The sequence below is a fragment of the Sorex araneus genome, chromosome 4 (genome assembly GCF_027595985.1).
Source record: "Sorex araneus isolate mSorAra2 chromosome 4, mSorAra2.pri, whole genome shotgun sequence".
Lineage (NCBI taxonomy): Eukaryota > Metazoa > Chordata > Mammalia > Eulipotyphla > Soricidae > Sorex > Sorex araneus.
This window is the reverse complement of record NC_073305.1, coordinates 17,840,065-17,912,153: the sequence shown is the minus strand read 5'-3', so window position 1 is coordinate 17,912,153 and position 72,089 is coordinate 17,840,065.

Below are 72,089 nucleotides of genomic sequence, written 5' to 3'. Positions count from 1 at the left end.
GTATTTCATTTTGGAGGCATTTAAGCCGAATATAAGAGAATGCAAGCAAGTACGTTAAAACCAAACAAATGTGTACTACTTTTGAAGAGTAAGTGAGATCGAGTGTAAGAAGTCCAGTGGCCTTCTCGACCGTGTGCTGTGAGGCACTCTCTTCTGGGAGCTTTACTTTATAATCTCTGGGTCTTTACTGTTAATGAGATTTATTAGGGCTCTGGGGGCAGTTTATGCCAAGCTACTGGAAAACTGGGGAGCTGGGAGGAGGAGACCCAGTACGGATTCAAGTGGGCTTGGAAATCTCAGTCACGGGTTCCCGCATACCTGGGTTTTTCTGCCAGTCCCCTCTTGAGTGAGGCTCATCCCCTCTTGAGTAAGGCTCGTCCCCTCCTGGATGAGGTTCATCTGAGCATGTGGAGAGTGGCCTTGAGCATAGGGGCGGTTGGGTTCTGGAGGTTTTACAGCTGTCGGAGTTCTGCTTGGGGCGGGAAGGGAGACTCAACCCGTCCCCCTCTGAGGTGTCCCGGTGAAGACTGGCGCGGCATATACCTATATTTCTTTCATAAAGATGTAGTTTTTGGAGTGCCAATGTTATTTACTATGATAATCTCTAATTGTCAGACTCTGGTTTTCAAGAATCTTGACCAGAATGAATAGTCTTCAAATGGAAAGTTCAATGAAAGAAAGTTTAACCTGTATAACTTGGCTTTGCTCATTTATTCTTCTTTTAGCCCTCCACTGATCAGTTCTTCCCTGAGTTCTCAAAGAAACTCTTTAGACTCATAAAGATGCCCTTATTCTGACTTTTTTATTTCTCTCATAGCAGTTATTATAATTTTAAAAGTCTTGAATAAAAAGGTCCAGTCGCAATCATGTCCTGTTAACATGCTTGTTAACAAATCAAAACTTAATATATAGTGGAAGGGTAGATGGAGGAGGACAGTTAAAGATATGAAGTATGACCGCTCCTGCCACCCCACACGTTCAAATTTCAAAGTTAGCTCCAAAACTCTTTGGGTGGCTTGGAGAATTACTTAATCTCCTTGTCCTCCTATTTTATTTCATGATTAAGGATATTATTACTGCTACATTGTTCAGATTTCTTATATACAAATAATAGAATTTATTTGGGATGGTTTAAAATGAAATTAAACTTTTAAGGGAAATTAGGAAGCTCATGGGATCAACATGAGCAATGACATAACAGGCTCAGTTCTAAAGTTTCAGAAACAATGAACCATGTTGTTGACCTTGAGAAAGAATAGAACCGATGAAGAAGATTCCACTTTAATTGCCTTCTAGTCAAAAGGGATAGGAGCTCTTCTGAATTCTCCACTTCCACCCATTTCTGCTTAATTCATGCCAGGAAAATGTATACCACCCCCCTACCCTCCGAAATGAAGATTCTTTTTATCTCAGATCTGAATAAAGTCTTACAAGGGTGAATCTGGACTTTGTGCCAATTCTTTGGTTTTCTTCTCAAATATACAGAGATGAGAGCAATCTTGTGATGGATCAGTTAGGTTGAATTTATGACACATTATCACCCCTAGCAGCAAAGGAGCCTAGAGGAAGCAAGTGTTTGTATACATTTTAGGATATGGAACTAATCGGAAAACACCAAAACAACAGATGTCCACTGCCTGTACTACCAGATATACTTAGAGTAAAGGAACACTTGGGGGTGATAAACATAAAATGTTTCGAAGGTGTTTAGTTCATAAAACACTCAAATAAATAAAAAGTCTTATCCTTAGTTATGTGGTAATAATTGTTTTCCAAAGTGGGAGATCCTGACCTCTGGAGGATATTGTGGAATGGCCCATGAAGGGCAAAATCCACTTCAACTGTAGCTGTGAAGGCCACTTTTTCATTCACTGAAGAAGACAAATTTCTCGGAGGTGGCGTGGGGTGGGGTGGAGGAATGGAACTGGGCACTGTGTGCTTCCCCCCACTCCTTTCTGAAAAGGGGGTTGTGGGCCAAATAAGTTTGGGAAACTCTGACATAGTCAAACTGTGCACCAACTGATGGGTTGTTGTGGAAAATCACCTCTACTGTTCAGAATTCTTATATGACTAAGCCAAGGGAAACCGGATATTGGTGGTGGGAAATGTATACTGGTGAAGGGATGGGTGTTGGAACATTATGTGACTGAAAGTCAATCATGAACAACTTTGTAACTGTATATCTCATGTGATTAAGACAAAAATCAAATCAAGAACAAGACCTTAACCAGTGTATGTGGAGCAGACAAATGTACGTATGGGGTTAGGGACTTGGAGAGCAAGGGCAAGGATTTCTACCGATTCATGAGAATAGACATGAGGGGACTCTGAGAGAGGGGAAATTTGATTGAACACACATGAGAAAATCATAAGAGGTTTCATTGTAAAGAAATTTCTGCTTATCAAAGAACTTCTGGCCTTGTCATTTTTTGTCTGCTTATTTTTCCATGAAAGATATTTATAATTGTTTATACTTTGGTTGAATAGTACTTATGGAAACAGAATATTGTTTTTTAATGGTATTTGTTGAAATAGAAAGCATAGCCTATGTAACTAAAAATGAGGCATATTTTCTTGCCTAAACTATTTAGAATTAGATCCCATTGTATAAGACAGAAAGCACATTTCCCTGCCATTAAAGAAGACAAGTGATGGTTTGCAGGAAAGCTTAGATATTGCACAACCATTTTCTTGGCTGGCTCCTGGAAGGTGTGCTTATATCCTGCTTCCCTTTAGCATCGGAGGCACCCTCGGTTTAAAATGCAGATGTTCTTGGTTACAGTTGCTAGGTGAAGTGTTATGAGATAGAAATTACTGTCATAATTAATAATAGGTGAAGGTTTTACCCCTGATGTGCTGCATTCTACATTTGATTGAGTCTTTTTGATTGTATTTATTGTACATCTCTATCATCCCATTGGTGTTCTGCCTGTTTGTCTGCTTAGCTCAGTGTCTGTTTCTCTTTAGTCAAGGCTATTCATGCCTTTCAGACCTATTTCCAGCTGCTCTGTAAATTCATATGGTTTAAGTTTAAAGGGAGATTTACACTCTTACACTCACAACCCACTTATGTCCTTCTTCATTTCGCTGTCCCTGAAAAGATGTGATTTATTAAGAAGGTACATATTATTTTGAGCTCACAGTAGTCAAAATAAGAGCAAAAATAACCCAGAAGCTAGGCTCCCCCAAAACTCAAGGTTTTAGCGAAATAAAGAAGCCTCATGTGAAGTTCTTGCAACTTACAAAATCTAATGGGGAGTTGTTTTATGTATTTAGTGATCAGGATGGATATTGCATGCTTTGGTTTGCTCAACATCTTTCCTCTTTTTTTATATGTAGAGCCTTTCCACTTCACATTGAGAAATATCTCCTCCTTTACTAAATACAACATTAGTGAGAGTTTAATGAAAGTGACATAATGTCCTGTGTCAAAGAAATGGGCACACGATTAAGGAGGTATTTCACTCAATCCCCCTAGATTGTGAATATTGAGAAAAATTCCTCAGACACCCAAAATGGTTTTAACTTCTGACCATGTGCCTCTACGAAGATTGCCTGTTCATTCCTGCTACTTAGAATCGATCTATTTCTAGTAGTTTCTGAGTCTGAGTTTGAGCTTTTCCTTACTCTATTATGCTCTCTGTGATGCCTTTAGTAAAGTCATGTGTCTTTTTGTTTTTTGCAACCAAAGATGCCATTCAAAAAGTGGAATGTGGAATAGGAGATAGCTAATTTAATCAGAAAAATATTTGGAATTAGTATTTAGGCAAGACACTGAGTCGTTGAAATAACTAAACTATTGCCACTGAATATAGGACAACATATATGCACTGGAGAAAAACCCGTAGGGTATATCTTTTCTTTCTGTAGAACAATCTCAAAGGCATGAGGAATTGATTCTGGTATTAGCATGAAGTTGGCCTGAGCGGTCTCAAAGGTGAGAGGATTGCACATTGAAATATAAATTCTGGCCTCATGGCACCAAATGAAATTATGTCTGTCCTGACCGTGTTGAAGCTCTTGCCTCCTTTAGATAAGTGCCAAGATCACTACAAAACAGTTCAGAGTGAGAGTCACAAAGTTGCTGAATGATTATGACAGTTGAATTCATAGTCTCATAAAGACTTTGATGTCAAGGTTAGATTGTGGTCTCACTTTTGACAATAGACACGGTAATCTCTGGAGAGAATTCAAAGCTTTCAATACCTCAAACACACCAATACCTTCTGAGAAACTCCCATACAACATTCCTTACTTCCTCCATTGTCCAAGGAAGCAGAGTTCCTTGTTGGAGGAAACGGGTAACAGTTATTTCCTTTCTACCCCCATTCCACATTGCAGTTGTTACCCACCAGTGTCCCAGCCTAGAAGGAGATCAGAAATAGAGTCAATCAGAACAAAGAAAGGAATTGTACTGGATGGCTAACATATATCATAAAAAATTGTGATTTATTTATTTGGATAGAATTTGAAGATTTTTGACCAGAAAAACATAGGTTCATTGCCGAGAATATGCCTTTGGAATGCTTATCCTCAATTTATGAGCTCAATTAGCTGACAGTGGTTCTGGTTACATTCTTGCTTAGTTAATACGGATACTGAATGCTTTCTTCAGTCAATTATAGTGAAAAGGCAGAACTGCTATGGTGGAATGTTCTCAATGCAGGGATCCCAGACCAGCCACATCAGCATCGCTTGGAAACCTTTTAGAAATGCAGACGCTGAGGTTCTGCCCCAACCCCTGACTGCAGAATCAGAAACCCAGGTGTGGGTATAACAAAGAGTGTTTTTACCAGCTATCCAGGAGATGCTGATGCATGTTCAAGTTAAAAAACTGCAAATGGAAAGAACGAATTTAAAAATCAAAAAGACATGCTGGTGTTTTGATGAGGAACTCTGTCTGCTTACTCTTACTACGGCCATTTTTGAGAGCCCAGGAGATTCTTTCCTCCATGAAGACTTTAAGAAGAGAAGTATAGAAAGAACTCTCTTGGCTCTTCTCTCAAGGATGGCATCATGTATGAAAAGGACTACCATAGAAACTTCCTCTGACCTTAGGCATGATCTCATAGTGGCCAAGACCAGATGCCAAGTAGTTATAAGGCAACTATTAAGACATTGAGCTGGTGAGTGATCAAAAGTTTTGAGGCTATACTGACCTACAGATATTTCTGGATGTGTTTTATTAAACATGAGCTTGCAAGGATTAAAGTTAATAGGTAATAACCTTAAAGTTTCTCTTGATTTGATAAATAAGTTTCTCTTATTTGATAAATCATCAAAATATGCCTGAATAACTGTTAGAGTTTCACTTACAGGTGGTATATCGTATAATAATAAGGTAAAATTTGGTGTACATAGTGAAAGAAAACAAATAAAAAATAAACTTTTATATTATAAGGCCAATTAGTGATTATCAGAAGGAAAATGGATAGAACAATGGATATGTCAGGTCAAATGTATGGTGGGAGTTAGAAATGGATCTTATTAAACTTAAAGTAGTAAAGACACATGCTAATTGTCAAAGATGCACACCTGAAACTTTATAACAATGTTCAAAGCAATGTTACTTCCTTAAAATAGAAAGCCACTTGTTTTTCAAATTTTTGGAATCACTTATTCATGCTGAAGCTTCACTCTAGAGATTCACAGTTTAAAAGAAAAAATTTAAGGAATATTAACTCAATTCTACCTCATGATAGTTCTGATAAACTATTGAATATACCCAAAAGTTTGTGACCAAAGTTTTAATATGAATTTGTAACTGATATTGCTAGAAATCACCAAAATTCCTTCTGTAAATTTTTGAGTATGTTAGGACTATTACAAAAGGGATTAGTTGAAAATGTGCTTTTTCTTCTTTAAAACAATGAAGAAAATGAACAAGTGAATATCAACTGACATTTGGGTGAGGAAAGGAGAAATAAATTCACAAAAGAGTGACAAAAACTAGAGCATATTCTGAACAAGTAGAAGCTCCCATATATCTATATTTGAATATCATTAAAGAATGCTATATTCGCATATTTCTTTCTTTTAAGAACTAAATCTTTGGAGTCATATTTATTTGTTGGGGCCAGACCAGTTTCACCATTCACAAACTATTATGAACCTAAATCAAATTTGTTTCATCACCTATAAAATGAAAAACTTAGCATTAGTCAGATAGAATTGATCTGATGATTAAATAGAATAGAGCCACATAAATTGAGTATTTAGTAGAGGTCCTGCCACATAGTAGGTTCTCCCAAAACAGCAACATTGAAATTAAAAATAATATCAATAGTAGTAGTTCTTTTGCATGAATATCAAAATGGGCAAGACTGTCCTTTATCTATATATTATGGATTGTAATTATTTTTGTCTCTCTATTCTTATTTGTCTTTTTGCAGATTTTATGTTTAATTTAGCATCTTTGTCCAAGAAAGCAAGGTCTTCATACTTAGCTGTCCTTGAACTACAGAGTCTTGCCTGCTCTTAACACAGGTTGACCCTGTCTGTGCCCAATGACAGAATACACTGCTTGAAAATTAATTCCATTTATTTTTTATATTCAGCTACATCTCCTGCATGCTTTTAGCATTCAGACCTCATGTATCCTTGGGACTATGTTTGTATTATTTGCTCACCCCTAGAGAAGAAAGCCAAAGAAAGATTAATTCATAAAAAATGAATGGTTGTTGAAACTCTTCAAAGCCTTGATTTACTGCATAATTAGTAGACAACACTCAAAAACAGAATATCTTTCTCCCCGTGAATTAAGTAAATTGATTAATTCATTAATTACGTATGATAACTCCACGGATAGCATAATTGTATTGCTGGTTAACAAAACATAGCAAAAGAATCAAGCATGCTTTCAACATGGTCAAAAATTTAATATACAATATTGGGTTCCTCTCTTAGAATCCTAATTAAAAATATCAGGAAAGCCATCTATCCAAACACATGTTGGGAAGAATAGTATTTTTACTTGCAAAACATGCCACAATTAGGAGTAATGCTTTTTTTTTTCTTCCAGAAACTTATCCTAACAAGAGTCACTCATTCATTTATTTCTTACTTAATATTACTGAGAATCATCAATGCTTCAGACACTTTTGTAATCACAGGGAGATATAGCATTGAAAAATTAGATAAAGATCCCTGACTACGTGGAGCATGTGTTTGAAAGATGTTCTGTTCGTTACGATAGCATCTAGCCAAACACCGCAATTCACAGTCAAATTTAAATCAAGCTGTAAAATGTGGTTTCAGGGCTGAGAGATAGTACAGAGGGTAAGGCACTTGCCTTCCTTGTCGCTGACTCGGGTTTGACCTACAGCTCCCCATTACAGTCCCAGAGAACCGCCAGAACAGATCCCTGAAGGCAGAGCCAGGAGTAGACCTTGAGCATCACAAGGTGTGGTCCCAAACAAACAAAAACTGTAGTTCCTCAGACTCCAACTGCCTTATATTTTTTTTAAATTTAAGGGGGTGTCGGCACACTCAGCAATGCTCAGTGGTTACTCTTGGCTCTGCATTCAAGAATGATTCTTGGCAGTGCTTGGGGAGCCCTATGGGATGTCAGGAATGGAACTCCTCTGGGTCTCATGCAAGGCAAGGGCCTGACTTGCTGCATTCTTTCTGGCCCCCAACTCATCAGACTTTAAGTGACCAACAGGCACTGGTGGCTAATGGTTATCAAATTGTATAACACAGAAGGAATTTTTTAGCACAGGAAGAAAAAAGATTTCAGATAGTGTTACTCTAGAGGGTAGAGACAGACAATAATAAATAAATAAGCCATTTTAAGACCGAGATTAAAATGCTGAAGGAAATAAATGGGGTCGTGTCATAGTGACTCATTATAGACTGCAAGAGGGAATTTTAAGTGAAAGGTAAAGAAAGACTTTAACTCTGAAAACTATCAAAGCAGAGGCATGTTCGTATTCAAAGACCCTGCGGTGAGAAATAACTAGATGGGCATGAGGAGAAGGGGGCTCAAGGTACTTTGATAGCGAGAGGCAATAAATATGATGAATAAGATCAAGAAGTGTAGGAAGCTATGGCAAAGAGGAGAATCTTATGCCAAATTCCATGAGAAATCACTAAAAGGATTTAAAGAAAATTTTATGTTTGACTGACATTTAACAATTAATTTTCTTTATGAAAAACTAGCCAAATGGGACAAGGATGGTAACTGAGATGCCTTTTCAAAGGTAAGTGAGTAAGGTAAATAAATGGGTGTAATTGTGGGAATGCACTCGGAAATCAGGATTGAATTGAAAGATAATTTAAGGAAGAATGCATTGGACATGCCATTTGGATTAGATGGGAGTAACAAAATCGAAAGCATCAAGGCTGATTGCTGAATTTCTAATTGAGCAGATAATGAGTAGATAGTAGTTTCTTGTACCTGATCTGGGAAGATTACTAAAGGGAAAGGCTAACATGAATTAATAGTTTCTTATTTGACTATGTGGCACATATATATATATATATATATATATACATTTGTACATATATATTGCTTATATTGTTTGGGGTGTCACACTTGGCTGTGCTCAGGAGTTATTCTTATCTCTGTGCTCAAAGATAACTCCTAGAGGGCTTAAAGGATCATCTGCAGTGCTGAGGATCAAACCAGGGTCAACCATGTACAAGGCAAGAATATTAACTTTGGGTTATCTCTCTGGCCTTGACTGTGTGACATTTAGAATACCACTTAACATCTGAATCAGGATGTTAAGCAAAAGATATCTTGGTAGAACAATGTGCAGCTTGTGAAAAAACATAGGTCAAATATATTAACTTGAAAAGACTACCAGGTAAATGGTATTTAAATCCGTAAAACTGGAAGAAGTTATCGATGATGAAAAGAGGTAGAAAGGAAATAAAAGAGAACTAAAGGTCAGGTCTTGGGATACCAACAATTTATAGTGGGAGAGAGGGGGAGAAAAAACAGAAGTGGCTAAGGAACAGGTAGGAAGTTAGGAAGAGGAATAGGAGAGTGTAGTGGCATGGAAGCATATATAGAAAAAGAACTGAGCAGGAAAGACATTTTACTAAGCTATTTACAAGAAAACTTACAAGAATTCTTGTCAAGAATAGTGAAGACATATCAGAGCAGAATAGGTTGAAACATAAAGGTGCAGAAATACAGACAATTAAAGTTCAGTAAAAGGCAGAATCTATAATGGCATGTGGTAATTAGAGGAACTTTTTTTGAATGGGAAAGAGTGATAGTGAAGGCTTATAAAAAAAGATGCAATAGCAAGGTAAGAAATTATGGAACAAGAAAAAAGAGAAGACCTTATGAAAGCAACATAAAGTACTGGTCAGATAGCTCAAAGAGACTGGAACATAGACCTGGCATACACCAGAGTCCTTGATTTGATCCCTTGTACTATTTCACCTCCCGAGCACTACCAGGAAAAGCCTTGGCAGCCCCTAATACTTCTTGGGAGATCTCTCCCCATAAAAAAGAAAGAAACATATGAATCAGATGAGACTCAATGGTAGTGTACTTGCTTTACGTATGTGAAATCCTGGGTTCAATGTCTGGTACCACCAGAGAAATAAGGGAAGAAAGAGGGACATAGAACATGCATGCAAAATATTGCACTTCTCTTGCACTAGGTAAAGAAGAAAACATCCAAATAGACTTATAGATTAAGTATGTTTATAGATTAAGGTTTCTAATAACAATGTTTGTTTCTTGACAACTTTGCAAATTTTTTAAAAAATGAAGCCACACATATAAGATATACAAGACAAAATAGAGTAGAAGAGTGGTTTTCTTTTTTACTCACCATGGGTTCTGTGAAGGAACAATTTTAGAGTGCTCTGAGATTATAAGACAAAAACCTTATCAGACATACATAGCTTGAAATATGAACCTCAAGGTCAAATTCTGACTTTATTTGTTATATGACTTTGAGCAAGTTACTTAAATTCTCAGCCTCTGCCTCCTCATCTGTAAGATGGCAGTTGCCACCTTCTTAGCCCATTAAGGCCCTGGATAATATATACAAAGCGTATGTACATATGAAGTAATTATGAAAAACAAGCAAAGTAAACATAAAAGCAGCAATCAGAGATTGCAATCAGAGACTGAAGAATAAGAGGGGCACGATATCATGAATGTCAAGGAATTAGAAGTTTCAAGATTGGGAAGAGTGACACAGATTTACATTGTGGAGGAAAATGAAGGGGAAGCCACTCGAAGAGAAGGCTCTGGGTTTGATCATGAAAATATAACTGGTGACCTTCAACACTGTGGTAACAGAGTAGGTCCCAGAATTCGAGTGTGTAGGAGTTTGACTACAAAGTGAGGCATCCATAGCAGATGCTGTGAAGCACTTGTTCAATAGTGTTAGCAGTGATGAAAGGACAAGTAGAGGATGATAGAAGATCAAAATTGAGCCATATGAAGACCCTCTATTAGTATGAAGGAAATAAGCTATACTGTATGCAATTGGGAATGAATTAAACAACGGAGTAAAAGATTCAGCATAGGATCCTTACAGACAGGATTAAAGTTAGGACATTGGAAAAGCAGATACATCTCAGTCCTTAGAGACAAAAGAAGAAGGAGTGAGAGCTTAAGGATGTTGTGTAGTAGAACCTTTAAGTAAAAGCAAATAAGTAAATGACAATGGCAGATCTGAGGAAATCAATACATGGAATGTGTTTATTTAATATTATTATATTCTAGTAGATTAAGAAGTTTTCAAAATTATAATTTACATGTTTGGAAGATGAATTTTTTTAAGAGTCTAATGGGAGTCTTCTTGACTTCTAAGAAACAGAATTAACAAATTATTTCCTTTAGCTATTCTTTGTGATATAGTCTTGGTTGTGGTTTCCTCCCCAGCCCCCAGCAGAGCCTCGACAGTTGAGGACCTCTGGAACCCATCCAAAGCCAGGCTGAGGGCCACTCCCCACACATTTGGATGAGCCTCACTCATGGGGGAGCCAGTGGAAGAATCCAGGTGTGCGGAACCCGGGGCCAAGATCTCCAAGACTGCTCAGATCGGGACTGGGCCTTTTCCACCCCAGATCCCCATTTTCCAGTAACTAGGCAGTCACACCCAGAGACTGCCCCTAGCGCTGTGTAATCCCATCAATGGCCAACATCCAGAGACTATAAAACCAAGATCCTGGAAGCACACAGCCGCAATGCGCCGCACGACATCTAATAGCCTAGTTCTCTTTCTTGGATAACCTGACAAGCTACTGAGAGTCTATTGCCCACGTGGGAGACTGTAAAGCTCCCCTTGGTGTATTCACATCCCAAATACATTTACAGTTATATACATCCCTCTTGGAGAGCCCGACAAGCTACCAAGTGTATCCTGCCCGCATGGCAGAACCTGGCAAGCTACTGGTGGCGTATTCAATATGCCAAAAACAGTAACGATAGGTCTCATTCCCCTGACCCTGAAAGAGCCTCCAATCATTGGGAAAGATGAGTAAGGAGAGGCTGCTAAAATCTCAGGGCTGAGTGTAATAGAGACGTTACTGGTGCCCACTCAAGTAAATCGATGAACAACAGCATGACAATTACACAGTGATATAGTCTTGGCCAGATATAGTACATTTGCAAGTGAAAGGTAAAGATCAATTAGATCTCTCTTTCCTAGATTATAATTTAGATTTTGATGCATCATTCTCAAATGTATCCCAGGCCATTCTGTCACTATAATCAAGATTTCTGAAGGTATTTCTAAACTCTTTTATCTTAAACTTATACCTATTAAAATCATTGAATGTGGGTGGAATGTATTTAATTTGTAGAAAACCTTAGGCTTTTGCTTCCATAAAGCTCACTAAGAGAATGGAGCTAAACAGCAGCTAATTCACAGATTGAAACAAGTGCTCCTATTAAAATAAGCAGTTCATCTGATTCCTCTTATCGGTCTCTCTCATTTTTTTTTTTTACTCTTTTGGGTTATACTTGGAAGTGCACAAGGCTTACTTCTGGCTTTGCACTGAGGAATTACTTTTGGTGGTGCTCAGGGAACCATAGGGGATTCTGGGAATAGAACCCGGGTCAGCCGTGTATAAGGCAAACATCCTATCTGCTGTACTATCACTCCAGCCCCTCTTGCTCATCTTTTAACTCTCTCCATTGTCTGAAACTCACAAAGACCTGACCTAAACAAAGGAAATAATAATAAAATAAGTTGTCTCCATCACTCTCCCCCACCCTCAATTTCATATATCAGTTTATTATTTATCTGGCCTTTTCCAAAACTCCAGGTTGTAAAAAGGAGACTATTTATGAAATATCTGGCTATAGTGTAAACAATGCCAGAGTGAACTAAAAACAGACTAATTTAATAAGCAATCCTTTCCCTACACTGTTTAAATTTACATAATCAACTGGATATAATATTTAGCATACTTTTAATGTTTCTCATTTGTTTACACTACAATTCTATGCTTAAGACTTTTCCATTCACCAAAATATTGGTTGTCCTACAAAAGCTACAAAACAGCAAATATTCTACTGGTGATCATGTTATGAATGCAAAGAAAAGTTGAGCTACTGTATATTTCTTGTTAATTACAAACTTATTGGACTGGAGCGATAGCACATCGGGTAGGGTATTTGCCTTGCATGCGGCCGACCAGGGTTCCATTCCTCCATTCATCTCGGAGAGCCCGGCAAGCTACTGAGAATATCCCATCTGCACGGCAGAACCTGGCAAGCTACCTGTGTCATATTCGATATGCCAAAAACAGTAGCCTCAAAATGGAGACGTTATTGGTGCCCGCTTGAACAAATCGATAAACAATGGGATGACAGTGCTACAGTGCACTGCTACAAACTTATTATTCTATTAAGACGGTATGATGTGGCAAAAAATATCAAAAAACTCTCTAAAGTTATTACTTGCAGATAAAGTAGTCTACCAAGGTATTAATATTAGTGTCATTAAAATCGTTTGAACTCTGACCTCTGTCTAATGCCAGGCACAAAAGTCAGATCAAGTGAATTAAAGACCTCAATATAAGACATGAATCTATAAGGTTCACAGAAGAAAATGTAGACAGAACTCTCCATGACATTGATGCTAAAAGCATCTTTAAGGATGAAACAGCACTGACCATTCAATGGGAAGCAAACATAGACAAATGGGACTACATCAAACTAAGAAGCTTCTGCACTTCAAAAGAAACAGTGACCAAAATACAGAAAGAACCCACAGAATGGGAAAGAATAGTTACCCAATATCCATCTGATAAGGGATTAATATCCAGGATACACAAGACACTAGTAGAATTGTATGAGAAAAAAACCTCCAACCCCATCGAAAAATGGGGAGAAGAAATAAACAGAAATTTCCTCAAAAAAGAAATACAGATGGCCAAAAGGCACATGAAAAAATGCTCCACATTGCTAGTCATCAGGGAGATGCAAATCAAAACAATGAGATATCATCTCACACCACAGAGACTGGCACACATTCAAAAGAACAAAAGCAACCAGTGCTGGTGTGGATGTGGGGAAAAGGGGACAGTCTTTCACTGTTGGTGGGAATGTCGACTGGTTCAGCCTTTCTGGAAAACAATATGGACAGTACTCCAAAAACCAGAAATTGAGCTTCCATATGACCCTGCAATACCACTTCTGGAATATAACCCGAGGATGCATAAAAGCACATTAGAAATGACATGTGTACCTATATATTCATTGCAGTATTGTTCACAATAGCCAAAATCTGGAAACAACCCAAGTGCCCTAAAACAGATGACTGGTTAAAGATACTTTGGTACATCTACACAATGGAATACTATGCAGCTGTTAGGAGAGACGAAGTCATAAAATTTGCTTATAAATGGATAGACATGGGGAGTATCATGCTAAGTGAAATGAGTCAGAAAGAGAGGGACAGACATAGAAGTACTGCACTCATTTGTGGCATATAGAATAACATCACATGAGGCTGACATCCTAGGGCAGTAGATACAAGGGCCAGGAGGATTGCCCCATAGCTGGAAGACTGCTTCATGAGCAGAGGGGAGAAGGCAGATGGAATAGAGAAGGGATCACTAAGAAAATGATGGCTGGAGGAACCAGTTGGGATGGGCAATGCATGCCGAAAGTAGACAATGGAACAAATATGATGACCTCTCAGTGTCTGTGTTGCAAGCCATAATGCCCAAAAGTAGAGAGAGATTATGGGGAATATTATCTGCCATGGAGGCAGGGGGAGGGTGGAAAGGGGGGGTATACCCAGGATATCGGTAGTGGGGAATGTGCACTGGTGGAGGAAGGGGTGTTTGATCATTGTGAGATTGTAACCCAAACATGAAAACTTGTAACTATCTCACGGTGATTCAATAAAATAAAATAAAATAAAATAAAATCGTTTTATCAAGTACATATTTTTCTCTAGAGTGGAAGGCAAGAAATACCCTTCAATCTTATGGCATGAAAACCTGACAACTATTTTAGAGTCTCATAAAGTCTTCTTGTGGTTTCCCAATTAAAACAAGCAAACAAAAATTCTTGAAGCCACAACTGGAAGATGGAAGAGAGTGAATGGGTCTATTTCTCAGCACCTTGAGCTCTGAGAAGAAAAGATGACAGCGTTATCTCAATAAGGAAAGGATCCAGGTATTCAAATAATTAAATTTAATTGAATTAAACAGGTCCAGGACTTTCAAAATGCATATGGTATTACTTCTGCATTTGTGGACAAAGTAGATCTATTTTCAGATCATAAACTTCCAACTCTGAATCTCTTGTCTGCTTGAGAGAGGGGCGGGGGTGGGAAACCTCACCATTTCTGGGTGTTCTAAAGAGCCAGAACAGCCCAGAAAACCATATGCATGAATTTTCTCTTGCTAAATTATTTCTTACTTTATATTCCCCAAAATGTCTTTTGTTTCCCTATAGCTCAGAATGCTAGAATCACACATTAATTGCACACACTAATTGTCGCAGCAATATGCTGCATCCATGTGCCACTGAATCTTCTAATAACTCTTTGAGTTGAAACTCAGTTACCTTCTCCATTTCCACAGATGAAGAAACAGCAGAGAGCTTGAAGAACTCACCCAGACAGTGAGCAGGTAAGGGGGAAGAGGGTTCCTGAAACATCAGGAGGCCCTGGAGCTCATCCTCTACTAAAACATTGTGTTGTGGTTTCTCACGGGGAGGGAAATTTAAATCACAGGCATAGTTTCCGATGTACACTGTAAAATAAAGCATTCACATGGGTTTTAGTCCCATTTCTCCCAGTGTCCACTTCAGCTTCTTTCTTCAGTTTCTTCCTCTCTGTCTTTCTTTTCTTCAGTGTGATTTTGAAGAATCAGAAATGAATCATTGAAGGGTAGAACTAATGCAAAAGGCCCATGAGACTCACAATTCATCTTCCCCTTCACAGATGCGAAGCCAACGCTCAATAAGGTGAAGGGGGCAGTCAGTTATCACACAACTTTCTGAGGTCAGAATTTACTTTGGACTCTAGGTCTTCATGTTATTTTTAAAAAATTCATATGCATCTAAAAGAGAGACCAAGGAGAAGTACAACTACAGGCTTCCATTTCAATGTACTTCTTTAAACCTAGAATATTTAATTTATGGGGCAAAAACAATCTTGCAACAATCCTGTGGTTTTGATGTATGAAAAGAACAGTGTGGGGGAATTTTATTAATTAATTTTGGTTTGGGGGCACCAGCAGCAGTGCTCTGGGACTAGACCCGACTCTGTTCTCAGGGGGAACATGTGATGTGAGATAGAACCTGAGTTTTCTGCATGAAAGGAAAATGCTTTAATCCCGCTCTTATTTCTCTGCTGACAGCCCACCCTGTGCCCACACTATGGGGCAATTGTATAGCTGTGGCTTCTTCTACTGGTACAATTCCATGATGATGCCTTCTCTTTGTCTCTTAGTTCACATAGAATACTATCTTCCAGAATTCCTGCAGATTGGAGTCCTACTTTTAATCCCAGGTTCACTGAACCTCAGTCTGGGTCACAAAAAGAATGTTAAAGACGTGCGGATTTTCAGGAAGGTTATAGCCCAGATGACAAAAAAATATATTACCACCACCTCACTTTCAATTCCTCAGGCAACCATCTACAAAGGAAAGAATCTGTGTTCACACATGGTTTGAAAGCCAAAACTCTGCCTGTCTTTAATAATCCTAAAACAAATGCTATTGAATGGCCTGCTTTAAGTGCTTTGTTTATTTTAGGGAAATATTTCCAAAGGAAGCCTTCCTATGTAGGGCGATGAAAAGCCTTTTATAAAAGAATATTAATTATATACTAAAAGTTAAAAGTATCATTGAGCAAAGATTACTGCTGGATGAAATACCAATATACCATCTCAGAAATCTACTAATTTAGGCTAGTCCTGATCCTAGATTTCCAGCTGAGAACTGGAATTATTTAGCAATTATTTAGCTGAGCATAAATATTTAGAGACAGTTTTTGCTAACAAATCTTGCCTCTAGGAGCCAGGCCCATAACAATATTCTTGGCGCTAGTTTTCTACACATAAATCAAGTATCTAACTTCACACCTTCTCTGTTTCATTTTTACTATTGTGTATGGTACCATTGCTCTTCTTTTATTCCTGGCCTCTTTTTGCCCTGTCCTGGACAATGAAAATGTAGTTCTCCCCCTTGATACCATTTCATAATATGAAGAATTGCTTAAGAAATGGGATGGTGGGGCTGGAGCGATAGCACAGTGGGTAAGGCATTTGCCTTGCACGTGGCCGACCCGGGTTCGATTCCCAGCATCCCATATGGTCCCCTGAGCACCGCCAGGAGTAATTCCTGAGTGCAGAGCCAGGAGTAACCCCTGTGCATTGCATTGCCGGGTGTGACCCAAAAAAAGAAAAAAAAAGGAAATGGGATGGTTTCTTTGTGACTATTCTATTTTGTATTTGTAACATTGATAAGGCTTTCAAGGATTTGGAATCTTGTTTCCTGGCTGGGGGCATTAGGTTTTGGGTCATGTTCAGGACTTACTCCTGGTTTTGTGCTCAGAAATCATTGCTTATGGTGTTCGGGGGACCTTGTGCCTTGCAAGGTATAGAACGGGGTCAGCAGCATGCAAGGCAAGTGCCTTCATGTCTTCCCTATCTCTCTGGCCCTAGAGTCTAAATTTTTTTTAAAGCATTTGCTGTCAAAAACATTCTTTCTGTCTTTTGTTCATGCACACACATGCACAGTCTAGGCCCCTCGTCTATGACATAAATAGCTCTGAAAAACACTGGAGCATTTCATTTCTCAACCTGAGAGAAATGTCCTTATTTTATTTTATTCTTTTTTTTTTGCTTTTGGAGTCACACCCAGCAATGTTCAGGGGTTACTCCTGGCTCTGCACTCAGAAATTACTCCTGACAGTGCTTGGGGGACCATATGGGATGCCAGGAATTGAACCTGGGTTGGCCGTGTGCAAGGCAAACGCCCTACCCGCTGTGCTATCACTCGGGCCCCAAGAAATGTCCTTATTTTTTTTGAAATGTCATTATTTTAATACTTGACCAGTTGTAGGGACTGGAGAAGTGTAGAGCAAGTAGGACACTTGCACACAGCTGAACCCAGGTTCTATCCTCAGCCCCCAAGTACTATCCCCCGAGCCCAGTCAAAAGTGATTCCTGAGTGCAGAGGCCCAAGGACTAACTGGTGTGGCCAAAAACCCACTACCAAAAAATACTTGACCATTTGTGACTCTAAAAGCAATATTACCCTTTGCTGGGCTGAAGTAGACTTTCTTGCACCTGGTGGTTTTTAAACCTTATGATTCCCTATCACTTTTATCCTCTGCAAACATATTGCCTCGCAGGAGGGTACACCAATTTTCCAACTCTTCCCTAAAGTTTCACTGGGAGCATCATTGAGAGCAGCGCTCCAGCTGAGTTCTCTATATATGGTAAATAAATCATGTGAACAACAGTCCCCAATTTCACATTAATTGTTTGGAAATCTCCACAACATCAAACATTTTGTTAAAAGTCTAGAAAAAAATAAGTGTAGCTCTTTTGTTGTCGTCCTTGTTGTTTTGCTTCAGAGTGATTTGTTCTAAATACAGCTTAACAGGCAGATGACTGGTTTGTGACTAGAGTATCTTTTCTGAGATGAAAAAGCAATACAAATGCTCCCCAAAAGGATGCCAACCAGGCACAGAGCAACATAGGGACCATGGAATGGGTGCACCTGGGGAAATCCTTATCACAAATTGGATTGACAGGGAGGGCTCGTTCCTTCCCCAGCACACGTGCCTCTGAAAAGCTGAAAGGGAATCACAATGCTTTAGGAGAGAGAGCTGGGAATTGCCTATATACGCGAGTTTCAAATTGCTCAGGCATTAAGAGAATAAGAACATGAAATGCAAATATTGCAGGAATAATGGGGGAGAAGATATGACACAAAACTCATAATCGCTGAGAAATGGAAGCAGAGTATGGAGACATACATTGCGAAGGATTTCAGGACATGGCTTGTTTCTCCTGAAGGGCAAATTACACTCAGCCCTCCTGTTCACAGCAGAGGTCTGTGAGGCACCCCTAAATAGGAAGGGGTTGCCCTCAGAATTTTGTGTAGCATGGAAGTGAAAAATCTATTAAGACCATTGTTGGTCAAGATCTTTCTAAGATGTGAAAAAAAAAATTGGCAGACCAAAAAGAGAAGTAAAATACTAACTCTCTGTAAGAGTCACCGTAAGGGTTAGAGATGAAAGGGTGTTACTTTGTTGTCCTAGAAATTTAATATTCCAAATGCCTCTATTATCTCAAAGGCTTAAATGACATAGAGATAAACCAGTGAGCTTTATTTATTCCATTAAGCTCACCCAGAAATATGCTTAGATTTGTTTAGAGTTCTTAGGTGTCAACTTTCCATGTCAGAGATTGCCTTGCAGGAAAGATCTTGTAGTATTATGTGTATGTTTGTCATTTTTATAAGATAGATCCTAGAATTCCACTTTATTATTTTTTTTTTTTTTTATTAATAGTTTATTTTTAATTAGTGAGTCAACGTGAGGGTACAGTTACAGATTTATACATTTTTGTGCTCATGTTTCTCCCTTACAAAGTTTGATAACCCATCCCTTCACCAGTGCCCATTCTCCACCACCAGTAAACCCAACATCCCACCCCCCCTTCCCAGTCCCGTCTCCCCCCACCCCACCCTGCCACTGTGGCAGGGAATTCCCTTTTGTTCTCTCTCTCTGGTTAGGTGTTGTGGTTTGCAATAAAGGTGTTGAGTGGCCATTGCGTTCAGTCTCTAGTCTATATTTGGCCCGCATCATCTTTCCCCCACATGACCAACAACCACATTTTACTTGCTGTTCCCTTCTCTGAGTTGCCCAGAATGAGAGAACAGCCTCCAAGCCATGGTGACAACCTCCTGGTACTTATTTCTACTATTCTTGGGTGTTCGTCTTATAGTCTATTATTCTATATTCCACAGATGAGTGCAATCTTTCTATGTCTGTCTCTCTCTTTCTGACTCATTTCACTTAGCATGATACTTTCCATGTAGATCCACTTATATGCAAACGTCATGACCTCATTTTTTCTGACAGCTGCATAGTATTCCATTGTATATATGTACCAGAGTTTCTTCAACCAGTCATCTGTTCTAGGGCACTCGGGTTTTTTCCAGATTCTGCCTATTGTAAACAGTGCTGCGGTGAACATATAAGTGCAGATGTCACTTCGACTATACTTTTTGGCTTTTCTGGGATATATTCCCAGCAGTGGTATTGCTGGGTCAAATGGGAGCTCAACCTCAAGTTTTTTGAGAGTCGTCCATACTGTTTTCCAAAAGGGCTGAACTAGCCGGCATTCCCACCAGCAGTGTAGAAGGGTCCCTTTCTCCCCACATCCTCTCCAACAGCGGTTGCTTTTGTTCTTTTGGATGTGTGCTAGCCTCTGTGGTGTGAGGTGGTATCTCATGGTTGTTTTGATCTGCATCTCTCTGACGATTAGTGATGTAGAGCACTTTTTCATGTGTCTTTTGGCCATTCGTATCTCTTCCTTGGTAAAGTTTCTGTTCATTTCTTCGCCCCATTTTTTGATGGGGTTGGATGTTTTCTTCTTGTAGAGTTCAACCAGTGCTTTATATACCCTTGATATCAACCCCTTATCTGATGGGTATTGTGTAAATATCCTTTCCCATTCTGTGGATAGTCTTTGTATAGAATTCCACTTTAAAAGTGTTTCTATGTAACCAAATATGCCTTCTCAATAACTATCTCATTATTATTTGGGTAACTCTATTATTCTAAGCCAGGAACACGCATATTTAAATTATTGATTTCCTAGATTATGTGAATCTTTAGACATACTTCAAACACAGACCTCTATAACTGAGAACACTGTCTCACAGAAGTGGAGAAACTGATGGGGGAAAAAACCTACCAAAGTTATTTTATAATCAGTGGAGGGGTAGAATCAGCAGCCTGGGTTCTTTCTACTTAAGCCTCTCTCTACATTCTCATGGATGGAACCTATATGGCACATTTGCATGAACTGGTGTCAAAATACTTAAACTTCAGGGTATTAAGATAGAAGAAATATCAGTCCTACTGACTTTTTTCATGGGCTGGAACGATAGGACAGCAGTAGGGCGTTTGCCTTGCACACAGCGGACTCGTGTTCGACTCCTCCATCCCTCTCAGTAGAGCCCGGGAAGCTACCGAGAGTATCTCGCCCGCACAGCAGAGCCTGGCAAGCTCCTTGTGGCGCATTCAATATGCCAAAAACAGTAACAACATGTCTCACAATGGAGATGTTACTGGTACCCGCTCGAACAAATCGATGAGCAACAGGATGACAGTGACTGTGACTGACTTTTCTCAACAGAAAGCAAGTGCTCGCTCATGAAATAAAAACGGTGAGACCCTAGGCTCTCTCCCTGAGCTATTTGAGTCATGTTTTATTTACAGAGCCCCCTTCTCTGTAAGGCTTATTAAATATTTAGTGGGACTGGAGAGCCATACTCAACAGTTCTCAGGACTTAATCCTGGCTCTGTGCTCAGAGATAATACCCGGAGGGGACTGGGGACCATATGTGATGCGGGGATTGAAGCAGGTAGGCTGTGTGCAAGGCAAGTTACCTCACCTGTTCTACTATCTCTTGGCCCCAGCACCCTTATTATTTTTAAGAAGAAACAAAGTGTTCCTTTCACAGAGTTCTGACCTACTCAGATACAATTTAGCTTATCAGAATGAAGCATGAAACCAGAAAAGTAGGTTACTGCTAACCCTGGCTCTTAGGAGCCATGAACTACCTGTCCCACCCATAGAGAACCAGCCCAATGCCTTCGAAAATGAAAACAACCCAATGCACAAGTTTGCTGACGTCACTTCCTGTCTTCAGAATGGTGTTCCCCACAAATGCCACAGAAATCCTCTGCTCTTACCAAGGGGTTCCTCGTGAACAACACACACTACCATGCTCTCTAGAAGAACAGAAACTTGCTATTCTTATTTAGAGCAAAGGTTTTTGCTCCTAGTGAGACTGGATGATTCCTCAAGCTGTCTCCTGTATAACAATGCAGCATCTTCTACTATCTTCAAGGAAAAATGGGAATATTCAACAGAATGTTTGAAACATAATTTTTTTAAAAGCCTGACTTATAATCACTTTGTGATGAATGTTGCTCTTTGTTCATTATTAATAGAATAAGTTCAACCATTTTTCTGAAACCGCTACATGACCAAGGAGTGAACAATAAGGCAAATGACTCTGCCTTCAAAGTTGAAGTGCTTTTTCTTGAAAGGTTGACCCATGTTTCCCCCTTGTGATACCGTGATCATTGGTGTATCCCCTGAGGTTCTAATGTTCTACATGCAGGTAGCCCTGAAGAGACATGGTCCCACACCCTGGAATCCTTTGTCTTTTTACCGGAAGCTAAAAATGAAAGGCTCAGCTATGCTAGTGATCCCTGGAAGAGCAAAGCAAAAACAGTAATACTAATTAGTAGCTACCAGAGCTGTTCAGCATGGCAATAAGCTGTAAATTTATGGTTTTGTTAAGAGTCAGGATACATTTGAAATCTTTTATATAATATTAGATATGAAAATACACACCATCTGGACCTCTTGCTGGTAGCCTTGAAATGTCTACATCTCACAGGAATCAAACCCATTTTACCTGCTAGGGAATAAAACACCTGTTTCACATATTACTTCACACTGGGTGATGAACATTTCTACCATCTCCAGCCAGAAAGAAAAAAAACAAAACTGTGGCTTCACATTGTTTAGTAGATTTTAAAAAGCTAGCAGGGTAGAAACTGTTGTACTAGCTGCTAGGAAGAAGGTTCTGCAAATTGCCTCTGTATTTGTAGTAGCTCCCTAATAATTTGGGGGAGTTCTCTGAAGCCTTGCTTTGTATGGATAAAGATGCATTTCCTTCTCATTATAAATCTGTTTATGAAAACACTTAGTGAAATGAGCCAACTGCATCTTGGCTGCTCGTTGAATCTTGTAATGGATGGTCCCAGAGTGGATAGGAGGCTGTAATTCACTGGAGAGATTCTGCTGATGACATAAAATAGTTGAACAGTTTATGAATAGCCCTAGAATCTTGAGAGAAGGCGGCTTTGCGATCTTTCCTAGGACATCTGTTGTTATTCTATAGATATCTTTCTGCAAACTTGGAGGGGAAAAAAAGCTTTAGTAGATCTTCCTTTTGCACTTTCCATCCATCTTTTTTGTTTTTCAGCTCAAATGCAACTTCCTGCTCTGGAATTAGGTTGCATTTTAAGAATATATGGACTCATAATCTACAATTACTTCAAAACACCACATTAATTCCTTGGTATCTTCAAATGTTTAGTGTTTGTGTTTCTAATTATCTCTTGATTTTGAAAGCAGATTTATTTATTCCAATATAAACTACATATATTTTTATTTTCTTCTCTTTTATTGTTTACACAAATGGTTGTCACATAGAAGTCCCCAAAGCCTGGATCTTCCTGATAGCGTCCTGATAGCAACATGCTATCAGGTATCCCGTAACATGTTCTTATGTCCTCTGTATCACTGTCATCCTGTTTTTCGTCGATTTACTGGAGCAGGCACCAGTAATATCTCTATTACACTCAGCCCTGAGATTATAGCAGCTTCTCTCCTCTGTATTTTTTTTTCTATTTTGGTGAAGACTATATAGAACATTTTGTTCATCTGTGTATTCAGGGCTTAATCCAATTTGGGTTTGACTTGTCTGTTGAGAAAATTTTATGTGTTATTTCTCATTCGATATGCCAAAAACAGTGACAAGTCTCACAATAGAGACATTACTGGTGCCCGCTTGAGCAAATTGATGAACAATGGAATGACAGTGTTGCCATGTTATTTCTTCTTCTTAGGAGGCATATATTGTGTTGGCTGCCAGTAATGATTAGTGTAAAGGTTTATTAGTTTATTTCTGGAAATATTCTGCTATTCTAACTGTTTACACCTTTTCTCCTCTGTGAGCTACAATAATTCTACAGAGACATTTCACTCTGCCCCACTTGTGGTTACCCCCTGTCCTGATTCTTAAAGGGTAGTCAAAGACACTTGATTTCTCTTCACTATATATCACTGTTCAAAATGAGACAGTATTCTTCTCTGTATCGTTCCAATTTTAGTATATGTGCTGCCAAAACGAGAACGAGACCGTTTTCTAACATAATCAATAAACATCAAATTTTTAAGTATCAGTATAAAAAATTGATTTCAACATATTTGAAAAAACTTAACACAGATGTCTTTAAATTTCCTTCTAGGAGTCTTTCATAGGTTCTTGGCTATAAGATGTCCCTGGCTTGGGCCTGAGCTATATGCTACAGAAGGTAGGGAGCTTGTTTTGCACACAGTCGACCTGAGGGTTGAATCCCCTGCACTTCTTATGGTCTTCAGAACCCATCAGGGGTGAGTACAGAGCCAGGAGTAAACCCTGAACACTGCTGGGTGTGGTCCAAACACTACCTTCCTCTAAAAGATTTGGTCTCCCCTGCATTCTATCAGTCACTAATATGAATTACTATTTCTTCTCATTTACCCATTTCAAAACATTCTGCACTGACAATGGTCACACACTTTGATTATGTGCCACTTACTGTCTTCTGTGATGGTGTCACTAAAAGCGTGTTTCATGGGCAATGCCAACCCACTCTGTGCGCCTCACCTGGAGATTTACACACTGATTAGAATGGACCAAACTCTTACATGGTGACACCAAGAATGTGATCTGTGGACTTCTTTCAAGATCTCAATACATTGTGAATTAGAGTGTTTAAAATTGGTCTTTTGCCACAGTTTAAGACTCATTTCTACTTCTCTGTTTTGCCCTTAACAGCTTCTATTTTTGTAATCTCTGTTCAGCTGATTTATTCCTTTGATCATATTCTTCTGATGGGTTTAGTTCAGTTCTCCTCAAGGTGGGCTGTGGTGTAGAGCTACACAAGTTTATTGTTGTTATTTTCACTGCAGACCTCTTCAGGGCTTTTGACTGCTAATATGCATTTCCGGCATCTCAAAGATAGCAGCCAAAGGTGGTTGTCCATTAAAGTCTTTTATTTATTTTTTTTATTATTTATTTTTTGCTTTTTGGGTCACACCCGGCGATGCACAGGGGTTACTCCTGGATCTGCACTCAGGAATTACCCCGGCCATGCTCAGGGGACCATATGGGATGCTGGGATTCGAACCCGGGTTGGCCAGGTGCAAGGCAAATGCCCTACCCACTGTGCTATTGCTCCAGCCCCCCTTTTTATTTTTTAAGTGAAGTGATATAAGACTAGGTTTGTAGAGGAGAAATGTGCATGCTTATAGAAGCCATAATGTTCTTTTAATACAAATGGTAAGCAAGTGTAAAAATTTGATGTTTCTATCAAACAAGTCATCAAGGTAGTAAATAAAGATAGCAAAAAAAGACAAGAAAAAACTGGTTCAAGATGTTCGGTCACCAGATATGTTTTATCCTCTAAACTCATCTTCCATTCCAAGCCTTCAAGGTATATGGTAACTTACTAGATGCTTAATGATTACTTAGAAATGATATTCCACAAAATCTTTAATGTGTATTCCTTTCATTTTCTTTTGCACCAAATAGAAATAAACGAGTTCTAATGCTTAACAATTTTAATTTTCTAGACATTCTCCTCATGTAATTGTTTTCAAACCTGTTGACTGCAATCAGAATAATCTGTTTCTGAACGTCCCCCAAATCTACTTTTCACACTTAAAATTCCTTACAATTCTTGTAATTTTGCACTTAATAATTTTAACGCTAGAACTCTATACATTCTATTGACAATATTTCCATGGGAATTTTAATGTCCATGGGACAGGTAGAGTCTAGGATTTGGAAGCACTGTCACACCTAGGCTCAGAAATAGTGAGAGTGAAATGTCTGAGGAGACACTAATTTGTCATTAAATTTTTTCTTATCATGTTGAACTATATATGATCTTCTCTGGTCCCATCCCCAACTCTCTTTAACTCTATTTCAAATTATGTCCATTCTCAAAAGAAATTCTGGAGATCAGTTTATTTTATTTTTTTATTGAATTACCATGTTGAAAGTTACAAAGCTTTAAGGCTTAAGTCTCAGTTGCATAATGCTCGAACACCAATCCCTCCACCAGTGCATGTGTTTCTGGAGATCAGTTTAACACTGCTCTCTGATAAACTACTGAATGTTTTCAATGAGTACCTCTATAACTTCTTCATCACCACCAAACAAATACTCAGTAGATAAACTTTAAAAAAACGGGAGAGTAAATTTTATAAATACCAATATCATGGGCTGGTAGCACAGTGGATAGAGCATTTACCTTGCACGTGGCCGACCCAGATTCTTCCACTCCTCTCGGAGAGCCTGGCAAGCTACTGAGAGTATCTTGCCCGAACGACAGAGCCTGGCAAGCAACCTGTGGTATATTTGATATGCCCAAAACAGTAACAACAAATCTCACAATGAAGACATTACTGGTGCCCACTCAAGCAAATTGATGAGCAATGGGATGACAGTGACAGTGACCAATATCATCTGACATAAAAATAATAATATTCTGATATTTTTTCTTTTTCATATTTTATTTTTATAAAGTTGTACATGATGATTTATTACATTCAATATTCCAACACCAATCCCTTCACCATTACACCTTTCTACCACCATTATTTCCAATTTTCTCAACCATCACCCAAGCCTGCCCCAATAGCAGATCCTAAATAATTTATTTTGTATTGCTTGTTATGAATATTCACTAAAAATTATCATAAAAAGGTTTCCTTAGAAGAAAGTGTGTGAAGATTATTGTTCTCTGGAGCAATTGAACCCTTCTACAAGAGATTACTAACACGTTGCTATAGTTTGAGCCTTGTATGTTAATACTTTCTTAATTGAGAATGTTTTCCTTCGACTTTACATCACATCCATTGTGGAATGCTTACTTCTGGTACATCAGTGGTGTAGAGTATGAGATGTCACAGCCACACTCCAGGAATACTAAAAGTTTGAATTGGGTGATGTACCTGGAGTTAAACTTTTAACTGTATGGTGACTTTGAGGTCCTGTTTCCAGGGCTCTGTTTGGGCATGTGGTGGACTCACCTCCCTCCCTCCAAGGTGCTCCAGATGAGACTCAGCCTGGTTGGGTGTCTGGACACATCTTTGCAGCTTGTTGATCTCCTTTGAGATTTATTCATGAGTCTCAGGTTAATGAGCTTCTATGGCTTCAGAGGCAGTTCATGGGTGTGACTGCCAAGCTCCTGGAAGAATAGGGGGTTTGGGGGGAGGTCACCCATCCCTGACTTCATGAAAGCCTGTCTGATATTCTTTCTTCTAGTACTTTCTCTAAGAATATCATAGCTATGCAATATAAGTATTACATGATACATAAATATATGACATGTATAATACATCACACATAAAATACAGGTTTATATCTTACAAATAACTATCCTCCTATAATTAATTGTTGGAGAGTATTTCTCATTAATTCTCCTGTATATTAATCTCATATCCAGAATCTGATTTTTGAGGTACTTGACCAAAGATACCATATTTTAACAATCTACATGTTATTTCATTTCCTTTTATGAGTTATTTTGCATGAAATATCTAAATGATATTTAGATTATATCATTCATCCGTTTTTACTGTTAGTATTTTAATTTTTGATTTCTGAATGCAATTTATATATTTTGAAATGAATTATTTGTAAAATTTATTTTATTTTGTGGTTTGTGTTTTCAAGATATCTGTGGCTCTTCTTTACCAAGGAAGAAATACGAATGGCCAAAAGGCACATGAAAAAGTGCTCTACGTCACTAATAATCAGAGAGATGCAGATCAAAACAACCACGAGATACCACCTCACACCACAGAGACTAGCACACATCCAAAAGAACAAAAGCAACCGCTGTTGGAGAGAATGTGGGGAGAAAGGGACCCTTCTACACTGCTGGTGGGAATGCCGACTGGTTCAGCCCTTCTGGAAAACAATATGGACGATTCTCAAAAAATTAGATATTGAGCTCCCATTTGACCCAGCAATACCACTGCTGGGAATATATCCCAGAGAGGCAAAAAAGTATAATCGAAATGACATTTGCACATGTATGTTCATCACAGCACTGTTTACAATAGCCAGAATCTGGAAAAAACCCAAATGCCCTAGAACGGATGACTGGTTGAGGAAACTTTGGTACATCTATACAATGGAATACTATGCAGCTGTTAGAAAAAAGGAGGTCATGAATTTTGTACTTAAGTGGATCGGCATGAAAAGTTTCATGCTAAATGAAATGAGTCAGAAAGAGAGAGACAGACATAGAAAGATTGCACTCATCTATGGCATATAGAATAACAGAGTGGGAGACTAACACCCAAGAATTGTAGAAATAAGTACCAGGAGGTTGACTCCATGGCTTGGAGGCTGACCTCACATTCTGGGGAAAGGGCAACTCAGAGAAGGGATCACCAACTATAATGTAGTCGAAGGCCATGTGGGGGAAGGGAGTTGTGGGCTGAATGAGGGCTGGAGACTGAGCACAGTGGCCACTCAACACCTTTATTGCAAACCTCAACAGCTAATTAGAGAGAGAGAACAGAAGGGAATGCCCTGCCACAGTGGCAGGGTGGGGTGGGGGGAGATGGGATTGGGGAGGGTGGGAAGGATGCTGAGTTTACTGGTGGTGGAGAATGGGCACTGGTGAAGGGATGGGTTCCCCAACTTTGTATGAGGGAAGCATAAGCACAAAAGTGTATAAATATGAACTGTACCCTCACGGTGGTTCACTAATTAAAAATAAATAAATTTTTTTACAAAAAGAATAAAAAAAAAAGTTGAGCTGCTCCGCGGCCCTGAGCACCGGCGCTTCCCTCCCCTGCAGACTGCCGGCCAAGTGGCCGGCACGCCAACCCCAGCCCGTTGACCGCTGCCGGGTTGTGGGAAAGGGGCGTGGCCTAATCGTCAGGGGCGTGGCCTAAGAAAAGTGGGGCGTGGCCTCATTACCCGCAGCGGCAGATAGTTTCCTCAACATCCTATCCAAGACTAACATCCTAGCTATTTGCAAGCAGTAGGACAATAAAACACAAGACTTCACATAAGAACTGAAGGAAACATCTCAGTAGGAGACCAGGTTCTACAAACGGCAAGTAAAAAGGCAACCGCTATTAACTGAGCCTATCCACAATCTTTTTTCGCAACAAAAGGAAACAGGGATTCTCATCTCCAAGGGCCCTCTTTCATACCACAACAACAACATGAAGAAACAGCGAAAATCCCCAGTGCAAGCAGAGGACGATCCAAGGAGTCCGGAAACCTCAAGGGGCGTTTCCTACAAACTTGACCTTACTGAGAAAGAATTCAGAGTTGAAATCCTCAACATGTTCAATGAGCTCAATGCAAAGATAGACAACTTCAAGGAAGACCTGGCAGAAACAATACAACAGACAGCCGACAAAATACAGGAAGAAATGAGAGCAGAAATAAAAAGCCTTCAAAAAGAAATGAAGGATTCGGTACATGAAATAAAAAACTCTCTAGCTGCCCTCAACAATAGGATGACTGCAGCCAAAGACAGAAGCAGTATGCTTGAAGATGAGCTGCAAGAGGCCTACAGGCAACAACAAACCATGGCAAGAGACCTCAAAATAGCCCTAGCCAGAATCAGGGTCCTAGGGGATGATTTCAAGAGGAACAACATTAGAATCATTGGACTACCAGAACCACAGGGAACCAACCCCAGCGAAAAAGACACAGTCAAACAAATCATTGTGGAAAACTTCCCACAGCTGGACAATGCGGGCATCCAGATTCAAGGCAACCGAAGAGTGCCAGCTAAGACATATCATAGTTACAATGATGGACATTGTTCAGAGAGACACTATACTGCAAGCAGCAAGGTCCAAGAAGGAAATTGCATACAAAGGAGCTCCCCTTAGACTCACAGCAGATCTATCAGAGGAAACCCTCCAAGCTCGAAGGCAATGGTGGGATATAGTGAAAAAACTCAATGAAATCAACGCTTCACCAAGAATACTTTATCCGGCTAAACTCTCATTCAATCTAGAAGGAATAATATACTACTTTGAGGATAAACAACAGCTCAGGAACTTCATAGACTCAAAACCAAACCTAAAAGAAGCACTAAAGGGGCTATTGTAAGACAAGAACAACCCCTACAAGCACAACAAACCCTTGAACAAAGATGGCACAAAATCCCATAACAATAATCTCCCTTAACATCAATGGTCTGAATTCACCAATTAAGAGACACAGACTGGCAAAATGGATTCAAAGACTCAACCCAACATTCTGCTGCCTGCAAGAAACACATCTGAATAGCCAGAACAAACACAGACTCAAAGTCAAAGGATGGAAAACAATCCTGCAAGCAAACAACTCCCTCAAGAAAGCTGGGGTGGCGTTACTAGTATCGGACAACATAGACTTCAGGTTGAAAAATATTAGAAGGGATAGTGAAGGCCACTTTTTATTAATCACCGGATGTGTACATCAGGAAGAAATCACACTCCTAAATGTCTACGCACCCAATGAGGGACCAGCTAAATATGTACAACAGCTGCTAAGAGACCTTAAGAAGGACATCTCGAGCAACACAATAGTAGTTGGAGACTTCAACACCGCACTGTCTCCTCTGGACAGATCAAGAAGATTAAAACTCACCAAGGAAATACTGGCTTTGAAGGAAGAAATAGAAGAGAGAGGGCTAATAGATCTATACAGGGCTTTATATCCCCCCAAAAAAGGAATACACATTCTTTTCCAATGCACATGGAACATTTTCCAGAATAGACCATGCACTAGGCCACAGAGCATACCTCAACAGAATCAAAAAGATAGACATTGTACCAGCTATCTTTTCAGACCATGATACACTGAAGATAAAACTTAATCGTGGACAGATGCAGAAAACCAAATCAAATACCTGGAAATTAAATAGCTCGATATTGAACAATGAGTGGGTCAGGAAGGAAATCAAGGAAGAAATCAAAAGGTACCTAGAAACAAATGAGAATGAAGACACGAGCTACCAGAATCTGTGGGACGCAGCTAAAGCCGTTTTAAGGGGAAAATTTATAGCTCTGCAAGCATATCTCAGGAAGGAAGAAAGGGCCCACATAAATAACTTGACTTCACAGCTCAAGACGTTAGAAAAGGACCAACAAAAGGAGCCCAGACCAGGCAGAAGGAAAGAGATAATAAAACTGAGAGCAGAAATTAACGACATGGAAACCCAAAAGACAATCCGAAAGATCAATGAAACCAAGAGCTGGTTCTTCGAGAAAATAAACAAGATTAATAAACCACTAGCAAGACTCACAAAGAAAGAGAGAGAGAGAACCCTTACAAGCCGAATCAGAAATGAAAAGGGGGACATCACAACAGAAACCAATGAAATTCAAAAGATCATCAGAGACTACTTTGAAAATCTCTATGCCACGAAACAAGAGAACCTAGAAGAAATGGATAAATTCCTCGACTCCTATAATCTCCCAAGGCTGAACCAAGAAGACCTGGAGTACCTGAATAGTCCAATTAACACCAAGGAAATTGAAATGGTAATCAAAAGTCTTCCCAAAAACAAAAGCCCTGGTCCAGATGGATTCACTAGCGAGTTCTTCCAAACATTTAAAGAGGACCTTTTGCCAGTCCTTCTCAAGCTTTTCCAGGAAATTGAAGAAACAGAAACCCTCCCAAACAGTTTCTATGAGGCTCATATCTCCCTAATACCAAAAGCAAAAAAAGACACCACAAAAAAAGAAAACTACAGGCCAATATCCCTGATGAACACAGATGCGAAGATCCTCAACAAAATATTAGCAAATAGAATTCAACAACTCATCAAAAAGATCATACACCACGACCAAGTGGGATTCATCCCGGGGATGCAAGGATGGTTTAACATCTGGAAATCAATCAACATAATCCATCATATCAACAAAAGAAAAGATAAAAATCATATAATCATAACAATAGATGCAGAGAAAGCATTTGACAAGATCCAGCATCCGTTTATGATGAAAACACTCGCCAAAATGGGTATAGAAGGGACCTTCCTCAATATAGTCAAAGCCATTTATCACAAGCCTATGGCAAGCATTGTCCTCAATGGGGAAAAACTAAGAGCCTTCCCTCTGAGAACAGGGACGAGACAAGGATGCCCACTCTCTCCACTTCTGTTCAATATAGTACTGGAAGTACTTGCAATAGCGATTAGGCAAGAAAAAGATATTAAGGGCATTCAGGTAGGAAAGGAAGAAATCAAGCTCTCACTATTCGCAGATGATATGATACTATACCTAGAGAACCCTAAAACCTCTACCAAGAAACTCCTAGAAACAATAGAGTCGTATAGTAAAGTTGCAGGCTATAGAATCAATACCCAAAAGTCCATGGCTTTCCTATATGCAAATAATGAGAGAGAAGAAAGTGACCTGAGAAAAGCAATCCCATTCACAATTGCGCCTCAAAAAATCAAGTACCTCGGAATCAGCTTAACAAAGGAGGTAAAGGACTTGTATAATGAAAACTATAAAACACTACTTCAGGAAATAAAAGAGGACACAAGGAAATGGAAAGACATCCCCTGCTCATGGATTGGAAGAATTAATATTGTCAAAATGGCAATTCTCCCCAAAGCATTGTACAAATTCAATGCGATCCCTATAGGGATACCCTTGACATTCTTCAAAGAAATGGAGCAAGCACTCCTGAAATTCATATGGAACAATAAGCCCCCACGAATAGCTAAAGCAATCCTTGGGAAAAAGAAAATGGGAGGAAACAACCTCCCCAACTTCCAACTCTACTACAAAGCGGTAGTCATTAAAACAGCATGGTATTGGAACAAAGGCAGAGCTGCAGACCAATGGAATAGGGTTGAATACTCTGACATACACCCCCAAATATATGATCATCTAATCTTTGATAAGGGAGCAAGAAATGTGAAGTGGAGCAAGGAAAGCATGTTTAACAAATTGTGCTGGCAAAACTGGACAGCTACATGCAAAAAAATGGGCTTAGACCTCCATCTATCACCATGTACAAAAATCAGATCAAAATGGATTAAAGACCTCAACATCAGACCAGAATCCCTAAGGTACATTGAAGATAAGGTCGGCAAAACCCTCCACGACATTGAAGCCAAAGGTATCTTCAAAGCTGACGCGCCACTGGCCAAGCAAGTGAGAACAAAGATAAATAAATGGGACTACCTCAAACTAAGAAGCTTCTGCAATTCAAAAGAAACAGTGACCAAAATACAAAGACAATCTACAGAATGGGAAAGGATATTTATGCAGTACCCATCCGAAAAAAGGGTTGATAACAAGGGTATACAATGCACTGGTTGAACTCCACAAGAAGAAAACTGCCAACCCAATAAAAAAATGGGGTGATGAAATGAACAGAAACTTTTCCAAAGAAGAAATCCGAATGGCTGAGAGGCACATGAGAAAATGTTCAACATCACTAATTATCAGGGAGATGCAGATCAAAACAACAATGAGATATCATCTCACACCACAGAGACTGGCCCACATCCCAAAAAACAAAAGCAACCGGTGTTGGCGTGGATGTGGGGAGAAAGGGACTCTCCTTCACTGCTGGTGGGAATGCCGACTGGTTCAGCCCTTTTGGAAAACTATATGGACGATTCTCAAAAAGTTAGAAATTGAGCTCCCATTTGACCCAGCAATACCACTCCTGGGAATATATTCCGGAGAGGCAAAAAGGTATAGTAGAGATGACATCTGCATTTCCATGTTCATTGCCGCTCTGTCTACAATAGCCACAATATGGAAAAAAACAGAGTGCCCGAAAACAGATGATTGGCTAAAGAAACTCTGGTATATTTACACAATGGAATACTACGTAGCTGTCAGAAAACATGAAGTCATGAAATTTGCATATAAGTGGATCACCATGGAAAGTATCATGCTGAGTGAAATGAGTCAGAAAGAAAGAGACAGACATAGAAAGATCGCACTCATATGTGGAATATAAAGTAGCTGAGAGGTACAAGCTTACAATGTTGGATTCCTGGCAGACATTTCTCTGGACTTAATTACTAGATACTAAAATACAGAAATCCAAAACTACGCTGCTGCTAGTGCGGCCTCCTGACTTCATATCTCTTCATTCTCAGCAATGGAAAACAAATTACCAAATGCTTTCTTTTCAGCAGATCGACTTTAGGGGAGAGAAACTCCAAATCAATAATAGTGAATTTTTTTTTGTTTAAATATTGAATGTAATCAAAGTAAAGTGAAAGTAAAGTGAAATTTACCAGTTATACATGCGGGGTGGGGGGCTTGGGAGGTGGGGGTAAGGGGGGAGGTATATCGTCATTCTTGGTGGTGGAATATGTGCACTGGTGAAGGGATGGGTGTTTGAGCATTGTATAACTGAGACTTTAACCCGAACGCTTTGTAACTTTCCACATGGTGAATTAATAAAAGAATTAAAAAAAAAACTACAAAAAAATATGCCATGGGTAGTTAAAAAAAAAGTTGAAAATACATGATCTTTTCTACCAAAAAAAAAAGAAATTCAATGATCTGCTTTGATGATCATCTGGGTGATGATGATGATGATGATGATGATAATGATGATGATGATGATGATGATGATGAATTTATTGGTAGTGGGAAGTGTACACTGGTGAAGGGATAGGATTGAAAATTGTATGACCAAAACCCAATCATGAATAATTTTGTAAGTGTATATCTTACAGTGATTTAATAAAAAAATTAAATAAATAATACCAAATATATAAAACATCAAAAACTGTACTTTAATTTGGTGCATATAAGTTATGAATGTTGAATCCTCATAATGTATCAACCCCTGAATTAGTATATAAGGTTCATCACAGTCTCTTATTAAAATTTTGTTTGAAATAAAAAAAAAGATATTTGTGGCTCTTGATGAGAAATTATGTTATTTTGTGGCAGCTAATTTATCAGTACTTTTTAAACCTATTTTATGTTTATTGACGACTTTTACTTTGAAATCAGTATATTTTTCTCTGTATTTACTTTAAAATATTAATTTAAATTTTTCCATTCCTTTCATTGCTGAATATCTTTTTAAAAGAAATACTAGGTAAGAATTAAATTTTATTTCTAAGAGAATCTCAAATCTACACATCCTGGTAAACTACTATTTTTATAAAATATTTTTTTAACTTAAAAAATGTTGGCACTACATGCTTTTAAAAAAGGACAATAAATTTCATTTATTTATGGCCCTTATATATTCTAATCCTTTTTCTTGTTTTGCTTTACTGGCTGGAATCCAAATTCAGTTTTGAACAAAATTGGTAGGTAGAGGACATTCTTATCTTGTTTTTGACTATAGAGCAATATTTTGTCCAGTAAGAAAAATAGATTTTTGCTTTACATTTGGGGGGACAGTCTTCATCAGGATAAAAAACATTTGTATTCCTGTTCTTCTAAGGAAAAACTTTTTATCATTATCGCATGCTAATATTATCAGATCTTGTTTTTCTTATACCAGAACCTTATACATTTTCTTTAATATTTAGGGACATAATATTTATAGATTTTTTAATGTTTTATTGTTCTTTCATGAATATGATAAGTTCAACAGAATCATGTGGCATTATCATTCTTCTTACATTTTTATCCCATATATTGTAATTAAATTTTATCTGTTTACATATTAAAACTACTTCTCTGATACTTTATGCTGTCTGATTTCAACATGAAAGCTTTGCTAGACTCATCATCATCATCATCATTATCATCCTGTTGATCGTCAATTTTCTAAAGCAGTTTCAGGAACGTCTCCATTCGTTCTAGCCCTGAGATTTTAAAAGCCTCTTGTTACTCGTCCTTCCCAATGGTGCCACATTGGAGGCTTTCTTAGGGTCAGTGGAATGAGACCCATCATTGTTACTGGTTTTGGCATATGAATACGTCAAGGGGAGTTCGCCAGGCTCTCCCATGCGGGCAGGAAACTCTCGATAGCTTGCCAGGTTCAGTGAGAGGGAGAACTAGGCTATAAGATATCCGGGAGCTTGGTTTTATAATCTCTGGATGTTTGCTGTTGATGGGATTGCATGACACCGGGAGCAGTTTCTGGTTGTCACTGCCTAAATGCTGAAAAATGGGGGATCTGGGTGGAGGAGGCCCAGTCCTGATTGGAGGAGGACTTAGAGATCTCAGCCTCAGGTCCCACACACCTGGGTTCCTCAGCCCGTTCCTTCATGCGTGAGGCTTGTCCCATCATGTGGAAAGGGGCCTTGAGCATGGCTGTAGAGATCTTCAGCTGTGGAGGCTCTGCTCAGGGCAGGGAGGGAAACTCAACCCACCCCCTCCAAGGGGTCCCAGTGAGGACAGCCAGGTGTGGGGGCCAAGAGACTCTAAACTACTGATTGATTTCTTTTAGAGCTACCTATTGCATGGATTCTAACTCTTCTTTATTTTTTTTATTTTTATTTTGGGGGGTCACACTGTGGCTGTGGTAAGGGCTATCTCCTGTCTCTGTTCTCAGGGATCACTCCTGGTGAGCATGGGAACTATATGCGGGTACTAGGGATTAAGCCCTGGTTGGCTGTGTGCAAAATAAGTAACCTACTCACGGTACTATCTCTCTGGCCCCTCTAATTCTTCTTTAAAAGTTTGATAAGTTATATTTTACTAAAACTTTTCCCATTTGGTTTAACATTTAATTGTATTGCTTGCATATAGTGGCTTCATGTTTGTTTGAAAGAATGTTTGACTATAATATTTCATAAATGTTCAGACTCATAAATTAGTTGTCCTTTTCAAAAGGAAGAGTTTTACTCATTTTCTACCATGAAGCACTGTAGCACTGTCATCCCATTGTTCACCGATTTGCTTGAGTGGGCACCAGTAATTTCTCCATTATGATACTTGTTGTTACTGTTTTTAGCATATAGAATACGCCATCGGTAGCTTGCCAGGCTCTGCCATGCAGGCGGAATACTCTCGGTAGCTTGCCGGGCTCTCCGAGAGGGATGAAGGAATCGAACCCGGGTCGGCCGCATGCAAAGCAAACGCCCTACCTGCTGTGCTATTGCTCTAGTCCATTTTCTACCATAGGAAAAGATAAATCAAAATATCCCAAGATGATCATATATATGGAATTTACTCCTTGATCGATAGATTTGTTGATTCTGAGATATTTCAGTGATGAGAAGATATTTTGATTTTTACATTTTTCCGGAAAGTTGAATCAATTGAAAATTGATCCCAAAGTGGATTCTCTTTTCCTAGGTATAGTGATTACACTATTGTCTGTCACAGGTAGAATTCCTTCCCCCTTAGCAGTATACAATTGTGTAGGACTGGAACTTTGATGATTTTAACAAGGCCATGATTATAATATGAGGAAGTTGAAAGTTGAAAGGAAGACAATGTGAGTAGGCCTCACTTAGCCACATGAGCAGAGAGATTTTCTGGCCTGGAGCACAAGCAGGTCAGAGATATTTGAAAGCTGAGAAAAATAGGAGGGAGATTCTCTGTTGTTCAGATGAGGGAGATCCAGGGACAAAGACCTGGGAGTGATTTTTCCAAGAGTTCCAAGTGGTTCCAGGTTAACAGTTTGTAAGACTAAAGACCTCAATCGCAGAGCAAGAGGGAAGTGAATTGCACCAACTGCTGCATGATGTTTACAACTAATCTTGTTTTAGTCACACCTCCAGAGGAAGACTCACTGTATCACTGTATCACTGTCATCTCGTCGTTCATCAATTTGCTAGAACTGGAGCCAGTAATATCTCCATTCGCCCTAACCCTGAGATTTTAGCAGCTTCTCTTTACTTGTCCTTCCCAATGGTGCCACATTGGAGGCTCTTTCAGGGTCAGGGGAACGAGACCCATCATTGTTACTGTTTTTGTCATATCAAATACGCTATGGGGAACTTGACAGGCTCTGCCATGTGGGCAGGATACTCTTGGTAGCTTGCCAGGTTCTCTGAGAGGGAGAACTAGACAATAAGAGGTTCACGGATGCGGCCATGCTTCCAGGAGCTTTGTTTTATAGTCTCTGGATGTTGGTCATTGATTACACAGCCCCGGGGGCAGTTTGTGGGTGTGACTGCCTAGCTACTGGAAAATGGGGGATCTGGGTGGAGGATGCCCAGTCCTGATCCAAGTAGGCTTGAAGATCTCAGCCCCAGGCCCCTCGAACCTGAGTTCCTCTACAGGTTTCTTCATGCGTAAGGCTCATTTGAGGGTGTGGAGAGTGGCCTTGAGCATGGCTTTGGCTGTGTTCTGAGGTCTTTGGCTGCTGGCAGCCAGAGGAAAACACTGTCTGAAAATACTTTGATGAATACTTTGATCAGCTGGATGAATTCCTGAGCACAAGGCCTAAGCACACTATGCCAGATTTCTGACCATAGGAATTATTAGAAAATATGCTCATCTTTTTTAAGCCTGATTTTGCAGTAATTTGTTACTATTCTACAGCAGGAAATAAATACATTTCTCCCTCTCCATTAGAAAGCCTTTTTTGAGGGGACAGGGGGCCTTAGCATCTATTTTGTCTATTATTTTTTAATACCTCAAATTCCTTTGTGTTTGCTTTTGGGGTATACCCAGTAATACTCAGGGATTACTCCTGGCTCAGCACTCAGAAATTACTCTTGCTGGTGCTTGGGGAACCAGATGGGATGCTAGAGATGGTATTTGGATTGGCTATGTGCAGGGCAAGCACCTTATTGCAGCACTATCTCTTCAACCCTGTTTGTTATTATTTTTTTAATAATTTTAAATTTTACTTTTATACAGTTGTTCACAGTAATTGTTTACATTTAACATTTCAACGCCAATTCCACTAATACTTCAAATTTTCCCACCATCACCCAAGCCTACCCCACAGGCAGATGCTTAATAATTTATTTTGTATTGCTTGTTATGAATAATATGAAATGTCTTGTGGCCACAAAAGTGACTGAGCACTACTGAAATTCTAAAATTTTTAAATATTTTGGATCCGGAGGCATCTCTGTGGTGTGCTGCTCTCTTCCATGATTCATTTGTGAGTCTCTGAATCATTGCCTGATTTAAATTTTAAAATTTTAAATTTTAATCTTTGCCATCACTTAAATGGCCTGATTTTGATCTCTTGTTTTGTTTTGTTTTGTTTTTGCTTTTTGGGTCACACCCAGCGATGCTCAGGGGTTACTCCTGGCTTTGCACTCAGGAATTGCTCCTGGCAGTGCTTGGGGGACCATATGGGATGCCGGGGATCGAACCCGGGTTGGCCGCGTGCAAGGCAAACGCCCTACCCGCTGTGCTATCGCTCCGGCCCCACTGATTTTGATCTCTTTCGAGATTTACTTATGGGCCTCTGAAGCAAGGCCGATAAAAATGCTTGTATAGTTGAGCTGGGGGTGATTTGTGGGTGTGACTCCCATGTACCTAACTTTTGGCCAATTAATTTCTCAGGAAACTTGGTCCCAAGTTGTGGGGTTCCGGCCAGAGGCACAGAAGCAATTTCGGAGTATCGGGAAGCCTGAAGGTACCATCAGGCTGCTGATGTACTCACCCCACAAGTGCAGGTTGACCTGCTGGGTGGCACCGTAACCCCATTGTCTGTTATTTCTGTAGTGATTTCATTTCCTTCTGCTAGTATTCCCAGTGTATATTTTTCATCTCTTTATCAGCCTCTCCATAGCCTTTTACTTGGGGTGTTATTTTGTAAGCAGCAAATACTGAATTTTTAAATTCTAAATTGGAAATCTCTGCCTTTTAAGAATTCTGTTCAAATAATTTATTGTAATTTTTCATGTGTTTGGACATTTTTATTTTCCTTGCTTTAAAATAAAGTATTTATTTCCCCCTACTTTAAAAAATAACTTGAAAACAACCCTACTGTCTAAGAACAGATAATTGGATGAAGAAACTGTGTGTGTGTAAACAATGAAATATTATTCAGCTATAAGAAAAGCTGAGTAATCTTGGAGTTTGTAGCTACATAGATAGAACTAGAAGATACCCTGCTGAGGTAAGTCATTAGAAGGAGAAGGGCATATACACAATGATCTCATGCTTCTATGGGATTAAAGCAGTATAATAAGAGAATATCAAATGGCCACAGGCAATAGAATTAGAACTGGTCTATGTAATGGAGCTTTCCAAGGGTAGGAGGAGTGAGCTGGAGCGCTGGAGGGGCCCTGAGATAATGGTAGAGGTAAGGAAACACTCTGGTGAAGAACGTGGTGTTGGAATGTTGTATGCATGAAACCTACCATGAACAAGTATGGTAAATCACCACGCTTCATATAAAAAGTTTTTAAATGATTTAATGTTTACTTTCTGCCTGTATTCTTGTAGTTTCTCATTTTATATGTCCTCTTTTATTAGCCTGGAAATTCTAACTTTGATTCTATTATTTTAGTTACTACCTTTGAAATTATCCTGTGCATGTTTAATAGAAATATGGGATTGACCTTAACTTTGCAAGTCATTCTTGTACATAGAGTAACAAGGGATTTCCTATATTGTTTCAATTTAGTAAACATGTGGCTAGAGTAAGAAGTTTGTCAATGACCTTTCCTTTTCACTGTATCTTCCCCAAAGACAGTGAAGATATTTTCCGAGTCTTCCCACCATTGCTCTCTCCGTGATGCTGCCATGGCCAGGGTTCAGAGTCAGGATTCCTGCATGCTTAGCATCAAAAATCAAGTGATAACTCCTCTTTAAGCTTTACTTTGCTCATCTAAAAATTAAAACAGGCAAAAATGGCTTATTGGTAGCTTTGTGAAGAGTTAATAAGGTACTATACGTAAAACATTAGGATAGATGCCCAGTTTTTAGTAAAATCACTATTTTTGTTTAGTACTTTCTTTTTTGAATCTTTTTGGCTTAGATAAACTCTGTTCTCAAGACTAGATGTTTATAAATATATGTTCATATTATGCTATTTTACCTCACAAATCATATCCCTATATTAGTCCGTGAAAGCCCCTTATGCATCAGTTATATAGTGTTAAGGTTATCTATGTCAAGTGCAAAGTGGTCCCTAGGGAACACCATTCTTCATATTCTCATAATACTTTTGAATATAATATGCCATGGAATGAGTGAACAGCAATAGAGGATAATCCTAAGGACAGTATTATCCTCCTTAATGGCCAAGAAAGACAAGGCAACCTCAGTAAGCTTAAGTAAATTAGATGCAAAACAATTTTTAACCTATGTATTTGGACTTCAGAAAAAAGTCAAGTAGAAAGCATTACTCCAAAATTGGCTTTCAAAAAGGGTTCATGAGATTTCGGGAGTTTTCTAAATTTGACCATGAATGCTTATACCTTTTAATTTAGTGGACTTGAAATGCTTGGCTTCCAAGTTGCATGTTGAAAGAAGGTTATTTCTGGACTTTCTCTGCATGTAATGTATAAAATTAGCATCCTTCTTTGGCAACTGAACCTCTTCGTTTCAAAGCTAACCCAACTCATCAGATTGTTATAAGTGAAGACTAATTAAATGTTCTTCTGCTTTCAGCTTAATCTCTTATTGGCACAGACACCTAGAGGTCAAATTTAAGTTGCAGGAGTCAAATAAATGATCAGCAGTATTACAATTAAAGTGAAGCATATAAAGTTTAAAAAACAGCGATAGAATTACCCTGCTTTAATGATCACATTAAAGCCATAATGTAATTATAATTGTTGACCCTCAAAATCCTGTGTAAGTGTAAAAAGAAGGAAGTCTGCATAAAGGATGTCTCAGATCCTCACATTTCTTTCTTTTCTGAAATTGAATAGTTGTGATGAAAATCACTGTAAATGCCTGCCTCCTACAAGAACAACAAAAAACATCCATACCATGGCCGGTACAGTTAGAATTCATGCAAGAGAAAGACCAATGTTGTTTAAAAAGCATGGAAAACATCACTAACCAAATGCCCAAAGAGGCATGGCTGAGGCCCCCACCGCCAGGGGCAGGCAGGAGAGCTCTTTGAAGACTGAAAGACATACAGAAAACCATGTTGTTTTCATTTTTCAAGGAACTGGGAACATTACAGGCAGGAAAATGTTGAATGTGGGAAGAGACAAGCAATATAACAAGGTTTCATTGTGTTTCTCCTTTTACAAAATTCCACCAAAATGAGAAAATTGAATCATTCTGCAGCAAGGCCTTGTGAAAAAAAGAAAAAGAAAAAGAAAAAAAAAACACAAAACCTATGGGTTTCTTGAGGAGGCGAGGTGTGTGCAGAGGCTGTGTTTGTTTTTTAGAAGTCTGGATCTTGTGGGTGCCTTTCCTCCCAGGCACTTTGAATTATTAATTGTATTTAATTATTTCTCTGAATAACCTTGTGAGGCAACACCATTTTACAGATAAGAAAATGCAGGTAAGGAAGATTTAAGAAATCATCATCATAATACTTCTTTCATTTGTCAGGTATTAAGAACGCACCAGACACTGAATTAGTGAATTAGTGAACATTATCTTGCTAAATACAGGCAACAATCACAGGGCTAGCTTACATGATCCCAGTTTTAGAAGTTAGAGATGAAAGCTCAGAGAAGTCCTATAATTTCCCTCAAGGGTAAGGCACAAGGGAATAGCAGAATCGTCATCTGAACCCAAGCTTGGATTCCAAAGTCTTGGCCTCTTCTAAAAAGTCCTCATAAAGAGCATCTCCCCGTGCACTAGAAGTAGTGGTATGTCCAGGAAATTCCTAAGCACTAAAATCCCGAGCGCTCAACAATAAACAGTGTTCCACTTTGGTCTTCCCTTTGCTCCACTTCAATCATGGAGCTATAACTCAGAGGAGGCCCCCTGAGGCTGGAGGACCACATTGCTCCCAGAAATTGGTGACTTCTACTGATGATCTACTTCTACTGATGATAAACTCAAAATGGGCAGCCTCAATAGATTCTGGGGCTGCTCCCACAATACTCAAGGTGCAGTCCACTGGGGTATGCATTCATGTCCTGTCATGGTGGTTGATGCTTACACTGCTGTCAATTTTCAAGATGTGAGGGAGGGTAATGCCCAGTTAACGACTTTGGCGAGATGTAGGTATATTGTGAATGACTCATATTGTTCTTTCCCCCGTATGCAGGCCTGTCCTGACATAGCTGGTGAATCAGACTGCAGGGATTGTTCTTGAAGACCAGGCCCCACTCCTGGCTTTTCCAGCTTGCATGGTAATTTATCTGAGAAGTCTTCTTGCTTAACTAGGGGCCTTGAAGATTACTAACCCAATGATTTTCTGAAAAACTTCAACATCTTATGATGGTGGATGTGTTCCTTCTTTCTTCTGTTATAGATTCATTAACAAAGAAAGACAGCAACTCCCAGGACTATAGAGAAAGTACAAGAGACAGGGCACTTGTCTTGCTTGTGACTGATCCCTGGCACCCCGTACGGTTCCCAGAGCCTGCCAGGAATGATCTATGAGCACAGAGCCTGGAGTAAATCCTGAGCATCACTCTATGTGGTCCCAACCCCTTAAAACCTCCCACCCAGAACAAGGAAGACATACAGTATCTTCCCTTTTACTAGGAGAGTCCCCTGCAGTAGGTGACTGACTTCTTGCTGTTAGTGATTGGTTGGTGTTGCTGTTGGTTGGTGATGAAGGGGATTTTATATTTTAGAGCAAGTCTTCTTCTTCATCGTCTTCTTCATCTTCTTCTTTTTTTTCTTCTTCATCATCGTCTTCTTCCTATTCTTTTCTTCTTCTTCTTCTTCTTCCTCTTCTTCCTCTTCTTTTTCTTCCTCATCTTCTTCCTCTTCTTCCTCTTCTTTTTCTTCCTCATCTTCTTCCTCTTCTTCCCCTTCCTCTTCTTCTTCCTCCTCCTCCTCCTCCTCCTCTTCCTCTTCCTCTTCTTCTTCTTCTTCTTCTTCTTCTTCTTCTTCTTCTTCTTCTCCTTCTTCTTCTTCTTCTTCTTCTTCCTCTCCTTCTTCTTCCTCTCCTTCTTCTTCTTCTTCTTCTTCTTCTTCTTCTTCTTCTTCTTCTTCTTCTTCTTCTTCTTCTTCTTCTTCTTCTTCTTCTTCTTCTTCTTCTTCTTCTTCTTCTTCTCTTCTTCTTCTTCTTCCTCTTCTTCCTCTCCTTCTTCTTCTTCTTTTTCTTATGATTATGATTATGATTATTTATTAGTTTTACTTTTGGACCTCCCACGTGGTGCTCCAGGAGTTGTGGGGGCCTCACCATGAGTCTCAGCCAATTCGGATGGCTTTGAGTATAAGAGCTAAGGATATGACTTTGTTCAGGCCTTACAGTGCAGGGTATACCTGAGTCCTTGGATACTCATTGGTGCTTGGGGACTTCCAATACTCCACCTTAAGATGCCTGGGGAACTGTGCATGCTGGGAATGGAACTAGGCCTGACACATACATGCACCCTAACTACTGTTCTTTCTCCCAGTCCTATACCTGAGGTTTTAAAAGTTTAATTTAGAAGTGCTGTGGTCACACCCAATGGAACTCAGGGGTTACTATAATCTCCATGCTTGGGGGTCACTCTGTGGGAATGTTCAGATTCCAAGTGATGCCGGGGATTGAACTGGAGCTTCCTGCATCCAAAGCAGGCACACTAGCTCACTTTGAGCTATCTCCAGGCCCATGTTTTACGTTTAGGAAGGTAGTTATGAGAATTAAATGAGTTCAAGTATATCAAGTACTTAGAACTGGTTTTGACCCATAGTGAGCTATATGTGTTTGTTCAGTGAACTAAAAAGATGCTCTATTAAGGTATTTACACGCTATTATATAATAGGTGTGGGATGATGTTGTGTGTACTTTGCAGAACAGGAAGGTTAGCCTGACTCTGGATGATTCTGAACAATTGTAAGGGGAAATGGGAAATCACAAGTACTACTGGGAACAGAGATGATATTGTCATGTGCAATAAGAAATAGATATTTGTTATTTGTAGGTTTCTGTCACACAACTCCTAAAATCCATAGAACCTCTGGGTTGAGAATAATACTGCTAGAAAGCTAACAGGATGACATATGTTTTTTTCTTTTTTTGGGTCACACCCGGCAATGCACAAGGGTTACTCCTGGCTCTGCACTCAGGAATTACTCCTGGCGGTGCTCAGGGGACCATATGGGATGCTGGGAATTGAACCCGGGTCGGCCGCGTGCAAGGCAAACGCCCTACCCGTTGTGCTATCGCTCCAGCCCCACAGGATGACATATTTTGATGACTCCAAGATAACATAGGATGAGGATACCACAAAGACTGGAACCTAATTAGAAAACTGGAACCTCAAGCTCCACCACCAAGCTTGGAGGAGGAAGAAGGGACTGGAGATTAAGTTAATTACCAGTGGACTAATGATAAAAATCTGTCTTGCCCATGTAATGAAACATCTAAATTGTGGGGCTTTTGGTGCTTCCGAGTTGGTGGACATATCAAGTGGTCTGGAGGGTCTTCTGTACAAAGCACATAACAACTATGTGCTCCTCTCTTTTCCATATCCACACCTTCTCCTCCGTTTCTCTTTCATTTGATGATTCCATCATTTTTTTTAAAATTATAAAACAGTTAAACATAGGGAAGTGGTTTTTAATTCTCTGAACTGCTGTAGCATATTGCTAGACCTGAGGTGGCACTTGTGGAAAACCTGACTGTATGGCTGACCTGTTGTAAGTATAAGAGGCAATGTGGATGTGCCCTGGGTGTCTTAGGTGGAACAGATTCCCTAAGTTGGAGGAGTCTTCTCTGATTCAATGTAGGGTTAGAATTGTATTGAATTGTCCAAGTTAGTGTCTAGAGGGCTGGAAAATTGATCGGTGTGAAGAACCATCTACACTTGGTGTCAGAAATGGTACTGAAAACCAGTGCTCATGATTTGAACCCTCCCTGGAGTCAGACTGTATAGTACCTCTTACTCTTGACTTTCAGTCACAAGGATCTTAAAGGTCCATACAATGGACATGGTATAGATGAAGCAGAATAACACTAATACGGGGATCTTAATGACCTTTGCAGCCTTGAGAAAAGTAGTACACAGGAGAGGAGCCAGTGATAACAGTCTGACGACATGGTCTGCATGTAAGTGGCTCTGGTTCAACCCTAAACACTGCATAATTCCTCTAAGTAACCTTGGAATGGCCTGAGGCAAAGAGTTGGAATAAAGCCCTGAACACCTTACTTTGGGTATTGCTCAAAAAAGCAAACAGAATTACAAAGGAAGTGGAGATCCTGAATTCTTCTATACTTTGGATTACATAAAGCTTTAAGATCTTGCATGGCTGAAGACATGGCAATGGAAAGATTTAGAAACTCAGTACCCATATGGGCTAAGAGACCAGTCTGAGAGAGAGCTCAGAATTTACTGATTTGTCATTAATTTTTTTTTCCTGGGAACTTCCTCAAAGCTCTGAAAGAGAAGAGAAATCTATATTCTTGGGGTGGGTTGGGAGTTCAATGAACAGGTTTAATTGCTTAATAAGATTTCTTTTTTTTCTATTAGTATAATGATTTAAAAGGCATGGCATGACCCCAAAGTATCTGGATTGAAATTCTGGTTCAGCCATTTACTATCGTAAGCATCTTGCCTTCTCCCTCCCTCTCTTCCTCCCTCTCTTCTCCTGGTTTGGACAATAGCTGACAGTGTTCAGAGCAGACTCTTGACTATGATCAGGAATTACTCCTGGCAGTGCTTAGGTGACCACCTGTGGAGCTGGGGACCCAACCAGGATCCACCACATGTAGGACAAGTGCATTAACTTTTACATTATCTCTCTGGTCATTTAACTGCTAAAACCAATAAAAAATAAATAAACAGAGTCTATATCCACTATTTAAAACCGAGGCTATATCCAAATAGAGGCCAAATTAGTGGTTCTGGGGATGGGAGCTGTGATGGCCACTCCAGGGGATGCTCAAGCACATGGTCCAGACCTGATGGATTATTACCCCATCAGGTGGTACTCAGGGGCCACCAGGACTACACTTGTGCTATTGGGGGTGGGGAGACTTTCAGTGTTGGAGGTAGAACTCAGGGCCACACACATACTAAGCATTGGCTCTATAACTTGAGCGATTTCCTAGGCCCCATGTGCTTTGCACATCATTCCTCCCCACTCCTTATTAAAAAGGTGGAATTATAAACACTTAATTGCTCCAAGGATTAAAGAATGCACCTGTAATTGTTCTGGCATAGGAAAAGGACTCAACAAATGTGGCTATCATTCTCTTACTAATACCCTTACCTTCTCCACTGGAGAATCCTGATGCAGTCATTGGTATGCCACACATTCCTGTGTGGCACATAAGATTCTGTATTTTGACATTACTTGCACCGGACAATGGAGAGTCCCAGTTCAGGCTGTTTGCTGTTGTGGAGAAGTTTAGACATTCTGAGTGGCTTGTGGTATAGAATCACCGAGTGCATTGTATAAGAAGTCGGAGAAGCTTCATGGAAGATTGGTGAGGAACACTCTGGGACACAATCTCATTTCTCGTCTGGATAACCATCACAAACAGCATGGGTGATTAACAATGATCAAGTTGCAGAAGAGAGATGGGTGAGTCCAAATATTTGGGGGTGCTATTCTGTCTGTTCCTCCTCAAACCCATTCAATATTGAATTCTTAAACATTAGGGGCTATGGGAAAATCCCAAAGCACCATTTTCTTGGAAATCTCTGCTATACTGCAAGAATCCTTGGGGGAAATCCCTAGTGTAAAGGTTTTGATATACCCAGGAGAACATGATACTTAGTGAATTGTCACCAATTTTGCTAAGCAAAGGAGGCCTGGGAAATAACAATCAGATTCCTAACAAGTGTCCATGGGGAGTCTGAATGCTTTTTCTGTAGGCAGAAAACTTCCATGCTCTTCTTTTGTAATGAGAATCTGGAAAGTTGGTGAAGATTGAAAGAAAGAGCAGCTGATTATGCTTATTATCCTGAGGGTCAAACCAAATATCAACCAGTTCACTGCTCCAGAGCTTGCAGTCCTTGAGGTTTTTTAGAAGTAATGGTATGGATCACCTGCATTCCTATTTCAAAATTCTCATCAAAAGGTACTGCTCTATTTATGCACAAGAAATTAGTTTTGATACCTCCTATATGTCATTACGTATGGAGCTAATACTGGATAGCCTACTTAAAATTCAGTAAGAGAGGGCCAGAGAGATAATACAGGGGCTAAGGCTCTTGCCTTGATGTAGTTGATTCCATCTTGATCTCTGGCTCTGCAGAGGGCCCCCCAATCACTGCCAGTAGTGATCTCTGAGCTTAGACCAGGGGTAAGCCCTGAGCACTACCAGGTGTGCCAAAAACAAACAAGCAAACAACAAATTGGTAAAAGGGTAAATTTTATGTTGTGTTTTTATCCTATTTAAAAAAAATAGTACTAATAATAAAGGGGCTGAGAGTAAGCTTTAGGAGGGGATGGGTATGTCTATGGTCTTAAAGATAGTGTTGGTTTTATGAGTAAATTCATAAGTATACAAAAACCATTGAGTTAATAAACAATAAATAAGTGGAGTGTAACTACGCCAATCATATATAAACAGAGGTTTAAAACAGTAACATAAAGTGGAAGATGTTCTTCTTTCATGGAGTTTTTGTTTCTTTCTTGTTCCATGCTTTCTCACTTGGGTATTTTTACATCGGGCCCATGTACTGAGCCATTTTTCAAGACCACTAAACATAACTTCCTATGTTTGTCAGACTGATTTTTTCCTTTATTACTTGCTAATATGATCTCTTACACTTCCACTATGTTGCATTGTCCCTTTCGTGCTACACTCCCTTCAAATCTTGTGAGGTTTGGTTCACAAAACCTGGTTTTCAGATAGTTAAGGATAGTATACACCTCCTCTAAGTAGAACAAAGCAAAGAAACAGTTCTCAGAATGAGAATAGGAAGTTGATGGACCCCAACAGCTTGGCTCTAGGTAGGTGAGATGGTTTCCACTTAACCTTTGCCTTTGAGCTGGCCAGGGAAGGGACGAGGAGACCAGAATATAAAGGTTTTACAGAAACCAGCGCTGAGCAGAAGGCAACCTAGATCACTTACACACCAGTTCACAATACCCCATGGAGAGGTATTGTTCACTGCTTGAACAGGCAGTGAGTGGGACCAGGATGTCTGCATCTTGGTCATCTTCTGGGGCAACACTTCTCAACCAAGCCCTATGGCCACTTTGTGGGATTCCACAATACTCTAAGGGATCTGCAGGTGACAATGACAAAAAGGGGATGCGGCAAAGCACAGGAGGAGGGGGCCAACTGGAGAAGGGGGATACAGGAAGGAAACCAGGTTGATAGGGAGTCACAATAAGGACTAGAAATACTGCTCTAGGGCTATGTTTTTTTTTGTTTGTTTTTTTTGTTCGTTCTTTGCTTTTTGGGTCACACCCAGCGATGCACAGGGGTTACTCCTGGCTCACTCAGGAATTACTCCCTGGTGGCACTCGGGGGACCATACAGGACGCTGGGAATCAAACCCGTGTTGGCCTTGTGCAAGGCAAACGCCCTACCCACTCTGCTATCGCTCCAGCCCCAGGGCTTTGGGTTTTATCCCAGTCATATACCTTAACTGTTACTTATACTTGTTTGGTTTGGGGACTCACATACTCAGCTTTGGATAGCTCCTAGCAGTGTTCAGGGGACGACACAGTGCTGGTGTTCAAATCCAGACTTCCTCCTTGCAAGGCCTGTGTTTAGCCTGTTGACCAATTTCTCTGGCCTGACTGTCAATTTTTAAAATGCAGCAAAATCTCTCGCTCTGATAGTTTATTGACGAAATTTTCTATGGGTACTTCCCTGGGAGCCTTTGAGAATGCCCATATATCCAAGTTATTCAATTATACATTCCTTAAACAGAGTGATTCAATTTGTTGTTGCATGCCTTGACAGTTGCACTATTTATCTAATATTGCTAATCTGACTTAATCTAGTTGTGTGCCCCCCACCCCCACTGATTATTTTTTTAAAGGAGGCTTGACACTACAAAATGAGAGGGAACCCTCATTTTAACTCCAGAGCTTGTTGCTTAATTGTACAAATATTTGTGGGTTTGGCAAAGGTGAGTGTTAATTTGTTGTTTTAGTATAAAGCTGGAAAGGCCAGAGGAGTGCTAAGAAAATAGGACCTGAATTCACATGACGTGCTAAATTCTTGGGAGAAGCCGAGTTGCTGAGGACGGGACTCCACATGTAGAAGCCTGCAAAAATTCTGCAAGGGAGACGGTTTGTTATTTGGTGCATTGAAAAACAGGCAAGGACCCATACTGGGGGTAAAAAAAAAGCATTATTTTTCCCTTTGTAGATAAGGTTTCATTTGCTTGTTCACTGTATTTGATTGTTTATATTAGAAATTAGAAATTAGTTTAGGAATTATAAGGAAAGAGATGATTTAAGCAGTCATAATGCCTCAGCCTGGAAATTAGAATATCCAACAATGAAAAATAATCAAATAATTAACATTTCAAACATGCCCGTATGCATCTGTAGAGTAGGTGCAGTGTCCTGTGCCAGAGATGAACTAGTGCCTAGCTGGCAGTCACTTAAAGACCCTCAGGTGAAGGTTTTATTGCTCTATTGAACTTATTTGTCTGGGTCAGACATTCTGTGGGCAAGGAAGTATTCCCCAAACTTCAGGATGCGTACAGATCCCAGCGGCTGGGTGTAGCTAGCTCTCAGTGAGTTCAATGCTGCTAGGCCACATCTGGAACAACAGAGGTCTAGAGATCCTGCTTCTCAGAAGTTCGCTTTAGAATTTGCAGGAAAACTCTAAAAATGTCTCCACAGGTTCTGATTTCATTTCCCTGGGATCTGGCTAAGTATTAGGATGTTTTGATTTTTATTTTTTTTCAAAGCCTGGCAAGCTATCTGTGGTGGATTTGATAAGCCAAAAATAGTAAAAGCGAGTCTCACAATGGAGACACTACTGGTGCCCACTCGAGCAAATAGATGAACAATTGGATGACAATGCTACAGTGCTTTTAAATTCAGTGCTCAGGAGGTCATGTGGTACCAGAAATTAAACCTAGGGTTCTGTGCATGAGAGGCATGCCCTTCAACCCTTTGACCTATCTCTCAGCCTCGCTGGGATGTTTTAACCTTTAAACCTACATTTGGGTCTGTCTTTCCTGTCCATACCCCCAGCCATGAGTTGAAGATACAACCCACTGTGAGAACTACACTGGTCTGGGACTATATATTCATGTATTCATGCCCAAAGGCGATTGTAGCGATCACCTAAGGAGGTCCAGTCAAGTGCTTAGCTCTGTTCTTATTACATGCTGGTCCCTCCATAATACTTGATTGCCTCAAGTGGAGCTCATGTGTAAGGTCCCAAGTTTGAGCACACACCCCAATCCTTAACTTTATTTGGGAACTTTGGCTTTAACAAAAGATACTACCCAAAGTGCAAATGATGTAGGCAGGTAGGTCAGGGAAGGGACCTCCCACGTCATGGTAATGAAATGTCTGGGAAGTAATAAAGCCACCAGTAGTAAATCTGACCCACCTTATGGATACAGAAAGCAAGACCTGCTAAGACCTTCTCCAGCACTGGATCCTGAGGACTTGGTCCCTCCCTATAGAAAAGACCTGAAGGGAATTACTGGGGAACCCTCAATTCCTTCCTTTAATCTGATTAACCCTCAGCTACCCTGGACCAGAGAAAGTTGGATCCACCCTCTGAGAGAATATCCAGCAGGAACAAAGTTCAAAAAAAGGATTTTTCCAAGATTACTCCCAAGTCTACCCTCTTGGAAAAAGCCCAGCTAGAAAGCCCCAAGTGGGGCACTTCGGGAAACCCCATAAAAGCCACCTTGAACAGAGGGAGGGCTGCCCGAGCCCTTGTGTTGCTTGTGCCCACGTGGCCGAGGACATGTGTCACCTGCATCTCCCCTCTTGAGATGTGCACTTTCATGCTTCCATATCTAATGCTGGCATGTATGAGGAACCCTCTCCACCCTTGGAGAAGCCCGTGTTCTCTCCTGCACTTCTTACTCTCACACACTTTCCCGTCTCCTTCCCCTTCCTAAAATCTCCAAATAAAATCTGTTTTACTTCACTGCTCGTCTACTCCTGAAAGTCTTTTCTGTGAGGCAAGGCAAGAACCTGGTAAATCTGGGGGAGATTTTATAACTTTTTTTCCTTTCTTGCAAAGAACAATTCCTTGTCCCAGCCTGAGTCTGTGGCTTCTCGAAGGTGGCAGGGATCAACTCTTATGCCAGAAGACCAAGCAGACATCAGACATGGCTTGAGGCCACCTGGTTGGGCTGGTGGGGCCCTGGCTCATGCTGAGAAGGGGTTAATCACAGATTTTATTAGTCCTAATCCTTTTGGCTGGGTCTCGGGGTGGCAGGGACGAATCTGGAGAAAGTGATGGTCTCTCTCCTCCATGCCTCACATAAGCCACCGGGGAGGCCCACTGACACACTGACATCAAACACTAGTACAAAAAATAACAGTTGTGGAAGATGCTAAGATCAGAATAGGTTGGCAAACCTTAGCCCATATTCCTGATACTGCAGATATCACCTATAATGAAATATTATATGACCTTTAAAAGAAAGCTTTGAGGCTACTTGCTGGATTCTAGAAAATGGTGACCACTGGAGTTCTTAGAGGGCAGGTGGAGGGACAAAACCTGCCTCCATCTGGAGCAGCCAGTGAAGAAGACCTTTCGCAAAGTCTCGGGCCATCTCTGCCACAAGTTGCTCGGGTCCGAGATTCCTTTGTGTGTGTCTCTGGGTTGTGGCCATGTGGGAGCTTAAGTAGATGGATTTTTGATGGTCTGTTGCCTGTGTTGGCTATTACTGACCCAGACATGGTCAAAACCATCCTGGTGAAAGAATGTTACTTTATCTTCACAAACTGGCAGGTAGGCACCCTTTAATTTGACTGGACACTCATTAATGAACTCAATGCTCATACTTGGTCATCCACAGGAAGCTTCCAAACGAAGTTCAAGGATATCTCATGCCATGTGCATTTCATCCATGCTCTGGACTATTGGTTCTGTTCATGCTCTTTTCCCCAATGATGCTGGCCACTAACATCACTACAGTTTGACATCCAAGTAGGATGCTGACCTCAGGACTCTGCACAGAGCTGGCTCAGCTCCCAGCACCACTGCATGCTCTTTTGCATGTGAGGCTTTGTGAAAGGGTCTCATCTATTCAGATTTCTGTGATGTTCCTACATTCAAGACAGAATCTGGGACCATGGAGCAAGCTCCAGTGTGGAGCACTCGCCTTGCATGTATGAGGCCCTGAGCACAGGCCAGTGCTGATGTGGGTCCTCTATCCATTAGAAAGTGGCACAGACCTCATCAGACTCCCTCTTAATACTCTTTTATTGTGATGTTGTGTAACTTGCCTTTTCTCCTAAGAGGGTCTTTATCAGAGAAAAGCTTTCCAATTTTGACGAAGCCAATTTTTCATTTTTGGTTGTGTGAATTGTGACATTGATATTGTGACATTGATATGAGTCTAAAAACTAATCACTTAGCTCAATGGCCTAACAACTCGCTCCTACATTTTTCTAGATATCTTCTACTTTTTTCTAGATAGTGCATGTTTTATGTTTTGCATGGAACTGACATTTGGAGTCTGTTGTATTTGTTTTAGTAGTTTTGGTTTAGGTTTAGGTCAGGTTCATTTAGTGGGAGTCGTGGGGTCTGTGCTAATTGCTCCAGTCTCATTTGGGAAAATTCCTCCTTCATCAACTGAGTTACTTTTGCATCCATAGTAAAGTTCACTGGGCCTAAAAAAAAAATGAAAAAAAGAGAAAGCTTTGACACAGGTATAATATGGATGGTCCTGGAGGACAATTTTCTAAGTGAGAATAGTTGGTTCAGAAAGATAAAAATTGTTCCAGTTAGATGAGGTAACTAGAGTAATCAAATTCATAGAGGCCCAAAGCATGGTTGCCAGGGGATGAGGAAGGGTGGAATGTGGAAATGTATAATGAGTATAGAGTTTCAGTTCAGTTATGCCAGGTTTGCAAGTATTTGAAAAGAGTTTTGTGGACTGGTTGTGCAACAAAGTAAAAGTACTTGCTATGACTGAAGTGCACACTTAGAAGTGGTAAAAATGATAATTTAATGTGATGTATATTTTACTATGATTTTTAAAATGACTAATAGAAAGAAAAGATGGTCCAAATGTGCTCAGAATGAATGGAAGAGGAGTCAGATAAAGACTATGATTGTAAAATGTAAAGACACTTTTCCCCTTGAGTTCTGGAATCTGGAGCCCCTAATTTAGAAAGATGGTGTATAAAAATATATATAGGATAATTTAAAGTGACAACTTTATGGAGTAATAATTGAGAAATTGTGCTCAATGTTAATTACTTATATTTATCTTCTTTTGAACTTTCTGTATTAGATTCAATAGCTCCCCCAATTTTCTGATGAGGAAACTGAATCTGAGTGAGTAAGAACTGGGATTAAACTAAAAACATAAATGGTGGGGTCAGGAGACTGTATGGGGTACAGGGGATTGAACCCGGGTTTGATTGCGTTCAAGGTAGTCTTTGTGCACAACCAGTCCACAAAACTATATACTCTCTCCAGTCCCTCAAATTAGTCTTGAACTGTGACGCTATTCTATACACATACACTGTTAATAAATATTCATTGATTGTTTAATCCCAAAGGCTCATATTGTATATTGATTAAAAAATGAGATCTGTGCTAGAGAGATATTACATCAGGTAAGGTGCATGCCTTGTATGCTACCAATCTGGGTTTGATCCCTGCATCCCAGATGGTTCTCTGTGCTTACCAGGAGTCATTCATGAGTGCAGAGACAGAAGTAACTCCTGAGCACTGCTGGATATGACCCAAAAAGCAAGAGAGAGAGAGAGGGAGAGAATGAAAGAGTGAGGGAGAGAGAGTAAGGGGGAGAGAGAGGGAGAGGGAGAGAGGGGGACAGAGAGATATTTTGAATGTGCCACAGAGAAATACTGGGAGCTACATTGTTCAGGTTTTTGAAATGTTGACTCTTCACAAAAGAGAAGGAAATGTTTGGATTGAAACAAAAATACATTTAGAAGCACTCTGATCTCATAAAAGTCTCTGTGTTGATATATTACATAACTAGAGATATCCTGGAATGAAGCCAGATGATGGCCTTTCTCCCATGAACTAAATGGCTCCTTGAGATTTGACTGCATATATGGATTTATACTACTTGACAACTAAATGTAAGCTGAATTTTTTTAATGCTTCATTTAGAAATAAATGAAACGATAGTGAATCTCTCTCTATATACAAACATTCACATGCACACACATAAACACAAAGAAACCATGTAAGTCTGAAAAAAAGAAAAAAGGTGGGTGGAGAGATAGTCCAGAGATTACGGGCATGTGGCTTGTATGTGACTGGACCTGTGGTCAGTTTCCAGCACATCATGCCCCTCAAGGAAAGGTGTGTGTGGCCTGTGGCCTCCTGTTAGCGGGGCCTGAGCAGCACCACAGTGCTAGGCCTCAGCAGTGAACTGTTTTGTCTAGTTGTCCAAGAAGCACGAGGAACAGTCCTGGGGTCCCCTGAGCAGTAATTGGGAAGTCCCTTGCTCCGAGTTAAAGAGAGAACATAAAATCCTCATGTTTTGAGAATAGTCTGAGGATATGCAGCATGAATTCATGTTCTTATTTAATATCAGTTTTCAAGGTAAAATACTACTTCTGTATTTATCTCTTGCTGTCTGCTAGATATTGTTGCGAGGTCTTTTGAATATTTTATTTTATCTGACCCTTATAGTCTCTCTACAAGCTCAATGTTACAGTCTCAAAGTTATAGATGATAATTATGAAATCCATAGAAGTGTGGCCTTTCCCTTGCCTTTCCTCCCCATAGTGCTTCCCACTTAATCTCCCATTTTCTTTTTTCTCTAACTCCATCTTTATCTTTTTCTTTCTGCCTTTACTTTCCCATTGGTACCCTGTCCTTATCCTTAGATCTATGTTCAGGGATCAATCCTGGTGGTGCTCAAGGGATCATACGTGATGCCAGGGATCAAAGTGGGCTCAGCCGAGTGGAAAATCAGGGCCTAAACTCTTTACTTCTCTCCAGTCCTCACTGACTTTGTTAAAGTTACCTTGAGAGTTGTAGAGCCTGAGTTCTTCTACAGATCATTCTGATTTCTGCACATGGGTGCCTCCAGAAACATTATATCATTGAAGATTTGGAACACGTGTCTGAGAGAACTGGAGCAATGTTTAACTGGTAAGTAAATGGGACCTTATAAAGTGATTCCAACAATATTGAAATAACTTTCCAGATGGTATTCTGTGTGCTCGCCTCTCTACCTCCATGTTTTTTCTTCCTGTGACTTAGTAGTCTATATTATTCATAAATTCATAAATGTTTGACTGTTGACCTGAATTAGACAATTATTTAGGAAAAGGTTCCAGTGAACTTGTCTGACCATTTAATCTCCGATTAAGACCAGACATCTGACCATCTCTGGTGTTAATCAGAGATTAGTAAGTAAATAAAAACTTGGACTGGTCAAGAGAGTAGCTAACATTAAAATCTATTTGGACCAAGATTCAGTGGGAAAGTTAGAATCACGAGGCACTGGATATCGGTGATCATTGGGAAAATAGACAGCCCTAGCCTGGGGAGCATGCAGGGACTGAGACAAGTCTTTCTAAGTCATCATTTACAGTGAGTCTTGAAATGATCCTGGAAGGGAACAGAAAAACTGCCTACATCACACGAATCAAGAGAAGACTCAGTAGACATTGAACTTGCTGGGGCTTTAGAAAAGGGTGTGTATGTCGGAAGAAATGAGATTGAGGCTCATAAGAGTCACATACAGCTCAGACTTTCCCAAAGCATCCAGTTACTCATCACCCTCAAGGGAGGGAGCACTGGAATGATCCAGGGAGGAGGAGTAGCCTTGGGTGCAATTGGAGAGGGCCATATTTACTAAAAGACAGTATATTCCAGGTGGACTCTAGATAATAATTTTTTTCTGAAAAGGAATCAGCAGGTCAAATAAGTTCTGGCCCCTCATATAATAAAACAAAAGGTGGATTTGAGGCACTTCATATTTCAGTGGAGAAAAGTAACAGTTCAGTGCAGCAATATGAATGACATAAAAGGAAAAAACAAAAGAAAACATTGGTTTCTGCAACACTCTAAGATGTTGATGAGTTTTACTGGGGTAGTGACCAGTGAAATGAGAAACTATGAGGAAAATGGCAAAACGTAAAGGACGGATTTAGCTATTACATTGAACCTTGTGGACTCAGCAAAAGTTCTTACACAAATACACAATCTATAAAGTTGGAAGAGGTAATAAGTTCCATTCAAGATTATAGTAAGTATGATTTTTTTGGTTACTGTATTGGTTTGGGATTGATTTCTCGGCCATACCTGGTAGTAATTAGGGGCTACCCCTAACTTCAAGTTCCAGGGTTGTTCCTGGAAGTGCGAGGAACGCTATGGTAGATTGAATCTGGCCTACTACATGGAAACCCATTTGCTTTAGTCGTTGACCTATTACTAAGGCCTATAGACACAAATTTTATTGGTTGAAAATTCAATGTAGACCTCTGGTTATAAAATAAGTCATCATTTTTCTTTATTCTTTTGTCAAGTTAAAAGGTTAGGAGAAAGATAATGAATTCAAGCTTATAGTAAATATAGATTAATACTGTGATAATTCAACACCAACTTGCCTGACTACAAAAGAAGCCATCACTTTTCTGCATTTCTTTTAAAATGTAGAATTATTAAATTCCAATAATGCAAGCCAATAAGGTCTCTATCTATCTTTATAAATTTTCAAATACCATTATGTATTAATACACTATTATGTATTACTTTTTTTTCTTTTTGGGTCACACCCAGCGATGCTCAGGGGTTACTCCTGGCTTTGCACTCAGGAATTGCTCCTGGTGGCGCTTGGGGACCATATGGGATGCTGGGAATCAAACCTGGGTCAGTCACAAGCAAGGCAAATGCCCTACCCACTGTCCAAAGGCTCCAGCCCCTATGTATTATCTTTGAGTTTGAGATATAACTTCTAGTTTCAGCATCTCCAAGCTGCTTGGTGGGCCTTTCTTCCTAGTGATGAAAGGAAAAGTAGAATGGCCAAATTAATATGAAAGAATTTTTAGTCTTGGGTGAGAAGAGGGATATATACACAAAAAAATATTAGAAGTGCTTATCAAGTGGCTTTAAGTGCTTTAGGTTGGCAACTATTTTTCCTGCAAGTTGAATGTTCTCGGAATTGTAACCACCCCAAAGACAAGTAGACATCTTTCTTATCTCTCCTGCCCTTTACTATTTTGGTGCTCTGTCTTAGAAGTGATACAGAATATTCATCGAATGTAAGCATGAATAATGAATTTCTCTAGGACAAAGACCTTGGTTAATGTAGTTAGCAAAAACTAAGCTAGTATTGAAATGATAGATCAAATGACCCTGCCCAAAACATATGAATATACTATTAGTCTTCTTTTTCTTTTTACAAATAGCTTTGTTGAAGTGTAATTTATATATATGCCTTAACATTTACCACTTGTAAGTAGACAATTAATTGATTTTTAGTCAAGTTACAAAGTTTTCCAGCCATTATCACATCCTAGTTTTTCAGCATTTTCATCATTTCCATCTCCAATTAATTGCTGTTCTTATGCCCCTCTCCAGGAAACCATTGATTGACTTCTGTCTTTACCAATTTGCTTGTTCTAGAAAATTTGTTATCATGGAATCATACACCATACAAGCGCAAGCTTTCACATCTGACTTTTTCACTTAGCACACTTTGTGAGATGTTTTTTATGTTATAGTAAGTATAAGTATGCCATTCATTTTTATTGCTAATAGCATTCCACTGTACTATATTTTATTATACATTTACCTATTGGTAACCCTTAAATTGTTCCCATTATTTGGTTATCATGGTCAATGCTGTTCTATAAACTTTTGCACATGTCTTTGTGTGAACATTTGTTTTCATTTCTCTTGCATAGATTCTTAGGGTGAAATTATTGTGACATGTAAATGTTGGACTCTGCGCCGGGCTGTTCTCACTCGGGGCACCCCAGAGGGGGGTGCCCGCCCCAAGGGACCCAACCCTGGCAGCCGACCTCCATGACCCAACCGCCGCCACGCTCTAGGCCGCTTTCCACACGCTTGGGGCGAGCTTCACGTATGAGTGAACACACTCCTAAACTGCGAGGCCGCTTTTGCGACACATCATAAGACACTTCCTACTCATTTTCCATAGTTACAATACCATATTTGATTGGAGGAAAGATGGCGCAAATGACATCTGAATCCCTCACGCTCTTCCAAACGCGGCTCACCATCTCACCTTAGACAACGCGAGGCTCAGCATGCCAGACATGGAACTCTATGCTTGATCCCTGCTGGAACGCTATGATGATTCCTGATGGACGTCACCAGCTGTTTTGCAAGATTTGGACAGAATGGCATTGGCAGGGCATGGAGAAACCATGGTGGCGGCCATAGCGTCGCCTCCTGCCCCAGCCAGGCTGAGTCACAGCCCCATCAGACATAGAACTGTGGTGGCAGTGAAAGCAGTGGCTCATCCACTATGGGGTGCTGTCAGCCCACCACCCGGTGACCTGGGACTTGGCGCAGGTGTCTGACCTGGCACGGACCCTTCGAGATAAGGTCCTGCTCTGCCAGCTGCTCAACAACCTCCGGGCGCACTCCATCAACCTCAAGGAGGTCGCAGATGTTCCAGGTGCTGCCTAGAGATGCAGGGAGGTGTGTGTTTGTCAGTGTGCAGTTAGTTACGACATACCAGTCGACCAAAAGCTTACATTCGGTAAACTGGGAACACCTATATAGGTGATTAGAGGCCACGCCAAAAGCCTCCATCCCTCTCAGCAAGCTACCGAACTCGGCAAGCTACCGAGAGTATCCTGCCTGCCTGGCAGAGCCTGGCAAGTTACCCGTGGCAGACTCGATATGCCAAAACCAGTAACAACGATGGTCCTCATTCCCCTGACCCTGAAAGATCCCCCAATACACCACCGGGCAACACTAGCATGCAACAGGGGCAAATGGAGACGTTACTGGTGTCTGCTCAAGCAAATTGATGAACAATGAGATGACAGTGATACAGTGATGTAAATGTTGCTTAAATTTTTAAAGAAATGTCAAACTGCTTTTATTTTATTTTATTTTATTTTAATTGCTTCATAGATTTGATAGAGAACAAGTGTGGTTCAAATTATTCTATTATTGTACAAAAATGGAAACCAGAACTTTAAAAATTCTAATATGAGCTATTTACATATCAAAGCTCACATATTTCCCACAGTATTATAACAGTAGTTGATCACTACCAGAATTTTATAAGGTTTCCTCATTTATATTACAGATTTGGTCTTAATAATACTTCACATTAAAAAAGGTGACATTTCTTCTTCTTTTTTTTTTAACGTAGGAGTACTGCTATTTATTCAGCCATAGATTAAGCTGATTGAATTGGGCATGAACTTCACATAACTTTCTAAAAATGTTTTTAATTGAATATCTGTGAGATAGACCATTACACACCTGTTCATAATTGGCTTTCAGTTATACAATGATCCAGCACCCATCCCTCCACCAGTGTACATTTCCCACCACCAATATTCCCTGTTTCCCTACCACCATCTGCCAACACCTCCTCTCACACCATCAGCTTTCCTCTATGGGAGGCAGTTTTCTTCTTGCTCTCTTTGTCCTTTTCCTTTTGTGAATTATGGCTTGCAATACAGGTGCTAAGAGGCCATGGCGTTTCTTTGGGCCATTTGGTATTTTTATCGGGGCGGTAAGGCTGGAGTAGCTTTTCAATAGGGTGGCAGCTTCAGGATGTAGATGTGACTGCTGAGGCTTCCAGAAATACAGGGAGGTGACATCCTGACACTGAGAAAGCCTGGAGACTTCAGACCTGAAACCTAGATACCTGAATTTTCAGCAGATATTATCTTGGTGAGGTCCATCCTGAGATGGTGGAATCAGGCTGGAGGTGTGGCAACCATTTAGGATTGTGGAAGCAAGTGGCTGCCAGAGGCTCTGGTTGGGTGGGTCCCTGGCAAACCCACACCGCTCGGATTAACCCTACTCTATTCAGCCATGCGTGAGCCTGGGATTATCTGTGGCTTTTGATCTCTTTTGAGATTTATTTATGGGTCTCTGAAGCAAGGTCAGTAGTAGAAGTTACTTGGTGGCACTGGAGTTGGTTTGTGGGAGTGACTGCCAGTGCTTTCAGGAGCTTTGGGAAGTGTGTGTGTGTGTGTGTGTGTGTGTGTGTGTGTGTGGAGGGAGGGGGGAGGTAGCCCATCCCAACTCCCAGAAGCCTGGAGATTTAGTTACAAAACCTTCATACTAGAATTTTCAGCAGATAATATCTTGGTGAGGTCCGTCCTGAGATGGTGAAGTCAGGCCGGGCATATGGTGGCAATTTTGGATTGTGGATGCAAGAGACTGCTGGGGGCTCTGCCTGGACAGGACCTTGGCCAACCTGCCCCCTTCCTATTTACCCCGGACTGTTCAACCATGTGTGAGTTTAAAATTCACTGCAGCTTTTGATCTCTTTTGAGATTTATTTATGGGTCTCTGAAATAAGGCCAATAAATGAGCTTGTATAGCTGAGCCAGAGATGGTTTGTGGGCATGGCTCCCATCTACGTAACTTTTGGCCATTTACGATTTCTATCTTTCCTTTTTTTTTAATAATGTAGGAGTACTGCTATTTTTTCAGCCATTGATTAAGCTGATTGAATTGGGCATGAACTCCACATTACTTTTTATTTTATTCTATTCTGAATGTTAACTTTATTTTATTATTTTATTATTATTTTCCTCTTTTCTTTTGACTCACCATGAGATACAGCTACAAAGTTTTCATGTTTGAGCTTCAGTCATGTAATCATCAAACACCCATCCCTTTACCAGTGCACACTTTCCACCACCAAAATCTCTAGTATTCCTCCCCCAACTCCCTCATTCCAGCCCTTCCCCTGCTTGTGTGGCAGACAATTTCCCCCATACTCTCTCTACTTTGGTTGCATTCGATATTTTGACACCAGTCTTACCACTACTCAAACCTTTCAAAAAGGCAATGCTAGACGATTTGTTTTGTATTGCTTGTTATGGATAGAATTTAATGTCCAGGAAATTCTGTGTCATTCTCTTCCAGGAGCTTTAGTTTATAGTCTCTGGGTCTTGGCAATTGATGAGATTACATGGCACCAGGGGCAGCTTGTGGGTGTGACTGCCAAGCTTCTGGAAAACTGGGGACCTTGATCCAAGCAGGCTTGGAGATATCAGTCACGGGTTCCCGCATATCTGGGTTTTCCTGCAGGTCTGCATTCTGGTGAGATTCATCCTGTTTTGGGTGAGGTTAGTGCCCTCTTGGGTGAGGCTTGTCTGAGCATGTGTAGAGTGGCCTTGGACATGGTGCTGGTTGGGTTCTGGGGCTTTTGGCTGCTAGGGTTCTGCTTGGGGCAGGAAAGGAAACTCAACCCATCCCCCTCTGAGGTGCCCCGGTGAAGACAGACTGGTGTGGGGTCAGAGCATTCTGTAGCGCTCTCTTCCAGGAGATTTAGTTTATAGTCTTTGGTCTTGGCCATTGATGAGATTACATGGTGCCAGGGGCAGTTTGTGGGTGTTTGTGCCAAGCTACTGGAAAACTGGGGACCTGGGGCGAAGAGGCCGAGTTCTGATCCAGGCGAGCCTGGGGCTCTCAGTCATAGGTTCCCACCTACCTCTGCACTACAGGTCCTAAATATATCTTTTGATCTCTTTCAAGATTTATGGGTCTCTGAAATAAGGCCAATACATGAGCTTATATTGCTGAGCAAGCGATGGTTTGTGGGTGTGTCTCCCACATACCTAACTTTTGGCTGTTTAATTCTTGGTAAACTTGGCCCCAAGTTGTTGGGGTCTGGCCAAATGCAGAGCAGCAATTTTGGGGTATTTGGAAGTCTAAAGGTATCATCAAGCTGCTGATGCACTTGCCCCATAGGTATAGATTTACCTGCTGGAAGCAACATACTCCCATCAAACTGCTTTTAGAATAGCAGTAATCTTTGATGTTTCCACAAGCAATATAAGAAATTTCTGGTTTCTCCACATAGATCCTTCCCAATATTTGGTAATGTATTTATTTTTTGTCTTTAGTTAGGACCATTTAAATGGATACATAGTGATATCTTATTGTGATTTTTTATTTTGGTCTTGCCTAATGATCAATAATTTTGAGCATATTTTATATGCTTATTAGTCACTCACTTTTCTTCTCTGGTGAAATGCTTGTCAAATCTCTTATTCATTTTTATAATTGAGTTGTTTGCCTTATTATTAAGCTGCAATAATTCTGTATATATTCTCAATATAGTTCTTTCTGATTTTCAAACATTATCTTCCTGCTTGTAACTTGTCTCTTCACTGTCATAATATCTTTTGAAGCATGACAGTCTTCAGGTTTGATAAAGTCCAACTCATCAATTTGTTTTCTTTTAATAATTGTACTGTTGATATAGGAACTTAAAATCTCTTACCCCATCCAAGATTACAAACATTTTCTGTATATATTCCTTTAGAAGTATTACTGTTTTACTTTTGTACTTAGAACTACAATCCATTTTTGTGAGGTAAGCATTTAAATTATTTTTTGCATGCATATATTTTCCTTTATAAAGCTTGAAGAAAATAATATAGAAGCAAAACTATGTTTATTGGTTTATGCAGAATCTATTAAATCTATTTTGGAATTTAAATACAAATGAATCCCTTAAATATAAGTCCTTAGGATGAGCATGTCTTGGGTGGGTTAAATGGTTTCTTTGTATGAATCCCAGAGCTGTAGAGGAGGAAAGGACAGGGCAGGAATATACAGCAAGCAGGTTCCTTTTCAGGTCAGCCAATCAGAATGTGCTAGATGCAAAAGCAAGTAAAACTGACCATCTGGTTTCAGCCTAAAAATGAAAAGTGGCTATTTAAATCTACCATCTATCTATTGCACAAATCACCTAGTATTACCGCATGAGCAATAGATAAAAATCAATTATAAATTCCCATTTCTTCTCACAGGTCTATTTTTGTTTAATTATAGGAGTCTTTCAGGCTCCAGTAGGGGAAATGGGAGCACAAGGTAATTAGCTAAGACAAACTACACTTAGAAGGCAATCATTTTGAATTACCAGGGAAATTGAGGATTTATGTTAGACCTAGTTGAAAATAGACAATTAGACAACCTCGAGAACTTGTTTTAAGAGGAAACTACCAAAACACACCCTTCGTTAGCCATTAATCACTTTTAATAATGCTCTGACCAGTAGAAACTTATTTTTTTCCCCAAACTAGAGTTTTCAGGTTCTTCACAAAATTCCAACAGGGTGTTCAAGACCAACTACCACCATACTAAGATATAAAACAAAATGAAAGATAACAGACTAGCAATGATGATGATGAGAATGATAAAGGCAATGAGCTTACAGGATGTCTCTGTGCAAACGCAGATTGAGAAAACAGAGAAAGATTTGCCCATCCAAATCCAAAGGGAATGTAATGATGTTTTGGCTTTTATCAGACAACCAAGTCAGTACAGGACTAAGCACTGATATCATCAATTCATATTTTAAAATTAATCTTAGCCATAAAATTATTAGCATACAATCCTTTTAAAACAAACCCTTCTTGCCAAAATATGTACTTTGAACCATTTCATAATATCCAGAGCACTTCCTTCCTATTTCAGCAGTAACTGATTGTTTGCTATGACACATTCCAGGAATTCTTTCTATTTTACATGCATACACAAGTTTCCATGAGATATGTAATTGTTTGGAGTTTTCTTTCATAGATTGCATTAGACCATAAGACTTTTTCTACAGCTTGCTTTTTAAATTGACTTATATGCATATTATTGCATGCTATATAATATTTCTTAAGGATTTTTCCATTCAAGAAATCAGAGACTGGTCATTTCTAGGGGCTTAAATGTATATTGAATAGATTGAAAGCTTATTCTACATATGTGCACAACAAGGACTCAACTCTCATCTTTGTCCTGATGGGAAAACTTGAGAATGTTACTTAATCTCTCAGTTTCTCTCTAAAATAGATAGGAGGATAATATCTGTGTCATATTAAAAAAACTAGTGAACATATAGTACAGATAGCGAAGAGTCTTTCCTGTGTCTGACCCCATTTCAATCCCTGACACCACTATGGCCCCTTCAACACTGCTGGGAGTGATGTCTGAGCACAGAGCATACGTGAAATATAAAAGATATATTATATCTTTCAGAAGTGATGCCAGAGTATTTTGGGGATACGGACCATTCTCCCAAATAAATAAAAATGAACAAACAAAATAGTCACAAATAAAAGAATGCCAAGACACACTGTAATCAAAATGGTAAGATCAAAAGATGGGCTATTAAAAGCAGCAAGGGAGAAGAATATCCTCAAATACAATGGAAACAACATAAGAATCAAAACAGTGCTTCCCATGACATCTTACAAGCCAGGGAACAGTGAAATGACCTATTCAAAAACTTCCAATCTAGAGTCCACCACCCTGTGAAGCTATCATTTAGACTTGAAAGAGAAATAAGAACCTTTCCAGACAAATAAGAGTTGTCAGAATTTTCAACAACTAAACCAATCATCCTGCAAGAATTACTGAAAGACCACTTGTTAAAAAACAAAAAGACTCCCCACTCCCCCCAAACCCAAAACAACTGGTTCTCTCTCTCTCTCTCTCTCTCTCTCTCTCTCTCACACACACACACACACACACACACACACACACACACACATACGGAAACACAGCCCTTTATGTGAATAATCTCACTGAGTAGTTGGATGGATCAGGAAAGAAAAATTCATCCTTTTGCTCCCCATAGGAAGCACAGCTGAACTCTCAGGATGAGACTTAGAATGAAAGTACATATACACACCAGTATTCATTGCTGCACTCAATACAATAGCTAAGATATGGTAGCAATGTAAATTCTAATGACAGATGAATAGATTATGAATATATGGTATATATACACAGTGGAATACTATGCAGCTGCAAGGAAAAATGAAATCATATAATTTGCTACAACATAGTTTCAACTGGAAGATGATAATTAACTGTTTAGTGAAGTAGAAGAAGAAAGACAAACACAGGATGACCTAACTTATTTATGGAATATAGACTACTGGATGAGGAAATATATTGTGTAAAAGAGGGATGCTTAGGTCATCCTTAACCTCAGTGTTTTGAGAGGAGACGACAGAGAAGGGATGAAATGAAGGTAGGGGAGAGAAGAGAACAAGAAATAATGGGTTAACAGGCATCAGGACTTCAGTTATACCAGTGATATAAGTGGAGGGTATAGCCATATACCCAAAACATAGATTTAACAAAAATGAAAACATGAGATCTAAGCTGCAAGCACTGAAACTTTGTAATGTGCCTGTCAAGTTGACAGATGGAGGTGGAGTTGGGGTTGAGCTGGGGAGAGAATCTGGGAACACTGATGGAGGAATGTTGGCACTGGTAGAGGAATTGGTGTTGAATTACAGTGTATCTAAAATACAACCATCAATTGCTTTGTAAATTATGGTTCTTTTATAAAAAGTTTATAAAAGAAAAATAATTGTGAATGACAAACATTTTTTCCTCATTATCTTTGGCTGAGTTGCTTGATTGGTAGAACTTTTAGTTTAGCTTAATTTAGTTTTGTTTTATACTACATCAGTGCTGAGGAAATAAAAAAGAATCATAAAAAAAAGAATACATTTTTAAAAAAATTATTCCAAAGGTAAAACTTGGTTTGTTATATGTTGTAAACATTACCTCATATAGTCATTAATTTATTAAAGTGCTCTAAGGTTATATTAACCAATACTTAACTAGCTCTGTAATCAGTGGGGTCTCAGGAGGATTGTACCATGCCGAGACCACCCTTGCTTCACTTAGACAAGTGTTTCTCAACAGTTTTCCAACTCTGGTGCCTGTCTGGCTTTGTTTCTTTTGTTTTTACCCCCACCCTCCACTTCTTTCAACTAGTTGATCCCAAATCTAGTGCCCTGAACTTCCCATTGAAGTGATTTTCATATGAAATCCCCTTGAAACTTGCTGGGGGCTCATAGGGGTCATATAATTCCTGTTGAGAAATCACAACTCAGACAACAGCTCAAATCAAGGTTGAAAGATAACAGAGATGAACCAGTGTGTGAAAATAGTTCAGACCAGCAATATTTAGCCTCCCTTGCTGCAGACACAAATACTTCTAACAGTCTCTGAATTTTATTAATCTAACCCTTTTAAACCCTGGAGTATGGCTACTCTTGACTAAAGCTTCAGGTAAGGAAGCCCTTAGGGAAACGCAATCAACTTGATCCAATGTGCTAGAGTATAATAGGTGTAAGAATGGGGGATAACAAGAAATTCTTTTGGGATACATGACTCCAACTTCAGCACCAGCATTCCTAGGAACTGATAGAAATGCCCCAGGACTGGACCTACTGAATAGAATCCAAAATTGGTTAAGAGCCACAGGAGATTCTGAGAATCACCACCTTAATCCTGTGTAACAGACCAGAACTACCTGGTAAACCTGGAATTTTACTTACCATCTATTATAAGCTGAATTGTGCCCCTCAAGACCCATGTACACTGGAATGTGACCTTATTTGGAGATAGAATTGGTTAGGATGTAATCGGCTAAAACAAGGTCATAGTGGAGTGGGGTGGACCTTTGAGCCAATGTGCTAGAGTGCATCTGAACGAGGAAACTTGGACATTGGCAGATACTACAGAGAGAGCTCCACATGAAGGGGAAGATATAGCTCGTGGGAAGAGAAGAGGGGGTAATGCAACAGAAGCCCAGCAATACGAGACATTACCAGCAAATAATCAGATGCTAGGAGAGAAGCCTGCAACAGATTCCTCTTCAAACAGGTAGAAGGAACCAACTCTGTGTGTAAACACATACAAAAAGAAAAGAAGCGGGGGCACGGCACCAGGCACAGGGAAGCGGCGCTCTATCTCTCCCGCCGCCTGTGTTCGGTAGTCTCCAGCCGCTTCCCCCACTGCAGGGAGGTTGATGGTGATGATGAGGCAGGTGAAGGAAGGAACGGAGCCAGGCTGGTTGGTCTCACTTGTAGTTTATTCCATTCCCATCTCCATTCTCCTCTGATTCTCCTTCTGCTTCTTCCTCCCCCATGCTACTTCATTCTCCTTCTCTGGATCGGGATCTCAATCTAGCTTCTCCATAGAAGTGGTTACAGATAGACAAAGGAGGAGGAGTGACTCGGGAGCACTTTGATGGGTGTGACCCGATAAACCTTAGCTTCCCGTAGCAAGGAGAACAGGACATACCAATGTTGTCTTAAAATGTTTAGAGATTATTACCAGATAAACCCAAACTCTGTGGCAAGGGACAAAGGGCAAACCAATGATATCCTGCACTCTGCTAACACCTTGACCTCAAGCTTGCTACTACAACAGCCAGACAATAACCATCTGTTGTTTAATGCTCACTCCATCCCCTCCCCTACTGTGGTAGGTGACTTGTTAGCTGAGTGATGCTTATCCCATAGGTTTCCCCTGATGGGGGAACTGGTCTGCAATGCCCTACGAAGACACATGCAGGATGTTTTTTTCAGGATAGTAATAAAATATTAGGGAGAATAAATGAGATGCATGATGCCACCTCGCCCTCAAGAAGACATACCTACTGTGTGTCCCTCACTTAACAAGAAACACCTCCAAAGGCTTTCAGAAGTTGGCACTCTTGCAAGAGCTCACACTGGATCCCATAGGGCTTCCCCCGCCTTTCAGTAGAAGTTGATGCAGTTGTATATGAAGAAATGTTGACTGATGTTGCAGATCTAATTATTCTTTGCTTGAGCATTGTTACTCAAGTGTTTGAATGAATGGGATCTTTTTTAAAAAAATTGTTTGCTTTGGAGCTACACCTAGTGATGCTCAGAGGCTATTCCTGGAGAATCACTCCTAGGGCTGCTCAGGGGACCATGTAGGATACTGGGGACTGAACCCGGGTTGGTCGCATGCAAGGCAAGCACCTTACTCACTGCACTATCTCTTTGGCTTTTGAATAGGCTCTTTAGTGGCAGTTTGCCTTGGTGAAATTAAAAGAGTGTGTTTGAAAGAGTGTCCATTTCTCTTTCTTATTACCCCTTACTGACTCAGAGCAGTTAAGTCCACACTTCCCGATTTACTCACAGACTCTTTAAGCAATCTATAGCCTTTATTGATATCATAGGGAAGACAAGTCACCATCTCTTGGATCATGGTTAGTTACTTTCTAATTAGGTTTCCCAAAATGGCCCCTGGAAAACAAGATCATTTGCCACAGACTGTTCTTTTTTTAGTATTATTCCCATGTACTAGAATACAAATTGCTTTTGTCCTAAATTCTTGACATCATTATAAAAGAAGTATTTATATATCTGTATATCTATTTCTATCTATCTCTCTGTTAACATCATGACTGGAAATACCATTATTTATTGGGTTTTATACATCCAATGTTCCAACACCATACCCTCCACCAGAGTGTTCACCTTCCTCTACCATTCTCTCAGTTTCCCCCTGCCACTGCCTGCCTCAACATCATCCCCCTCACCTCCACCATGTTTATTTCGGCTCTGTAGTTCAGCTTCTGTTACATTTAGTCATTTTTTTGTTCCTTTGGTATGTTTCTTGACCTTCCACATATGGGGGGCGGGGAGAGAGTGAAAGAGAGTAGTCTATATTTGTCCCTTTCCTTTTGTACGATTTTTTAATAAAATGCTTTATTTTATTCTAATAATAATAGCTAATGTTTGTTGAATAGTCAAATGTTGACAGCTGGATTGTTGCACTTCCTCTTCAGGACATCTATCGTGTCCATCCCATAGTTGATGATTTCCATTATACAGCTGAGAAAATTGAGGCACCATGTTATCAACACAAATGCCCACACACAGCTACAGTGTAAAGAGGTGAAATCTTCCTGTATCCCTCAAGAGAAAAGACATAGTAACAGCTTATTATGTATACTATACAGCTGGCTCACTTATGACATATATTATGAAAGAAATGGGTCTTTTTCACCAGACAGAATAGAGTGAGTGGGCAGAAGGAATAGGATGATGAGATCTTCTTGCAGAGATAGCCAAATGCAAAGTTTAATCCAGTTTGAAAGAGCAAATCAATTCCATGAATTACATTTACCAAGCCCAACCTACTCCAATAAAGGTAGGCAAGGTAGTCTAGTGCAGTGGTTCTCACAGTAAATTGTACCTAAACAGACTGGAAGTACTGAAGCTTATGATTAGAGATTATTAGAGATTATTCTGATGTCCTTGTCTGGTCCTAAACCATATTACGAAGACTCTTACATAGTTACACCGGTGATTCAAATAAGAAAGGATATTCAAGAGCCAGTGACCGATGTGTGATTCTCAAACTTGACCTTTTACCAGAATTACCGGTATGGCCTGTTAATGTATCAGTGATCAGGCTCTACCTCCAAGACTTCCTGGTTCAGAGGGTCTTGGATGGGGCCTGAAGATGTTCCTTTCTTATACATTCTCAGGTTAAGCTGGTGCTAATTCTGGGGACCATTGGCTGTAAATCACTGAAATTGTACTTAAAAGCCAGTTTCTGATGTCCAAGAGAGTTAAATCCAAGCTCCCCTCCCAACCTTTTAGTTACTGTGTGTTATGGCACAAATTTTAAAACACCTTTATACTCTCATTTTCTTAAAGTGGGCTAAAGATTTTTATTATATGCTTACAGGTTATTGTAAAGCATGAACAGCAAAACCTATTTTAAAAAATTAGTAATGAACTTAGTATTTATGAAGCACTTGACAAATACCACTGGTACAACCTCTACCACCATCATTACCACATTTTTGATTCTATACAAATGACTTTGTCTCTCCTCTTACCTCTAATATGCTAAATCTCTGTGTTTTTGTGTGAAAAAATGGATCTTCATGTGTTCCATAACACTATGTCTCATATAATAGTTCATTCATATTTTTTCTTACGATTAAACATACATTGCTCTTATTGTTTTGTATATATGATCTCATTTAACATGCACAGCTGTAAGGTAGAAAATGTGACATTTTTATCATTGACAAAATAAAAGCATTAAATGTTAAATTTCTGCTCTAAAACACTGAGTGACTGAATGAGGATTTATATGCTGATCTATTTGACCTCATAAACACTGTCCTTGCAAAGGTTTGCTCCGGATCAAATGGTGTAGATGAAGTAGACATTCCCAGAATCAAAGATCACCCTGTCCCCAGCACAGAAGACAGGACTTACGGCCCACCTGGCAACAGAAAATCACCAGGCTACACACCATGCTTCCTTACAACTCTCCCCTACAGATAACAGGCCAGATCAAGCACACTGGTCCTACTGATTTTTTTCCCTTCTCCCCTTTTCCTGCCCATGACAATTTAAAGGCCTCCCTAATTTCTTCCAGGGCGTGGCTCTCACCCAGCATCGCCTGAAGTTCATAAAGTTCTATCCAGGAGCACATCCCAATAAACTTCTCCTATTTCTTTCACTGAATTCATCTTTATCTCTCTGTGCCAGACAGAGTTCTCAAATCTATCAGTTCCTTTGTATCATTTCACTCTGCTGCCCAACTTTCTAACTCCAGCATGAGTGAGGTCGCTTAGATCAGGGATCTTTAGTGCTAAGAGAAAGAAAACTCTTCTGTTAAAAAATATTTTTTGGTTTGGTTAGCTCTCTGTGTGTGTGTGTGTGTGTGTGTGTGTGTGTGTGTGTGTATTTGTCTATCTGTCTATCTGTCTTGTATGTGGTAACAGGGATGGAACTCATGGTCTAGCACACTAGCAGATCATGTGTTCTGCTGCTTGAACTATTTCCCTGGTTCTGAAAAGCAAAAGATATTTTTAGTTAGAAATGTAATTCTAGGAGAATTGGTTCATGCTAACCCCTTCACGTTTTAGACTAGCGAGGTGACTTCTAGCACATAGAAATCCACTCGAAGGAAACAGAATAGCTATAAGCTGGGTGCAAATTTTTTTCCTGCATCGCCAGCTGCAAAGCCTTCATCCGATGCTGGTTCCTCCTGTCGTTCCCTTGCTGGGTCATTGTCTACCACACAATCAGACACAGGTATGTCAAAATATTAGAATAATTTGAAACTGGCAAACGCAGCGTCATAATGTAGATTCTGAGTTCCCTGAAGGAAGAGGCACTTAAGGATAAACTAGACACCGGCTTCCAATCCACCTGAGCTAACTCTAAGATGAAAATTATTTTTCTCTCTTTAATTACTAAGCTGGTCCCCATAGATGATTGTTATGTTAAATGAGTACCCAGTGTCAAGGAGTGTTGGGAGATAGATTTCAAGGTTAGAGAGAAGGGAACCACGGGCTTGACCTAGGAGTGGAAAGCTTCCAGCTGATACATGTGGTTAATGTTTGTAGGAGGCAGAAGCCTCCAGCAGTAGAAGATCAAATTTCTACTTACCTGGAGGCAAAAGATAATCATAAACAGGTGCTCTTGAATGTTCTACCCTGTTGTCTGAATTCTCAACCAAACCCCTCTTCAGCCACCTCAGTGTTCAGAGAGGAGAAGGCCATTGCTGTTGTTTTCCTCCGACTCCTTTTTAAAAACTCCAA